At 36.6% G+C, this 72,089-nt stretch overlaps 1 long non-coding RNA gene across 2 annotated transcripts; it reads left to right on the forward strand.

Annotated features, from left to right (window-relative positions):
• Positions 1-9,986: 9,986 nt before the first annotated feature.
• LOC116663642 lies at positions 9,987-34,549 on the forward strand. Of its 2 annotated transcripts, none has more exons than XR_004319895.1 (3): positions 9,987-10,184; positions 13,681-13,743; positions 33,647-34,020. It is a non-coding gene; the product is annotated as an uncharacterized LOC116663642 (long non-coding RNA). The 2 variants fall into 2 exon arrangements; XR_004319894.1 differs by lacking the exon at positions 9,987-10,184 and adding an exon at positions 34,418-34,549 and having other exon boundaries at positions 13,497-13,743; positions 33,647-33,789.
• Positions 34,550-72,089: the final 37,540 nt, after the last annotated feature.

Raw genomic sequence — 72,089 nt, forward strand, 5'->3', positions numbered from 1 at the left:
GTACTCTGGTATCAGACCTACTCTGGGCTCAAATTCTATCTCTGTCACTAACACTAGATGTGGATCCTTTCACTCTTTATTTTTCAGTTTCCAGATCTGGAAAATGGGAATAATACGATTTCTACCTCAGAGAGATGTGATAAGCAAATGAAATGATATACGGAAAGTGCTTAGACGGTTCCTGACATACAAGGACTAATTCAATCCTAGGTACTCCTTTATCTTGATTATAAAACAATTCTTTCTTTGTAAAAACATTTTCAATGGCAACAAATTAAAGTGAAAACAATCTTTAACAAACTTGAACTATTTTGCCATTGATTCAATTTATGGATAAGCTTATTGCAAAACTTTCTTTGGATTACTTTTTATTTCAGACAGGGAGATAGTTTTATTTAACACAAAGAAGTAAAATAAGTAGCAACATTAACCTCGATTCAGAAAAACAATATACAAATGTCTTGATTTTTCATTATAGAAACAAGTACTGATAGTGAAACTCCCCAGACCTTCCCATTTTAATATCATAATCTGGAACGGATGGCATTTTCTTTATACATCACCACCAACAACAAATTTAGGATGGAAAGCCAACTTGCTTTATCAATATGAAGTTGATAGTGTCTTTGATCTTTTGATATGTCTACTATGGCTTTTTTAAAAAAGTTAGTGCAATGTATTCCCTTTTAAGAGGAAAAAAAATTTCTTCTGTTTCTTGATTGAAAAAAAAAAAAAAAAAAAAGGAAAGAAAAACCCACCACCACCAGTTTTTATGTTGTGCCCTATCCAGCTGACACTGTCCTTTTGGAAAGCCAATGACTTGTTAGTACCCCTAGCAGCAGTGTGAACAGATGCGTCCCTGACAGGCGATGGATGGTCAGGGTCCATCTGGCCAGTGCAGCTCGGACAGAAATGATGTATACAGCTTCATCAGCGAATGACTGTCATCAATCGTGGGCCATGGGTAGCGTAAATGACAGCTACGCTGCAGCTGAGACCCCAGGTGTGAGACTGAGGAGGACTGATTTAAGAATGCTGGGTAATCAGGAATGTATAGGCTCCTGGACTTTAATTTGTATCTTTAACCTCCTATAAATATCCCACTATACTGGAGCAGGTATGTGTTTTTTAGTGTCTCGTCATGAAATTAGCTGCAAGAGGATGGCTGTTCTTTGCTCCCTTTTAACTACTGATGACTTCAGGTCCCTGTCTCCATTACCAAATGCATGAGGGCTGCTGTACCGTGTGCCCCACAATTTAATTATTATCTCATTGATTTTTCATGTATTTCAATTTTCTCTTCTTTAAGTCACAGTGGCTGTCCTGTTGGGGCGATGTTTGTTTTTCTTTCCAAGATTTTCTTTTGGAATCATTTGGAGTCAAAGATGTTTTTGTTTTCCTCTTCTCCTCCCCCACCCTGTCTCCACCCTTCCCCTGGAATGTCTAACTACACCAGTCTGGAGGTGGGCCTGCACACACAGACAATCCAGAAAGGAAACTTCCTGGTTTGTACAAGATCTTAAAGAAGAAACAATATTCCACTGCTTACTCACCAACAAAACGTACCTGATTTTTAAGTGGTTTCTCTTTAGTATGCATTAAAGATCATGCATAATTTGCATCTATTAGCATTTTATTATACTAGTGGCACTGGGGAAAGGAAAATGAAAACAATTATTGTATCCTCAGAGGACATTTCTTTACTTATAACTATTTTACAGTAAATCATTCCTGTTTATCAGTTTACTGGATATGGCAAATGTAGAAACACTGGAGACTTGGAGACGGAGAGGATTCTAAAAGCCTAGGAATTTATAGAGCAGCTCCACATGTTTTCACTGAAAGCTCTTCAAATACTTCTAACTCATTAAAATGAATTATGTCAATTACCACCAGTAGATCTGGAAAACATTTGAATCTGATGGAAGAGGACTTTTTTCCCCCTCCAATACCACAGAAATTCAGCTCAGACTGAGACAAGCAAGTTAATGCAGCTTAAACAGTATCTGAATTAAAAAAAAAAAAGGAGGCCACCCTATAAAAATCCCCTTCTCAAAACAGGAATGAACTTGGCTCTCTGATATTCTGACCATGAATTAGGAAGTTGGAGGTTTAGGGGAGAACTCAAGAGACCATCTGGTCCATTTCACTGCCTTCAGGAAGCATATACTGAAGGAATCTCGGACCCAAGAAAGGTTATTTTGTTTTTAATACACTCTGAAGGAGAAGCAGCAGAAGAAATAATGACCCAAACTCTTCAGGTATCCTCCCACCCCTTGCTCCGTCACAGGTTTTTAAAAAGCGTGATGTTTCTAACATTCTCCACCGGCTTTGGCAATGTCCAAGGCCTGTATCTCAGTCTAGATAGGAAAAAAAAAGGACTCCATCCATTTTTTCTTTTATTTCTCTTAAAGATGTCTTAAGTATTATTATAGTGGCCAATGCCAAACTCACTACATCTTATTTGAAGAATTGTAAACAAAAATACATAGTTATGTAAAGTCAGAAGCAGAGAAAATGTCAGAACTAGGCTGCAATGTTTTCGAGCAAATTTTAAGAATGTAAAGTATCAGTCTGTGAATTACAAAGTAGCTTTAGAATAACAGAATCACCACATAAATTAGTAGTCATGATAGTGTGGTGAGGTGGCAGGGGTAGAGAGAGGGAGAGAGAAGGGGTTCAGAAGTCTTGCTGAGCTAAAAAAAAAAATTGCTATAGATATTTTGTTTTCAGGCCTGAGAAATATCTTGAACATAGCTTCAAGGATGGGATGGTATATCTGTCACTACTAAAGATAACATAGCGACGAATGCCTGCCGTTTGGAAATAAAGCTGAGCAAATTAACAGAAGTCTGCTTATACCACTGAACAGAAATCAGAAAATTTGTATTTCAGGGTAGCAAAAATAAACCGAAATTATTGAAGAGGTCTTTTAAATATAATTAATGTTGTCATTCTCAGCAGTGATCTGTAGTTCACAAATATTTTTATGGGTTTAGATATCTGGTAAAAGTGACTTTCTTGCAATAAATAATGATGATCTTGACCATAAAAGGTCCTGACTTCATGAATTTTCTATTTGATCTGGCTTAAGATGTTACTTATTATTTAGACAGTAATTTCAGTATGATGAATGCAGATTTTAGAGAACATCATTTAATAGGCATTTATGGACAATAAAATGCTTGTACCACTATTTGCAACCTAATGTACCCACAGTTTCTATACAATTTCTATACTAATGATTCTCAACATACATCTATTAATAAGAATTAATATTTTCATCTAAGACCCTAAAAGTTGTTCACTAGCTTTGGACCAATTTCTTCCCTCTGTCCCATCCCTGAGTTGGAGAGTGACTGTGCCTCTTTCGGATACTCTCACACCCACCGGGAAGACTAGGTAGCGTACTTAGAGATATACTTCTGCTGGGGGGATTCACTGCCCTTCCCATGTGCTGTCCTCCAAAAACCAAGTTCTGATAAGGATTAAGAACCAATAACAGAATCTTCTAGAAACACAATTTAAACATTTTGCTTTCTTAGTAAGTGTTCTATTCTGGGATATTTTCCTCTTTGAATTGTTTTTCTCTTGTGGAATTTCATGAAATTGTTACTGTATCTCAGATGCGATGTTTTTTCTCTCTTTTGAAACGGCTTTCCTAATCCACACAGACCTAGAAGGACTTAGTAGGATCAGCAAGGGTTTGGGGAAAAGGAGACTTGAAGGTCACACAAGTCTGTTTCCAGTTCAGGCAGATGGCGTCTTAGAGACACCATAGTCCACTGTAGGTAAAAAAGAATAAAGAACAATATAAAGATCTGGGGTTAAAGCATCAGCTAGAAATAATGTGTCCATTTGCCTAGTGTGTCATTTGAAAACATGAGGTAGCTAATGAAGGATTTAGAATTCTTGTCAGTACTACTGTTTAATCTCTCTATTTGAAAACAAAGGAGAAACATCAATTTTTAAGAAGCTATTTCAGGGTCAAGGAAGACACCCAGACCCTCCACCACAGTAGGATCCAAGTAGGTTCTTGGTTTGAGGCAGCCTTAGGACCACTGAGGACTTTTTCATCTGTGCTTAGTTGTAAATCTTTAGTTGTCTACTTGAAATAATTTATGAGAGTATCTTTTTGTTCTTAAGAAGGAGCTGGAAAAAGCCTATAGATCCATTCAAACGTCAAGTGCTTGAAAGAACTTAGTGGAAGTTTAAAGATAACACTAAAATATGATCTGTTTGATTACTTCCTTAAGGGAGAATTCTGGCTAGACTGTGAGGACAGACACGTTTTCATTTAGGCAGGGACGTCCGGATCGGCAGCAGACACGCCTGAGCTGATTATTGGGAGTGCAGTATGAACTGGTTTCCAGTGAAGAGAGGCACATAGATTTGAAATTCCTTTAATTCTGTGTTTATAAAAAGTCACAGAGTGAAACAGCTATATGCAGATCACATATAGATCATAGACAGGTGGTTTTTCTTTCCCCTTACCCTCAAATTCAGCATGCTTACCGCAGCACCAAGCAGTGTCGGAGACTAATCAGTATTAGTTAACTATGTGATCACGTTTGTTTTTTTTTTTAATCCAAGTTACTTACTTCATTACATTAAAAGCTATACAAGTTTTACATAATGTAGTTTTGTTTCACTCTGTAAACAGAAAAGCTAAGTCTGCTATTAAGGGCTGATTGCAGAGGGAGCTGTCTTACTCACTAGCTCAGAATAATTACCTTTGAGTCCTATTCCAAATGGTGGCCAACCTTAAGAAAAGAGCAGAGCTGGCAATTAGGTGGCACTCAGCACAATTCCCCAGAAAATGGCAGCTATAATGCAAGAAAAATGAGAAAGTGATCTCTACGTTGTTTGAGATTTAATGATTTTTAAATAACCTCAAAAATGTCTTAAGATTATCCAGTACCAGAGGAGTTGGTTTTTTTTTTTTTTTTAATGTTGGACTTGGTTTCTATCTATTGAACTATTGGATTCATGTCATCCTCCAGTTTCAGAAACTTAAGCAAATGGACCAAGAGAATTGGACACATTTAGCAGTTCTTTTTCAAGCCCAACACCCTTTAGCCAAGCACCAGTGGAGCCCAACATCATGGCACATTTCCCCACAATATACTCACACTCAACCAGCACCTAGGAGGAAAGAGTACGAGGGCTATTGAGCACCGAGAATTTTTCCAATGAATCACAATTATGTGAACACCTGTGCTAACTAAGTTTGTGCTGATCTACTGTGAAAATTTGCAAAGTGCTCAACAGCCCTGAGAAATTCTCATTTATTATCTCAGGTAGGGTGGTCTGCAACTGCACATTAGGTTGCAGTATGAAGCATGTAAGGACACGCATTCAAGACCTCATCCAGGACCTTTTCATTCTACCTGCAGGGTGCAGCTGTGCCTTTTTACAGTCCAGAGTTCTGCTTCTGAATTTCTGCCCAGAAGAGTTAAAGACAAATACAAGAACCCTTCACCAGCTAGTGAAATGACTGTAGAACACGTAATCATTTACTTACATTTCAAGATGAATTTACCGTGGTATTGATCTTGGGAAGAACCTGATGATCAATGATATTTCTATGAATCTATAAGCTCATCATTGTCTAAGCTCTAAAGAATGAGAGAGACTTTGCCCATAAAGATGAATTTTAAACTACTATTAACTTCTCTTCTTAAGAGATGAAGATACAGTGAAACTGGTCTAGATCCCAAAGAATCTATATGCTACTTTATTATGAGTCAGTGGTTGATGAGAATAGGAAAATAATTTGTGAATGAAGTCATCAAAATAGCTTGTTAAAGGCTGGAGGTAAGCTGAAATTGAAATCAGTGAACACACTGGGTGCAGGGTCATTGTCGATTCCACAGTAAAGGTTCGACATCGGCCAGGGACAGTGGCTTTCTCTGAAAGTATTCTCTGTCTCCAGAACTATAAACTACAGTGTGGTCTGTGAATGTTACTGCAACGTCAAGAATAGACTTTTCTGTGCAGCTCTGCAGACAAAGTGATATATTTACCAATGGCTCTTTAGTGAAATATTTATTTGTTACTTTGAATAATTAAGTTTAATAGGAGATGATAAATTTGAGTATGTAAATATAAAGACTAGGGACTATCCTGGCCATAGTAAGGTTCATTTTTTTAAAGTGATACACTAGACTCTGGATCCTATGGGTAGACAGCATCATATTCTTACCAACGGGATAAATACCTGCAGTATTCAGTGACCAGTGCAGTTGTCACTGAAGATGACACTGGTGTGTGAGACAAGGGAGGACATTATGGAAAGGGCATGCTGAAGCTCTGTGCAGTCCTAGGATAAGAGCGTCAGGGGGAGATGCTGGGAGAAGCACTGCTGTTGGGTACCCTGGCTTAGTACCAAAGATTTTCCTCATAAAAATTAACCTTTCTCTGCATCTGGATCCATGACACGCATTTCTAAGAGAGGAATGTGTGAGGATAGAGTAAGAAGAAGGAAGAAAAGCATCAGCGGGTGCAAACAGATACATATATTATGTGCTTTTTGCCTAGAGTTTAGATTTATTGGGTTTTATAAGCACCAGGAGTAAGCTAAGCACTTGACTCGTGCATTATCTTATTTAATCTTCACAACAGCATAAAATAGAAATGGGTTTTTATCCCGTTTTTCAAGATAAGGAAAATGAAGCTTAGTGAGCTTAACTCATCCACAGTTACTGTAGAGTCAGACTTGAACCCTTGACTCACTGATGCCAAAACTCAGGATTTTAACTACTGCGCAATACTGCCTCTCAGTGGCTGGAATTTGGTAATCATTCAAACCAAGATCAGCTGTTGAAGTGGTGCATTTTTTAGGGAAAACTGGTCTTAATGCTTCAGTTTTAGCTTAATAACACAAAGACATATAGAAAGGAGCTTCACTTAACAGAATTACTGAGATATCGACTGTCATTTTTTATATAAAAGTGGCTGGTTCATGCCAAGCTCCAAGTGTGATCGCAAGCAAACAAATAATTGAGTGCACTGTGTATGAAGCAAATACTTTCAGTTAATTCCTACTCAAATATAAAAGTGCTTGGTGTTCACCTGAAGCATAATCTATGCAAACAAAATTCCACCAAGCAAAAATATTCTGTAGTATCAGCATTTTAAACTTGTATGAATATTTCCTTCAGTTGCCACAAAGCATAAAATAAAATAAAATGTAAACTCAAGGAAGAAAAAAAATACCTATTTTTACAAGGCTATGAGCCATGTATTAGCACACAGAGTATGTCTTGGAGTGTTAAGGAATTTTTTTTTTTAGTTTTAAATTAAAGAAATAATATGGGTATAAGGAAGGGCAAGATTTACTTGTGCACAGAAAGGTTTAGCCAAGGACAAAATCCTAAAGTAGTTATTTTTCAGGTATACATCTCCAACACACACACACACACACACACACACACACACACACACACACATATATTTGTTCTTCAGTGCCCCCTCCCCTTTTTTCCACTTTTCTCAACTCTTATCCACTCTCCTCAACCTCCAAAACATTCACTATTTGGTGCTTCCTCTGGTTCCCTATTCTTTACTTCAAAATCCCACCAGACAGTTTCTTGCAATATAGACTTTTCTTCTCTTTACTCATAATAACATGGCAGTGAAATATTCCATTTTCCCCCCAAGATATTGTTAGGTTACTGGTTAACAACTCATATGAACATATCACTACTCAGGTCTTAATGAATGATGAAAGCTTAATGTTATTTTACTTTAATCATATTTATCTCATATTATGAATTTTTCTAGATAAACTGCCTCAAGTCAAAGGAATTAATTCCAAATGATGGGAATTTTAGATCCTGTGGCAGGTTAGTGGTAAAGAAATTTCTGCAAGGCTGTCTTTGCCCCATGTTCCTTGAAATATGCTCCAAAGTTGGACGTTTACTTTACCTGTGTACAGGGCTGACCATAGTCAACAGGTGTACTGAAAGATTATCATCTCTGAGAAGAGAGGGTACTGATAATAGCATTAATGCTGCCGGTTCTTACTTGCCTATTAAATGATGCTTCAATATGCAACATGCCACACTTGATGTCTGGTAAATGGATATTAGTGACCTTGAGTCAACAATCTTTGCCTTTTTTAGACATCTGATAGCCTTGTAACATTTTAAATTTATAATTGTGTTTACTTTTAAAATGGAATTTAAAAGTCTTTAAACTGGACAGAGAGATTGAAATGAAGACACAACAGAGCCTGTAAATGCTTAGACTGACACCACATATCACACCAGTTACAATATAACACAGCAGTTAATGCACTGAGATGGCAGAACCATTAGGATGTATCACATTAATGCATCATCTGGGGTCGTTAAGTATCTGTGACTCATTGACACGATACATTGCCATGTCCTTTACCATCTCCATGTCAATGCATTGTCTTTATAATATTAATTGAGTCAGGACTATAAGCTTTAAAAGCTTCTGGACTAGCTTCTTCATTTATTATGAAGAAGGACATATTTCCTGATAGCGCTAGCCTGTACTTTGTGGGATATGACAGAAGTTCCCTTCCTTTACCCCAAACTTCTCTTCCCAACCCCAACTGTGGCCAGCACCATCGTGGTCTCTCCACATTCACACTTACCAAGACTGCTAGAGGACGGATTCTTCCGTGGGGGTGTGAATTGCTACTAAGGCTTATGTTTTCACTGTCTACTTTATAACATTTTGAAATGTGTTTTTAAGAGACACACGTGAACTTATTTACAAAACAGAAACAGACTCACAGACATAGACATAGAAAACAAATTTACGGTTACCAGGGGAGAAAGCAGGTGGGAAGGGACAAATTGGGAGTTTGAGATTTGCAGATAAAACTACTATATATAAAATAAGTAGCAACAAGTTTCTACTGTATAACACAAGGAATTATATTCAGTATCTTGTAGTAACCTATAATGAAAAAGAATATGAAAAGAAATATATATATATATATGTATATGTATGAGTGAATCACTATGCTGTACACCAGAAATTGATGCAATATTGTAAATTGACTCTACTTCAATTTAAAAAAAGATTAAAAAATGTGTTTTTAAATGACAATAAAACTTTTTAGTATCAAAATTAAAATATCACAAACCAGATAGCAAAGAACTCTTTTCCTTTATCCACTAAATTATACTTTGTCAGTGGCCTTGTTCTCTGTTGGACAATGCATCTGTGAACTGTGTTATATTCATATTCATAGTGGAAGCCTATACAGCAGTTAAAAGAAATGAACCAATTCTACATACATCAACATGGACAAATCTTGCAAACATATTGAGGATTGGAAAAGCAAGTAGCAGAGTAAAATTTACATTTATGTGCATTTAAAACCATAGAAAAATGTATTATCTATGAATACACACATATATAGTAAACATGTAAAAGCATGGAAGTGAAAGTTACAAACAATTTTAAGATAGTGGCCTTTTTACCATTGGGAAGGGAGGGAAAATGCTAGTGAAAGGGCTTGGTGACATTAGAGGGTACATATGGAGTTTTTTAATTCTCTCTGTAACATTATGAAAAAAATTTGAAGCAAATAAACTTTTTATAATGCATTAACATTTGTTAAGTCTTAATGAATATGTGTGTTTATTATTCTTTATGCTTTTTGTGTTTGAAATATTTAATAATAATAATGAAAACGAGCGAGTAAATTTCCAGGTTAAAGTGGGAACTGGCTAGTAATTCTCAATACTGTCTGTTCCAACTTTTCACTAAATTTTCCAAGAAAGAAGAGAAAAGGTGAAAAGCCACAATTCAAACTAGGACAAACCAATACACTAACTCTAGAATCTGGGAGGATTTGTAGTAATTATCTAGTGGGGTTGGCCGAAGAAAAATTTGTCTGGTTTTTCAGTAAGTACCTGTTTACTTCGCTTCCTGAAGGAAAGAGTTGTGTATTTATAGTAGAAGGGCATGTGGGCGGAGGTCCTCAGAGCAAAACTTTTTAAAAATAAAATGAAGCATGCTGATTGAAATATTTTGGAAAATATAGAAAAAGAGAAAGTAGAAAAGAGAAAGTTATAATTCTACTGTGTAACACCAGACAGTCCTGTTTTCAGCCTCAGAGCTACTGTGGCTTCCGACAGGGGAGAAGGAAAGAAGATACTCAATGTCACTGCTTTAATTGATTGTACAATGGGGAGGTAAGTTATATGTGTGTGTGTGTGTGTGTATATATATATATATATTTATATATATATATTTGAGAGAGGACATTTTCTTTTCCACATGAAATATTTTTTCTGAATATCTTTATTGCCTATTCCTTTCTTAACTTTAGTTCTCTATAGAAACATTCAGTGTCTGGAGAATAAAAAGGAGAGAAAAAAAAAAGAATCTTTTTTAAAATTAAACAAAAAAACCCCTGAAAAACTAAAGCATGCTACAGCATTGTTGGAAAGAACTAAAATTACATTCTGGTTCTCTCATTTTAAACCAAGTGACTTTATTTGCATAAATAAGCATGTGTGAGATAAATAAACTACAAAGTTGAATTTCTAGATTTAGAACATCTTCCCCTACTTTTATATCGAGGATTTTTTTTTTTTTTATGATCAGATCATATATTCCTCAAAAAAAAAAAAAAAAGGTTTTAAAGGAAACTCTGGTCTACCTTTATCTCTAATGGCCCGGTTGGGAGTTGCTATAATAATCCTTTTGCTTTTATGTGGCCATCTGGAGGCCTATTAAAAGGAGTATCTAAAACAGACTCCCCAAGTGTGCTGAGTTTGTACGTTTTCACCAAGTCACCAAAACAGGAGCGTTTTTCCTACTGCAGTAAGAAGTGACCCTTTACAGAGAGGGGTGGGGTTGGGGGGTGGGCATGTAGAGAGAGAGAAGAGACACAGAACCAGCAAGAGGCACAACTTGACCTTTCACCCTTGCCATTGTGCAAAAGTAGTAAGAATCGTGGTGGAATCTGTTGCATGCGTTTTAAGGGTACAAAGATCTATAGTGAGGTTTCTTTACACCTCTGGGGCGCTGTGATGAGATGGAAGAGGTTAGGGAACGTGGGAACGGGAAACATTGAGAATTTAATGAAGCATCATGTTTCAACCTGATAATATTCCGTTTTGATTTGTGTGGAAAGCAAATATGAAATATTGAAATAATATTGCAAGTCCCCAGTTTTGTGGCTCAAATCGATATACAGAATAGTCTTGCCTTTCTGAAAACTACACCTTTCATCAAAAGTGTAATCCAACAGAGTTTAGGACATAAGGGTAGGTTGTGAAATGGAATTAGATAAAAGTTGGCATTTGTCTTCAGTAGATTATTAAAATCGCCACAGTAAGAAATTTGCTCATAAAGACAGAACAAGTTAGCAGGGGCTGGATATCATTTGTCCAAAATAGAGTCTTTTCTCTACATTCATTAACCATCTCTCCCGGTAATGTGGTTGTATCCTATTAAACCTGATACATCAAAAATTAAAAAAAAAATTTAGTTGCTGTCTCAAACTGCAGTACAACTCAGATCTAGGACCAAATAAGATGCATTAATTGCTTTACTGCTTCAGCGCAAAGCCACTCTTAAAACATAATTCCTTAATGAAGTCCGTTAATTTGTTCATGGCAGTACACAAGCTGTTCAAAATGACACAGAATTGCACTCTGTTTTCTAACCCCTGCAGTTTCTTCTGTTAGTCACTCTGTCTTGTGTTGTTATCCCATGGATAGTAATTATTTTATAGTGGCTGTAATTAGGAGAGAATTAGGCTTGGTAAACAAAACCTGCCTTCTCCTGTTAATAGCTAAGGATAATAAATTTGGCTCTGACATTCACTATATTTGGACAAGGCTTGGCCTACTTCCAGTTTTCCCAATAAGAACTTTATTATATAATTATGCCTTGGAGGGGCTCATATTACAAGGTAATTTTTTTTTGTAAAGACACATATTGCATGGCTTCCAGCCAGTAAATGATATACTGTAATATATGCCTCCAATAAATGTTTTAAACAAAATCTCTCTAAGCAATATCCTGCTAGAGCTACACACTGCTCTTCAGCATATATTATTTACAGGATTTGTTTGTCGAGTTTTTCAGAATGTAAATTATTTCCTTTTGCTCACGTTATCCAATATTATGACAAGTTGTGGGGGGGAAAAGCCTAAATTATTTCTATCAGCAAGTGACATATTTGGATCTCTGACTTCCTATATCCTAGTTCCGGAGGGTGGTGTCCGCTAGAGGGTACAAAAAAGAGGCTGCTTAAGCAATGTTCTGTTCTTTTGTGAAGCTGTTATGTTATCTTTGCTTGGAACGATTGATTTTCTTTTCCATTTTTAACATAAGTGAAATAAAATTATTGTGTCCCACTGCAAGGCAGAGCTCTGATGATTCATTTGCCTTTAGTTGAACCCTTACTGAGAGGGTCACTCAAACTTGTATAGATCAACAGTAATACATGACATCACAAAATGCTGAAATGAAGAGAACAACATTGAAAACAAGTTCAAAAACAAAATCATAAAAATAAAACATCTACTTAGAAAAATCACGAGATTCATTTCAGAGCAAGAAGAAAAGAATTAGGGTTTAAGTAAATGTTAAAAAAAATGTAAGATACTGTTTTCTTGGAAGTTAAATTCAAAATTAGAGCAATTCTTAGTTTTTTAATGTTAGGCACAAAGAGGTTACCAAGAAAGACAATAATATTTTAAAAGGTACTTTGAATTGTTCCCCCAGATACTCAGGTTATATTTTTAAAAAACCAACATAAAACAACCCACACATGTAAAAGCCATTCCCCTCCCCAAATATATCTCAATGATTTGCTGAAGGCAAGAATTTTTCACTGGGATTAGATGCATATTTCTAATTCACCTGGCATGTGTATCAAGGCTTACAAGTCACTCTTAAGGAAGGAGCCAACTGGTTTCTGAGATGCTTATTAACCTTGATTAGGGACCTCCAGTTTAGTTAGTTAGATTTTCAAAGGGCCTTGCTGTGGAAGTTCATTTGAATTACCCACATGCAAAAAGTTTTCCTTCAACTGACATTTGATTCCCATTCTGACCCTCTCTGTTCCTATTTCTTGTGAAGACTGTACGTGGCTGCATTTATTCTTCTGCTGAAGTGTAACCCTCTCTTTCATATAAGGTGTGATTTCACCTGAATCACATCACATACCTTCTGGAATCAGAAGTTCCATTGCCCTCCATTTGCCCCTCTCTGCTCTTTCCCTGTCCAACCGTGGAGCCCAGAGCTCTAAGTAATTGTTCTCTACTCATTTTCACAAGGCCTTTAGCCTAAAAAAAAAACAAAAAAAAAACAAAAAAAGAATGAGTGTTTATTACATTTTTGTTTGCTAAATAGCACAGGATTTTGGCATTCAAATGTAATGCTTATTTTAGGAAAAATAATCATAATTATTGTTCTGTTCCAGGAATACCATTCTGTGTCAGTAAGGTTAAATTATCAAAAAAGTGTATTCTAAACTGATATGATTGCTGGGGAAATTATTGGTAATTCAATTTAATTTAGCATTTATTGAGTGTCTACTATATCCATGGAAATATCATGAAAACCAGGAAAATTTTAAGGCAGGGAAGTTTATTATTATTATTATTATTATTATTATTATTATTATTATTATTATTATTATTATTATTATTATTATTAATTTTGTTTCAGTAGCTCAAAGCACTTAATGAAAAGATCTTGTTTATCCTGAGGAAATCCCAGAGGGAGGCAGAGGTAAGTCCTATCTCCCTGATGGCAGTGGCTGTTACTGCTGCTGCTGCTGCTTTTCTTCTTTGTTCACCAGAAGAAACAAAGGCACAGTGAGATTAAGTTGCATGCTTAAAACAATGCAGTAAATCAATGTGAAAGACTGTCCAAGACCAGTGATTCAGAAGCCAATCCTCTACGTGTAGCTCCCGTCCTGTTCTGCACTTTCCCTGCTGGAATTATACTGATATAGGTTTAATTAGAAAAAAATATCAATTTTACTACTGCTAATCAGTAGGTAGTAAATCTTTGTTCCTTACAATACAATAATCACAAAAATAGGGCAAGAGAATGGGGAAGTATTGCAGGTTTGCATGTGCTGGGATACTGCTTCCAGTGATAAAATAACCTGCGTGGAACTAACATCATTAAATGACAGGTGTCACATTTTAGCAAGAAAAGAAGTTATGCGTCAGGTTTTGGTCCCTTTAAATAATGGGAACTGCTTTATTAAGATGCAGAAATTACCATTACCATACTTCCTAAGTGGCTGAAATAATCATTTTGATGAGTCTGTCAGAGAGGGATGCTTTGGATTTTGAAGGCACATGTTGGCAATAAAATTAAAGACCTTTTGTTTCCATAATGAATTTGAAAAAAACAAAAACAATTAACTCAAAGAAAAGATGGAATCATAGACGCTAGTGTTGAGAAAGACCTATTAAGACATCTAATTTAGCCCTCCTCACAAGGTTCTCTAGACGACATTTGTCCACTGAAATTTAACATCATTCTAGAATTGTATCTTTCACTTCTGAGGAGACACTGTACCACTCTGAAGAGAGCAAGCTTAAATCTTGACTTGCTAACCTGCCTTGGTCTTAGCCCTATACACACCATACCAGCCAAAGGAAGATCTTTTCTTTTCTCCCTTCCATAACCTATTATGTCCTTGAAATTTTCTGCTTAAAAAAGTCCCTTCTAACTTCAAAGTGTATGACAGTCCTATGGAGTTGGGTCATGATTTGGCCACTCTATTAAGTTGTTTCAATCCATTCTCATAAATCAGTCCCTTTAGCTCCTTCATCATGGTGGTGGCTGTTTTGTGACATCCTCCCATTCTTTGGCGTGACTCTCATACTGGAATCTCTCAGCCCCAAGCAGAATTCTAGGTGAGGACTGTGTCTTGGCCAGCACCAAGTAATCATAATGTCCCATAATTCTGCAGGTATTACTACATCAAGGAGTAGAGGGCAAAAGCTCCTGAACCAAACGAAGTAAAGAAAACCTCATCTGTAGTATTCTGTTGATCCTTTATTCCATACGGTGCATTCACTACAGAAAGCATCCCCATCCTACACTATCTACAATAATACATGGGCTGGCTGGAAAAGACAAAAAAAATGAAGTCAGTTTGTATCAGAGCAGTTAACTTGGCTTCCACAATTCCTCCCCTGCTGCTCTCCTAGTCCCACTTCAGCTGTATTTCACTCCATTAACTACAGCAATGGGTATTTGCTCTCAATAAATGTGTGTGGGTGTGCATGTGTATTTGTATTTGAAAAGAGTTTATCCAGACAACTCCAAATAGCTCCAAAAGTGATTGCACAATTAAAGAAACTATTTCCCTGCTGTTGATGATTATTTCTTCAAACATCATCTGTCAGCCTAGGCTACTGAGATTGATGTTCTGAATATATTTTTCTTTTTAAACCCTAAGGAAATATCTTCTTCATGTCTCTGCTCTAACTTCATCACTCTTTATCTTCGATCTTTCTTGTAGTCTGATTGTGAGATTAATTTCCAGAGGGTAGCAACATCCACTGTGGATGTTAAAGAAATGGGTTCAAGTTCAGGGCTTGTAAGGTTCCGAACTCTCTACAGAATCTTCCAAGCACTTTGAACTGAAGTTTTGAATTTTTCTATTAGCTAGTGGAAATGGTAAAAATAAGCTCAAACACAGTGACTTACAACCGCAGGGAGTTTGGCACAAATGTGACCTACTTAGATGGGGCAAAGGACAATTTGGGGTTTACCTGGGAAGGTTACTGTAGTCACAGCATGTTTCAGTTTTTACTGGGAAAAAATCATATTTTGGACACAGTCTTAATGTTAATAAACTGACTTGTATGTTGAGTTGAGTCTCTTTTATATTGGCAGATAGGTGCTGTATGATGGAGGTTTGAAAATTTGCTTGAGAATATCCATGCTCATTACTCAGTAGCTTATTAAATAGAGAAAGATCAATTATCTCTGTTAGGTGAAATTCCAGGTAAATATGAGAAAGCCAGCATAATTTCTTAAGCTAGCGCTCATATAGAAGGCCAGACATAGGTTTTATAAAATGTCTCTGAAAAAAGTATCCTAAAGTGCTCAGTAGGAAAGGTTGAGCTGTGTATTGATGTCCAAGCTTGAGAATTTGGGGATTCATCCCTTTGACTAGCAAATGCCTCTCCTCTTTTCAGTAGGGTGTCTTTTATCAGGAATAGGGCCTTGCGTACATAACTTAAAATAAGGTCTATACTACGGATCTATCCAGCAACATTTTAGTTACACTAAGCTCTAACTGGCTCAGCATTGATAATGTACAGTTTTAATGAGGAAGTGTAAAGACCCGTAAGAGGTGTGATTAAGGTAGAAAGGAGAGACCTGACATTCTAAGAACATAGGACATTTTTCTTAATTGCAACTTCTTCAGATCAAGAATTAGGTAACATTGGGCAAAAAAAAAAAAACAAAAAAAAAAAAACAAAAAAAAACCCACTTCCATTCCTTGAACCTCAGTTTCTTTATCTGTAAAATGTGAGATTAGAAATGATCTGTGCAGGACCCTTTTATGTTATTTTATTATTTTATTTTTTTAACTTTTTTTTATTGATTTATAATCATTTTACAATGTTGTGTCAAATGCCAGTGTAGAGCACAATTTTTCAGTTATACATGAACATATATATATTCATTGTCACATTTTTTTCTCTGTGAGCTACCATAAGATCCTGTGCATACCTCCCTGTGCTATACAGCATAATCTTGTTTATCTATTCTACAATTTTGAAATCCCAATCTATCCCTTCCCACCCTCCACCCTCTTGGCAACCACAAGTTTGTATTGTATGTCTATGAGTCTATTTCTGTTTTGTATTTATGCTTTGTTTGTTTGTTTTTTTAGATTCCACATATGAGTGATCTCATATGGTATTTTTCTTTCTCTTTCTGGCTTACTTCACTTAGAATGACATTCTCCAGGAGCATCCATGTTGCTGCAAATGGCGTTATGTTGTCGGTTTTTATGGCTGAGTAGTATTCCATTGTATAAATATACCACATCTTCTTTATCCAGTTATCTGTTGATGGACATTTAGGCTGTTTCCATGTCTTGGCTATTGTAAATGTGCTGCTATGAACATTGTGGTGCAGGTGTCATTTTGAATTAGGGTTCCTTCTGGATATATGCCCAGGAACAGGGTTCCTGGGACCCTTTTATTTTTTTTTCGTCAATATGAAAATTACACCTCCTTCATCAGGTAGCTGCCCCTGCACCTTGGGATTACAGGATGAGAATCTAACCTTGACGGCCCAATCTGAGTCTCTTTCTGGAGAAGCTCAATTTAAACAGAAACAAACAGAAGTAGGGGAGAATCAGCTGAGTCACCAGAAGGGGGCACCCAGAGAGAAGGTGCAGGTCCACAGCTGAGGTCTTCACCCCGTTTCTGTCTTCCTAGAACTTTGTGTCCCAACAACTCATTCAATGTTGTGAGCTGTCTCAGTAGAGTTCCAGTAACCTCCCTTCCTCTTTTTTTAACTGAAACTTGAGAGTCCATTTCTGATGCGTCCAACCAAAGAACAGTAATTGATGGAATCATCTTGCTGAAAAGTATCTTATCATTGTCTGATGCAATGAGAGTGACCTTTCCCCCATCCCAGTGGTTCTTTACTTTGGCAGCATCAGAGACTTACATGGGGAAAGAGGCAGCAGAAGTAAACAATATTGGGTTCAAATCCCAGCTACAAGCCTCAGGTAAGTAATTTTTTCTCTCTGAACTTGAGTTTTTCCTTCTGTTAAATAGGGACTCTAATATGCACCTTGAAATGTCAACGGGATTGTTCATTGAGGACAGCAACTCTGTATTTGGCACCTTTGTTGTTCACCTTCTAACTCAGAGCCAGACTCACAGTAGGCTAGTCCCAAAGAATGGAGTTGGTGAAGAGTCAGACCGAAGTTTCAATTGCAGGTCTACTTTTTCTCTGTGACCCTTAGCAAGTTTTTAAAAAACTCCCCAATCTGCAATTTCTACATCTTTTAAAGTGGTGATAACAGCCACTCCATTTTAGTGTTGCTGTGGGTATTAAACCATACGTAAACATGTCGAAAGTGATATTCCTACTATTAATACTTAGCAATGTTTGCTGAAACAGTTGAAAACTGGACTTCAAAAGTCTATCCCAGCAAATATTGATGAAGTAGTTTAATGTGTCAGAACTGTTCTAAACAATTTATTTCCACTTCATTGGAAAGATTGTCTCCACTGATATCCCTCTGTCCTGCATAGAGGAAGTATTAATTATAAACTTCAAAAAAGCATATGAACACTCCGTATATATCCCTAAATACCTGCCATTCTGGTTTTCTGTCCCTTAAGCAACTTAAATTCAGTCCCGCCACTGGGCCTCAGTGCTTGCTGATCCTTTTGTCATAAGGTCTTCCTCTAGCTTGTCAGATAACCCGCTTCTTTTCCTTATTCAGATTCAGCTTAAATGGCATCTTCTGGATGATCAGTCTTTCCCTGCCTGTCACACTCAATAACTATTTCTTCCCCTGCACTTATCCCTATATGAAATCATCTTTGATTATAGGTCTATCCATAAATACATATATGAATATAAAAAATATATATATATGGGAAGAGACTGCCTCTGCCCCTCCACCAAATTATAATTTCCATAAAGACAAGGATTATATTTTCTTTGCCTTAAACAGATCCCATCCATATAATAGTTGCTCAATAAAATTTTTAATGATAAATTAGGACTGATGAATGTATTTTTGGAGAATGCTTAGCTAGTAGTTGGCAACTTAACAAGAGCCTGGGGCTCTGAAATACAGGTATTTAAATCTCGTCTTTAAATTTCTCTCGGAGAAGAAACAGCATAGATGACTTTCCTTATTTGATAGTATTTGAGCCAAACCCAGCAAAAGACACAGGGAACAGACCGACCCTTGAAGAAAACAAACATAAAGAGTGTGCTAATTAGTTACATCTGCCCTGGCTGGGGCAGGCACAGCAGCAGAAGGTGAGTCTGCTGATGGTTTGAAGAGAAAATGTGGGGACTCTGGCTTGATACAAAGCAATCCTAGTCCTCTCTACAATACCCGTGGGGTTCACTCACTTGGAAGAGTGACATCAGTGCATTCAGTTGAAACTACCAGAGTCAGTGGAACGAGCACTCGACACAAGTGGCAACCACATGTTTCTCCTTAGTGATGGTCCTGGCTGGTGACCAATTCCAGAAAAGTATTGTGCAGGCTGGGAATTTGAAAGGCCAGAGGAGCAGCTATCTTTTTTTTTTTTTTTAATGTTTTTTCATAACAAATAATAGAACAGTGTGAAGAAGCACAAGGGAGAAGGATGCCAAGCAGGGCTGCTGCAAATAAAACCAAGAATTCCTGAAGATACTGAGGTTAACAAAGGAAAAATGCAGCCATTGTGAATGCGGTTTGTGTCCAAACCCTCCACCCGGTACCTAAGGGGATGCCTTCACTTAGCTATTGCTGTCCCTGAGCAGAGGTGAGAGGGATGCTGGTAATAACAAAGACGGTCCCCAATGATGGCAAGTCTAATTACAGGAGGAAAAAAAAGTGCAGGGAAAGAAAGAGTTTGGTTTTCCCAAGATGTCACTTTATTACCAGCCTGACACGGCAACTTTAAGGGTCATTTCTTTACGGTCACTAAAATACCAAAACAGTCGGAAAAACAGCACAGAGGCCACAGTCAAAGCCCCTGATGCTTCATTTCTGAAAACATTTTCCCACAATGGCAGCTTTTAAAAATTGTTTTTCCCCTTTTAATTAAAGAACCAATTTTGTTCTTCTGGATGTCTGTAAATAGTCAACAGGATAAAAAGGAGAGGTGGGCCGGGAGGAGAGAGGTGAAGAAATGAACACACACACAGACACACACAGAAAGAGAGAGTGAGAGAGAGAATGAGAATGAATAATCAGAGGTTTAAGGCATTAAGAAAATAGAAGTATAATACCATTCTGTGGAGAAATTTCCTGGAAATAAGCAAACTATCTTACCATCTACATTAAATTAGATTTTTCTTGAATGAGTAATAATCTTTTAAAATGTCTATCCTTAGTCATTTATATGCTACAAAGGGAAAGATAATGAATGTTCTAAATCTAGAGAAAGTTCTTTTGAAATGTTACTATTTTTCCCACAGCAGATTCTAGTAAAGAATTGTGATTATAGCTAACCAGTTATAAATAAACACAATGTCATTTTTCTCAATATGACTTGTAATCATAACTTTTTATTAATTCAGATAGGACTAAACTTCAAGTAGTCTGAACTTACAAGGATTTACTGTGTATGTAGTGAAATGTTTAGAAAGAAGAGGGAAACTATAGGTTAAGCACGTATATCTGGAACTACATATATCCTCCGAGAGTAAGTGCCCACTACAGGGTTGCTTGTAAAGCAAATTTCTGCATATGAAATCCTGCAACTCCATTCCTTCCTTCATAAAATCTGACATGCTTCTACTGAGAAAACTCGGAATCACAGAGCTTCAAAATCACATTTAATGGTACTGCAAACCTTTACTAGTTGCACAAAGTATAGCAACGTGATATTTTCCTCATATAATAATTATATGCACTAAATCACAGAATACAATATATATTTTAAGTGTAAATTCCTGAACCCCGTGGTTTTTGTTTGTTTTTGTGTTTCCCCTATGCCTAAATGGTACAAGAAAATGCGGGCGCAAAACTGAAAATCTCTATGCCCCCTCTGCTGTAACAGGCATACCACTTCACTGCCTCAGGCAGCTGTGGAGAACGGAGCCACTATCGGGAAATTTTTCTTTCTCCAAGTATCTCAATGAAGTAAGTTCTTAGATTTGCTGTCCTCTCTCTGATGCTGATATTTCATTTTACTTCTATAAAATTAGACAATTCATTCTGCTCTCAAAGTCTTGTATGTGAAGAGCATCTATTTCAGTTTGCAGATCTTTAGAATGTTTTTATATGGTAAAGCTGATTCCTAACTGATCTCCCTACTTTCATTCTTTCCTCCTCCTTTTTCCATTATTCTGTGCAGTGAAGCTAGAATAATTCTCAAAAAAGGAAATAAGATCACATTACTAGGACATTTAAAAAAATCTTCCCGTGAGTTCCCATCGTACCCAGAGTAAAATCCCAGTTTACTGCCATGGCCAACAAGACCGGACTGCTCTGCCACCTCATCCTGCCCCAGCCTCTATCCCACCGCTCACCATTTCTCTCACTGAGCGTCCATTGAGTTCCCGCCTCCTCCAGGCTGGAGCTCTTACTTCTGCCTGGAATGACTTTTGACCTCTTTTTCCTTTGAGTCTCACTTCACATGTCACCTCCTCAGAGAGACTTTCCCTGGTTATACTTCTAAAGTGCTTTCTCCAGTTACTGTGTCTCCTCTAGTTATTTCCTCCAACTGCTCTTCACAGTCAGTACTTTTTCTTGGTTAGTAATGTTTTTGCATTTTATTTTCTGCCTCCCCCAGCCCACCATTAGAATAAAGCTCCAGGAGAGGAAAACTCTTGTTCTGTTGACTTCTGTGTCTTCAGAACCTAGTATAGTGCTTAATATACATACAGTAGGTGCTCAACTAGTACATGAATGAATTCATTGATGATGAGAGCTCTGTTGTGTCTTTATGAAATCACTGAGCTTCCAAAGGGGTAGACTGGTACAAGGTAAGACTTTCTGAATCCTGATCAGATGCTATAGACAGAGAATTTTTGTTTTTACTAAATTTTTTGTTTTTACTAAAATGATTTAACTTAAATTCTTTTTGAAGGAGAATTTTTTGCTTTTACTAAAATTATTTAACCTAAACTCTTTGCCTTAATTATGGAAGCTCTTTGCTGTGCTTGGATTCTTTTGTAACAGAGCTATGTGTATCTGTGGTTTTTTAGATGGCCGTATTCTTGATTCCAAAAGCTCAAGGGACTCAGAGAGCTGGTGACAGAGCTAATTTTATACCTGTTACTAATCATTAATGGTACTGCGCCACTGATGATACAACTTACCAGATTTGGAACCCAACCCTTGGCAGAGAGTATCACCATGATGTTAATACATTAAAATTCCAATTTATCCAGGTATTTCTGGCACCAGCTTTTTGCTGAGTGAGAATTTAGGGATAAAAGGAACAGAACCAATAATGAATAAGTTGAAATTTTAAAAAATAATAAATGTTTTCATTGGATCTCTTAAGGTTTTGATGAATTTATTTGCACCTCATGGGAATGTGTGAGTGGTGGGAGTACATGTTGTGCTGATGAGATGATGCATGCATGGTGAGCCCCCAGATAACTTCATCAAGGGGACTGGTTACCAGGAAGACTTCACAACCTTGTTGTCGACGTGACTCTTCTTTTGGCTTGTCCTGCAGATCTGTATCCTCTATAATAACACTATAATCTTAACTGTAGCACTGTCTTGAATTCTGTGAGCTGTTCTAATAATTTATTAAACCTTAGGGGGTTGCTGAAAACACCAGTTTTTTAAGCTAGTCAGTCAGAAATGCAGATGGCCTATGTTGTCTGGGGCCCCCGAAAGTGAAGCCGATGTCTGAGGTTGGGGCAGTCCTGTGGAGAACTGAACCTTAACTTGTGAAGTCTGATGCTAAGGCCAGGTGGTTAGTGTCAGAACTGTACTGCAGTACATCCAGTTGAGGGTGAACAGAAGAGTTAATGATTTCTTTAATATGCTAAAATGAATTTAAATTTCCCAGTCTCTTCATTTTTTATGACTGCAAGTTCAGTGCCCTCTCCAGTATCTCTGGAGAGGAGAGGTACTATGGTTGCTTGACTTTTATCAATTTGGACTCATGTTCCTTGACCAATTTTTATTCCTTTGACACTCAACAAACTCAACTGAGGACTTAGTAAGGACTAGGCACTGTGTTGGATCCTGGGTTTTAGGATGTATCAGCGCATAGGACAGAAATGGCCCCTGTTTTAATGGAGCTCACAGCTCACTGGCATAGAGCAAGTTACACCACTGAACAGACAAACGTGTGAGTGATTGTAAGTTGTGTCCCTTTACCCTTCCCTGTGCCTTCCCTCTTTCCTCAACAGTTCACTCCAAACATAGTTACACCTCTTTCTCCTTTATTTTCCAAGTTGCCACTCACAGAGTGCATCCATGTCTTACAGATATTTTCTATTGGTTTGGGGATAATGCGGGGAAAATACTGCACAGAGTTAGAAACAATGTAATCTAACTATCAGACATTATTTTTCTAAAATTCCTAATCCATCATTGCTACAAGAAGTCCTCTTGGGGCTGTCTTCCTCAAGTCCTTACCAGAGCACCACGTTGCTAGGCCTGCTTTCTCCTTTCAGGGAGCCCCTCTTCTCTCTCGTCCTCATTTAACTTAAAAATCTCTGCCAGTTTGTTTGGAAGAGCTCCCTGATGGCTCTGTCGCTTTCTTTCAGACAGTGTCCAAAGAATGTGGCTACCTGCACATGACCAAATTGGCTCCTTAAAGTATGTCCTGACATAAAACAGTTTTCTTTTAATTACATCCCAGCCCACCATCACAAATGCAGAGGTGTCTTCAGGATAAAAAATAACTTCATAGTACCAGAAATGTAGTATAAATATTAATACTAAAGGCTTTCTTTTTCTTTTTTTTAAATTTCTTTTTCTTAAACACTTCCTTTTCTATTACATTATTCTTTTACCTTTTGTCGAGTTTGAGTACCTAAGATTGCTTAGAATATGTTTAATGTTTGGTTTACATATTTATTACTAGACATGTAATTAATCATGTGGGCAAAGATTACAGATTTTATTTATCCTGTTTTCCCCTTTATTAATGTAGATTATTTAAATAATCATATCTATTTACACTTCTATCTCTATTTTTATGTTGGGAGAATATGTATGCCTGTGTTTGTGTATGTGCATATGTATATATACATATACATAGTTATATATAATTATATCATGCTATGAAATCTTGATATTGGAAAAGTGAAATTATGCTATAGAAAGATTGCTATTGGAAAAGCAAAGAGTAGGTCTTTAAGTGTAGCTTCATTTCATTTTTTTTCTGTTAGAAATTGGTTATTTCTGTATGCAAAATCACTTAAACCATTTTTTTCTTAAAATGACCAAATAAATAATTTGAAAATTTATTTGCAGAAATAAACTGTTACTTCCCTTACTTGACTAATTAATTTTGTGTAATGTAGAGATAGGTATTGCCTTACTATTCCTTCTACCAAGTACACTTCCTATTGAGATGACGTCAAAGGACTTTGCAGTGTGGACAGACCCATAAATCTACCTAGTTTCATACTGAGATGAAGATCTCTAAACTCAAATTCGGTATAGGTCATAAGCAGTGCAATGAATCACATTCTCCAAAGGCATTTGACCTGACTGCAAATTATTTCCATGTTTTGTAGATGCAACAGACTGTATAAGGAAACTCTGTCCCTTTTGCCTATAGTCCCTGGGAAATGCTGTAGGGGCATTCTGAGCTCCTGTATGGAATACTGGATCCTAACTTGGGTATCATCTCCTGGACTATGCTTATCTTTCAAGAAGCATTTTTTAAATTGCCTACTATATGCCCAGCACTTTAATAGGAGAGCTGAGAGGAGAAAATGTTACTGGTTCTTTGGCAGCCAGTTGGAAACAGCAACAAAACAGAGACAGAAACTCACATTTGGAAATTCTCTTCACTTTTGTTGGAAATGGCTCATTGCAGTTCCTCCTCAGTGTAATATTCTAACACAGTTGGTTGCCAGACACTGCTTAGCTATTATCATACAAAGCAAATAATTTTTAGAGCAATCAGTTTCCTGTTTTTAAAGAAAACACAGAGCATAAAGGAGGAGAGGAACAGATTTGGCATTAGTTAAGGCTTTAATGCCAAAAAATGAAATACTAAAGTAGACCAAAATAAACCACTATAAAATCTGCCTGTCAAAATAGGAGTTATGTCTGTGCTCTGTAGACACAGAATTAGCCTTTGAATGTTTTCTGCTGCATAGACCCCAAAAGCTGCTAACAGCTGTGGAGACAGGACAGAATGAATTTGATGTTGGAGTCAGACCATCAAATCTTTCCAAAAGAGTTTTGATTTATTAAGGTTAAATTACAAGTATATCTGATTTTCTTGTTAATGTACAAATGGGGACAAGATGTCATTTTCCTACCACTCTCTTTCCATTTTTGTACATTAAATGCACTTTAAGGCAGAGAATCTCTGAGAGAGCAAGCTCTACTGACTTTGGTATGTAATTGTTTACAGTCAGTTAAAAGAAAGTACAAAATGGAAGGTGAAAACAATTAGTCCACTATTCCATTTCTGTAAAGTCAATTCTTATTTATTTCCAAATAAACCAATTAATGGGAGATAGGAGATCTAGAAAAAGAAATAGTTGTTTTGGGCAGCTTTTCTGAAGGCATCCAAAGATGAAGGAGAAATCCCACCCATGTTGGTTCCGTACTCTGAGGTGAATGCCCCCAACATGTTTGCAACTTAAAAACAATGTGTAAAAAGTAAGTATAATTGGGTTCTGATTGTGTTTGAGCCATAAGCTGGCTGGGTCACCCTCAGTAAATTCTTTTTTCCACTGTTCTCATTTTAACTATTTTTTTAACTGAAATATAATTGACATACAATGTTATATTAGTTTCAGGTTATAACACAGTGGTTCAACATTTATATATATTACAAGGTGATCACCACGGTAAGTCTACCAGACACCATTTAAAGTTATTACAATATTATTGATTACATTCCCTATTTTGTATTTCCTAATGACTTATTTATTGTATAACTAGAAGTTTGTGCCCATTAATTCCCTTCGCCTATTTTATCCACCACCTTTAGCCCTCTCCTCTCTGGCAACCACCTATTTGTTTTCTGTATCTATGAGTGTTTCTGTTTTGTTTTACTTATTCATTTGTTTTTTTTTTTTAGATTCCACATATAAATGAAATCATACAGCATTTGTCTTTCTCTGTCTTATTTCACTCAGTGAAATACTTTCTAGGCCCATCCACGCTGACACAAAGGCAAGATTTTGTTCTTTTTAATGGCTGAGTAATATTCCATTATGTGTGTGCGTGTATACATATATATATATGTATATGTGTACACACACACTATACACACATACACACCACATCTTCTTTATTCATTCATCTTTCATTTACTGAGGGACACTTAGGTTGCTTCCATGTCTTGGCTATTGTAAATAATGCAAGAAACAGAATGGTGCATGTATCTTTTCAAATTAGTGTTTTTGTTTTCTTTGTGTAAATACTCAGAAGTGGAATTGTTGTATCATACGTAGTTCTATTTTTTAATTTTTTGAGAAGCCTCCATACTGTTTTCCATAATGGCTGCAGCAATTTACATTCTCACCAACAGTGAACGCAGGTTGCTTTTTTGCCACATCCTTGCCAACACTTGTTATTTTTTGTATTTTGATAATAGCCATTCTGACAGGTGTGAGGTGATATCTCATTGTGGTTTTGATGTGCATTTCCCTGATGATTAGTGATTTTGAGCACACTTTTTCATGTGCCTATTGGTCACCTGTGTTCTTTAGAAAAATGTCTATTAATTTTTTTAATCAGATTGTTTATTTTTTGAGTAAGTTCTTACATGTGTCTGGGCCTCTGATTTTATTTGGAAATAAAGGGGTTCAGTACATTGTTTTCAGATGTGATCCAGGAGTCCAAAGAACATTTTCATGAAGATTAGAGAACATGGACTAGCCAGCAGGCTTCTCCCAATCCTCCCTCAGTCAAAGCAGCCCTGCTTCTCTCAGAATCATTTATCTCGCCTTCCAAATAAGATTTTGTTTGGCAAGAACTTTGACACTAAAATCAATTAGAGTATCTTTCTCCTCTTAAAGTTTATGGCCCTTTCTTTATGGTCTCTAACTCCTTTTCCCACTTTGAGCTACTGGTTCCCAAGCAATTCATCTTCCTCTTTTCTGGTAAAGGACTAGAGCACGTTAAAATTAAACTGAGTAGGTGGGTTTCCCTTAAGAAGTGATCCAGATTTCACTTGTGCAGGAAATCATGAAAGCCGTCCAATTCTTGGAAAAGAATTGTTAAATGCAATAAGATAGCTTTAGAGATTTTATGGTGGCTTATTTTAGTCTACATTAGTAATTCATTTTTGGCATATCAGCTCCCACTAATGTCAAGTTGTGCTCTGGGACTTTTGCAAAATAGATCACACTTACGCATATTTTCCAGCTCTCATAGTGATACAGAACATTTGTGCAGGCTTTTGTCCAGTTCTATACACGGTTGAAAAGATATTTTTTGCTGCCTTAAGTACTATTAACTATCTCTCCATTGCCAAATCTAGGGTCTATTTTCAGCTCCATTTTCTTCCAGTTTTCTAAGACATATGTCAATGGTGGCTCTCGTTCATTGGTATAACGCATCTGCGCCACTGTTGGTTCCTGATCTTCTTTATGTCTCATGACTGCTTATTTTGCTTTCAGTATAAATATTAATTGATGCTTTGAATTATTTCCTCTTGCTATGCTTTGATCGCAGGTCTATGGTTAATCTGTGTTCCCTAGTTGCTTTATTAATTCCTTGCAGGACCTCATGTCCATGTAGGTGATGCCCACATCTACACCCCAGCCCTGTCCTCTCACCTAGGCTCTAAATGCCTAGTTCTTTTTGGCTCTATGATATCTTCAACAGACGTTACACCAACACCTCAAATTCATCTGATCAGGTAAATTCAACTTTCCCTACTCCCTAGCCCCATACTGGTTCTTTCTCTTTCATCTAGTGTATTAAAATCTATCAGTGACACCACAGGTTTTCTATATCCTTTATCCCTAGAAAAGCAGTTTTTAGATGTTTCTCCCCCAAAGCTATTCCATGTCTTTTTCAAATCTGCTAGAATAAACTAATAAAGATGCTAGAGCAATAGTTCCAACTGAAGCAATGGTTGGAGGCTCCTTACCTGCTAACATTTTCCCTCCCTTACTTTCCTCCACATCCTTGCTATTGGAGGAAGGTGTGGAACCTACTGCCTTAAAATTCATAGTTGACTATTGTTTTCCTTTACTTTCTTTTTCTACTTTGTCACAAAGCTTCATTTTTTCCCATTATAACCTCTGGAGTTTCTCTTCTTAAATCACATTCTCCATCCTTAACCTGTGAGCCTCACTGGTAACTCTATTCTCCAGATTCCTATTGCACTTCATTTATGCTACAGGGCTTATGACCTACTTGTTTTCAAATTAGTTTCCAAATAAATTAGTTTTGTATTCAAGGCCGTATTTAAAGGGATTATCTTTCCATGCATTCATCTTCCGTCCATCCATCCATCCATCCATCCATCCCTTTATCTAGAGTATTTACTGAGTCTAACATATGCCAGGCACTGTGTTAATAAGCACTACACAGAACTACACAGAACTACAGTTGACCCTTGACCATTGCAGGGCATTAGAAGCACTGGCTCTCTGTGTAGTTGAAAATGTGCATATAATTTATAGTCTGCCCTCTGTTTCTATGGTTCCTCCATATCTCGGGTTCAGCAACCATAGATTCAACCAGCCTTCAGCCAACTTCAGATGGTGTAGTACTGTAATATTAACTACAGAAAAAATCTACCTTTGAGTGGACCTGTGCAGTTTAAACCCCTGTTGGTCAATGTTCAACTGTATAGCTGTAGTTAAGGCAAATAAGGTTTTTGCTTCCATGATATTTTGGGTTCCCCAACTGTAACAGACCTTGTATTTGGACATAGAAAATGTGCATTTAACACTAGCTAGTGAATTGAATAAAAACTGATTAAATATCTGACTTTTGATTTGTGGAAGAAGTGGGACTGTTTTCTCCTCTGCATATCTAGTTAAGAGCAAAAAACAAGAAAAAAACTTTCCCAAAGGATCTCCTCTCTTGTCACATTGTGTAGAAATGAGTCACTTACCCATTTCTAACTAACCTTAGACAAAGGGAATGAAAAACCTGATTGGCTCAGACTAATCAGAATTATCCATGAGTCACATGGGAGGCAGGTGGACATGAACAAAGTTGGGACTCCGTCAGCAAAGAAGAGGGGACAAGGCTGTTGGGAAGGAAGTTGCAGATGGGCACCCATTTTAACTGTGCGATGTCAGTTGAGGCTCTGACGATACACTGCCATTATAAGTCCCACTGTAATTTTCAGAAGAACAAAGATATTAACCTTGGAGGTTTGACTCCATTCTGAACTGGATAACTGCCTTCTGTTTGTAAAGTTTAAAGTAGAGAAACTACTTCTTTTTCCTTTTTAAAATATGTGGGAACACATTTCTACTTTAGAAGTGCTATCAGAACCCAGACAAAGGGTGAGGTGAATGAACCACCCAGGGTGCAAGATTTAAGGAGGTACTCACTTCTATTTTAGGAGTGCCCCTTTAAATTTTGTGTGCTAGATACCTCACTTGCCACATCCTACTATAGCCCTAGTAATATATTATAATCTGGGCCTTGAAATGCAAGAGATGGAGGTTTTAAATATTTGAGAGAAGACTCGACACAACTGTCATTCATCCTGCAATACAACAATTTTTTTCTTGTTGCTGTTAGACATCTTGAAAATAATTCTCTGCTCGTGGAAAGACAATCCTGGCCATTGGGTATATAGCAAAATGTGGCCATAGTTTTTTTGAGCCAGGAAAACTTGGTTATAAAATGATTTTAAAAATACTTTTCTCTTGAAGTCTTGACATGATCAGCACTGGGCGTGACCCAAAGATGGAATGAAGAACATGAACAGATGACTGTTTCCTTAGCAACGAGAACCATGTTTCCTTTGAAACAAGAAACTAAAAGAAACTGTTCCCCTGTATTTTTCTTTCCTCCAGTTGAGTGGTTTAAACAGCAGTGGCATAAAATTTTAACATTTATTCAACCAGTATCTATTGAAGATCTACCATGTGCAAAGCAATACTTACATTGAAAAAATTTAAATAGGGGTCCTTTTACCTACTGTCCATTCAGCTACATTATCAAATATATAGGCAACTCTGTAATCCAAGTAATTACTAAAATCTCAGCTCTGGCTGCACATATGAATCGCCTAAGCAGCTTTTAAAACACAAAGATGCTTGGGCTCCAGTAGTACGTGATTCAGGTGTGTTCATCCAGCATCAGCACTTTCTGAGAGAGTGTCCTCCAGGTGATTCTAAAATGTGCGGCTAGGATTGGGAACCAGAGCCCTGAGAAAATTTATGACATTGATAAATCAGCTAAACAATTTGAATTACATCTTTGAAGATCAGAGTTTATAGAAAATTTCAGAAGGTATAGTTCAAATTCTTTCCTGGTTTACTGTGTTTCAGGACAAGATTTCTACAAACTAATAAATCAGAGTTTCCCAATTAGTCAATCTCTAAGTCTACCTTAGGTTTTTGGGAAAGAGCTGATGGGAAGACTGTAGCTGCCACCAAATCCACCCAAAATCTGTTTCCCCACAGCCTCTAAGAACTATGTCTAGGAGAATAACCAAGAAGTTTCTGCCTTAGCTCTGTCTCTACTGGACATGCAGCCCCAGAGGCTCTGAGAAGAGTTGTCCTTTATGGCCTGTCTAGAGACTTCCTGCCAAGGCTGAGGCTCATGGAGAACTGGGACTTGCCCACGGTCACCTTCCAGGAAATTTGGAAAAGACTTGGTTTTCTAGTTCTAATCCAGATTTTGGGCCACATCTTGGATGGAAATGGACAAGACTCTCATTCTCAACCCCGTTTATTTAAAAAAAAAATACTTTTCAGGTAATAAAAGACAAAAAACCCACTATCTCTTCAGTTCAGATTCCCAAATATTAGCAAGCTACTCTTTTTTAATGACCTCTTCACAATTATTAATTCCTCTGTTGCTCTATTCCACAGAATTTCATAGAGTGCCTACCAAGTGCCAGGGCTGTGTTAAGTGATGAGGTTGGAAATATGAATAGTGCATATTTTAACTTGTAAGCACCAGAAAATCTAGATAGGGATGTAGACAGGTGCATAGTTTGATACGTGTGTGGCAGAGGTCAGTCTATGGGGCTATGAGAATTCTGAGAAATAACATATCAACTGAAATTGGAGGATGGAGTTGGAAAATAACTCAGCTAAAGCTAAAGAAAAGGTAGGGGAGATAACATACTAATTTAACCTATTATTAGTAGGTAAGCTACTAAAAAACGGGTAAGTGAAAAAAATGAGTGTTACAAGCCAAAGGAGAGGACTTTGCATTTAATTAGTTCAGCAAATATTTATCAGCATACAGCACGGAGAACAGTGTGGGTAAGGGGATAAAACAGCTGGCATGGGGGCCTAGTCCCTGTTTTTTAACTTGTGATTGCATTTATTAGGAAAGGCAGAAATTAATAACATGATACTAAAATAATATTGATAAAAATAACTTTTAGATTCTCTAGAAACTGCATACCAAATTGTGGTTCATGGAATAGCAATATTGGCCTCACCAGGGAACTTGTTAGAAATACAAGTCCCATCTCAGACCAACTAAATCAGACTCTTCATTTTAACAGGATCCCCAGGAGAAGTGTGTACACACTCAGGTTTGAGAGGCAGTGATCTATAACATGCTAAATGCTTTCATGGAAAATCTCCTTAAAATTGCACAACCTTATGAAGGAGGTAGCAATTTGCACCTCCCTCTGATATCTGAAAAACTTGAAGCTTAGGTAAATAAATTGTCCACAGCAATACAGGTAGTAAAATGGCTGAGCTATTTGAATCACAGTAGGTTGACTTTCAATCCCATGCTCTGTGTATCTACAAATAAAATAATACTTAAAAAAGTAACAAGAGCAAACCTAACAGGTAGCTCAACATCTTGGAAGCTGGTTTGGAATCAATGGGAAACTATCAAAAATCAGAAGCCAATCACCTTTTTATTCAACAACCCTAACAATTTATCCACACGCTCTCACTAGGAGCTGCACTGACATAAAGGGCTGTAGAGACATGAAAGTCACCACGAGCCTTGTGAGAGTCAACGGGTCCAGCTTCACCAGGGGTTTTGAGAAGCTGAGACTCTGCTAAATTATCCCCAGTGGTCTAAACCCCATACTGAATTTCATGGACCACAGGAGTCCTTGGGCACTGGCCAGCCTGCAGGTATCAAATTAATACCTGAAATGCAGTTTATTTTCTTTCCACAATTTGTTGAGTTAGTCCCAGAAAGCAACATCTGAAACAACCATTCAAAATTCTATCATCTGCCAGGATGGAGGTGGAGAAAGGAAGAAACAATCATGTGGCAAAGGAAAAACATTCCCCATGATTCCTCTAGTTTTAATCAACTAAGGAATAAATTCTCCAAGCTAGAAGGCAAAACAAAATAGTTTTCAAAAATGTCTTTGTAATTAATGCTACAACCTTAAAATTTAGGTTTCCTATGGTCTTTTCAAATTCAAGAGGTGACATGCAGGAAAAGGATGTCAAATTCACTTGTTTGCTTTTAAAAAGACAAGGTGGTCCTCACGTAGGGCTTGAAATGTTTTCATTTCTAAAAACAACTTAAAAGAAAGATGACTGTAATCAAGGAAGAAATATGGCAAAATTCCATAATGAAGGAACATTGTTTATGTGTCTCAGACTTTGAGGAAGAGAGGCTGGCTAATTCAAACAACTGCTTTTGAGGCTGCACTGTCCACTTCTACACATGAAATGTATAGAGGGGCTTTTCCATAATAATCACAATCCCCTATTAACGTCTTTCTTTTCCATCTGGGTTTGCTGGTAACATTGATAAGGTTGATAAGGTTGAAGCTGAGTATTTCTTTTCACAGAGATTCAAAAAGTTCTGATTTACAAGGGTATTTCAGTGGTTCCTGATCGCATTGAATTGATTTACTTTTTCAAGGGTGAAGAAGGGACCACTTCCATTTTTTAATATGGCTGCAGTGGGCAGTCTTGTAGATGGCTGATGATACAATTACATGAAACTTTTCTGTGTTTTAAAGATACAACTAACATAAGAATAATAATGGGGAGACATCAAGTTTTCAGAAAGAGGTCTGCTAGGAAAATTATGAAAAAGTGCAGAGCTGTAGAATTTGTATGTCTCTTTTGTGAAGTTAGAATAGAATATGGCAGCCTTCAAAAAGGATATACTGATGGTATATAGCAAGTTCGGCAAATTTGTACCGACTTAAGTAAATTGAAGTGGGTGTGGTGTGTTGATGATTTCAAGCTATTTCAGTACCATGAGGATAGAAAGTATGAGAGCTCAGGGATCATTTAGTGATCTCTGCTATAGGCAATTGTGATTGGGGGCTATCTACCCACAGCCAGATTATTTGTCGTATCTGGCTTAATAACTTCTCATAGCACCACTGAGCACTCTCTATACTTTCCCCTCTCCAAAAAGCTTTTGTGCTATTATCTGTATTGTGCTCTTCTCACTCCCTAAATAAATAAATCAGGAAGCCATCAGTGGCTTAGCAAGAAACAAGTTGATGCAATCTGAGTAGTGAATGATGACTTAATTCCCTTACTGGGCTTATGCCTAGGAAAGTTTGAAAAGACTTTTATGTACCTATCATTGTACATAAACCCTAAATCTCTATCATTTTTCATGGGAAGAAATCGAAATAAGTCATTTGGATGATATGATTGAAATGAAAAACATCACCCTCACCCCTTGTATCCATCCTAGCCAACTGCAGTAGACACTGATTGACCAGGGGAAAGAGTCCTCAACTGATGTGGGACAGGCACCTAGATGGCAATGGAAAGAGATTTTAGCTGCTGCATCTGAAGAGTCAAGTCCATATAAAGGACCTGAAGGGAAGAATCAAGGTAAGAGTGCTGGAGGACTGACACAGCGGTAGGGTGGGCTGGGGTGCTGAGGGTGTTGGTTATGGATGTAACAAAATAACTGATGTAACAAGTAAACCACAAAACCTCTGTGAATTAATTCAAGATTCTTTTTTTCTCATTCACATAAAGTTCAATTGGCAATAGAGAGATGTTACTAATCTCTCTGTCCTCCATCCATTGTCCTGAATTCAGACACATGGCCACCTCTTGTCACCAGGGAGGCTGGAAAACAGTCGAGCTGTGCATTTAGAAGGAAAGGGAATAGGTCTGTGCCCCAAAGGTATAGATAGTTCCTTTACCGGCTGACCAAATGCGTTAATCCTCGTATGTGTATTGTATAAATATATTGTGTCTTGTCCAAGTAGTTTTATTAATTTAGTTTGTCTGTTTGGTCAGTTTCTTGCTTTGTGGTGCACCTTCAGGTCTTTGACTTATGAAAAACATAACTATTATTTTGTAGTTTGTTATATAAAGCACCCAGCATGGCTTCATGACAAAAGAGATGATAAATAATGTATCTTTCATGATGTTGAAAATAAGATATATTCAATGAGTAGCAACTATCCAATTCTGCAAATCTTTCACAGATCTTATTTTGTATTTGCAGCACCTGCAAAATCGAAGACTCTTATTTTTATTATCTCAGTATCATGCCGAAAAAAATTTACAGATGATACCTGAGTATCCAAAATCAGCCTTAACAACAGGATGCCTCAGGGATGTCAGATCTAGTCAGGAGCAAAAAGGTAGATTCAAATTGAAATCCATTTTGACCTAATTCTCCTTTTTCCTCCCATTTATTCCTTTTTGGCCTTCTGTGTCTTCTCCTCCTATGCCTCCTCCTTCTCCATCATTATATACCAGAAACGGATGCTTGTGGAAAGCCCAGCCTTTTGCCAGGTAGCATAACTTTGGAATATCCTCAGAATGAAACTCAGAAAACCTATACTGTGACCAAGATAATTCTTATTTTGATTGAGCCACATACATGATGCAACCTGGAATGGTTTGACACATACCAGGCCAAATAGTTTCATAATTATCCATTTGAATCAGCTCTATTCCTTCATCCATTCCTTCCTCCTATCACGTATGTGCCATGTCCTGATGGAAGCAAATGGATGGTTTGGGACATCCGAGGACCAGATTCGTCATGTTCCACAGAACTTGGAAGGCTAAGACATGCTTACATGATGTAGTAAGTAAAGAACTAGTTAATTACCCTTCGGACTCTTCATCAGTTACAGGACAAATCTGCTTGACTTGGTACTACATGGTCAATAGAAATGAGTTCATAAAAATACGTAAATATAGCATTTAATTTTTTTGTGAACATAGCATTATTTTAGAACATTCATAACATTTTCTACCAATTGATTTTTGTCATTCCCTGGAATATTTATTCATTGAATGATAAAAAGCAAATTCTTTTTCAGTTGATGTCTGGCCTATATTCAGCCCCTAGTGTTACTCTAAAAATGACTCTGAACTTTCCAATCCCTGACCAAAATCTCAATGAATGTACCATAGAGATTCACAAGATATACTCAGAGGATTGCTTTTTTTTATAAAAGTCATTTTTAATGGTTTGATTCTGGAAAGTAAAACTTAAAAAACATCTTGTCAAGTACTTCTATGATGGTTATTAAAAATACATTTGTATTTCAAGGTATATTTAAACCATATGTTCTTATTTGTCCCCATTTAGACCATTAAACTACTATTTTGCAAGAGACAATCAAAATCTAAAAAGCCACAGGAGCACTTTCTTAAAAATACTTTCATATGTTTCTTCTTTTAGCATGGTGACACATTCTTCCTCACCTGCCAGTGCTAAGCACACCTGGAAGGGTGTATATTTAGCCAAAACTCATAAAACCAGAATCATATCAAGACTTGCTTGGCAAGTTTTTATTTGTTTGAACAAGAACTGAGAAGTTAGAATGCTGCCTTAAATTTCTTTGGCCGTTTTTCTTTTTTTCTTTTTTTTTTTTTTTTTCCAGCTATTTAGACAATCAGAAGATTGGATATCAAAGCTGCATTTATCTAAGTATTTTAAAACTGTGCCAAAATAAAAGCTAATCATTTGGTAATCATTTTGTAATCAGTATGCATAGAAGAGAAATAGCAGCAGTAAAGCAGTTGCTGCATGTTTGCTGACAAAATATTTAATCCAAACATTTAATATCAATCTGCCACTGTTCTCAGTCAGTATAATTACTTTAAGCAAATACCACGTTGGAAAAAATGGCCCAAGCCACTGAAATGTAAATAATACAATATAATCATCACTACACTTAAATTCATATACTATAATTTATTTGGATCAATTTCATAAACATGGGTGTAATACGTGTTTAAATTATTATAAACGTGGATCTAGGCTACACTTATAGGAGCTGATTTACTCTTTCTTATTGGCTACCTAGACTTAAAGTAAAGAGTTTCTAAATGAGACAAATCACATGGACCTTCTTATAATATTAATAGGAATGAGCAAAATTACTTTTATACCTGTTTGTCACTATGTCAAGGTTAGGACAAACTATGTAATTTACAAGAATTGGCAGAATCATTGATCCAATATCTATTTGTAGAATATGTTAAGTATGATATGCTAAATATAACAAATACATTTAAAATAGAAGTTTTTAGAAATATATATGTATATATGATACATGTTTTAAATTAAAGTTCATAGAAATATTATAGAACCAATGGATACAGTCTCTACTTTAAATGGGGTTACCAGCAAGAACAGTGTTAATTTTTAAAAACAAAGATCAATAAAATGTGAAAATACAAAAATAATAAATTATCCTAGACCAGGGCCTTTATCTTATTTATCTTTGTATCCTCGGCATCTACAAAATGCTCAACATGTAGAAAGTAAAGTTCCAAGATGTGCCCATTATGGAGCCCCGTGTGCTCTTAGCTTTTCCTGCTGAATCTGCCCTACCCACTGTCCCCTTGCAGGCTAGCAGTATTTGAAGATACTTTATGAAGGAGAGGTCAATTACTGAACTAGAGTGCCACCTGATTCAGGCTAGTCAGGAACCCATAAGATGGTCTGATAAACAGGGCCTTTTGCATAGAGTTCTGAACAAATCCGATGAGGTCCCTTTAACCTTAATTAAAAGAATGATCGATAAATAGTTGTCTTTCTAATTAAAATAGTATATTTTTAAAGTCTATTTAATAGCTAAAAATGTTAAAATCTTATTTTGATATCTGAGATTTATTTCCAAATAATATGAGAGCAGAGAAATTAGTAGACATCCCAGATGAAACAAAGTTTGTCCTTTGCTGATAATTCTTAAAGCTGATGATGGGCTTATCAGAGTTCATTATACTATTCCCTCTACTTTGTACATTTTTAGTAATTTTCCATATTAGAAAAATTTTGAACTCAATTCTTATACCTGGAGTCAGCCTCAGCCCCCTGCAGTGTGGGGACCCTTCTTCTCCATCATCTATTGAATATCTGTTTATATGGCATTCTGATATCTCCTAAAGATACCTCTGCTTTTGTATTTCCCTGTATCAGATAGTAAAGAGAACTGTATTAGTGCTTTCAGTTGCCGGTAACAAAACACTTAACTAAATGTGTTAAATACAATAAGGACCTTTATTTCTTTCTAAAGATGTCTGGAGATAGATATTTCTAGCGCCAATCAAAAATATTGTGAAAGTCATCTTATTATCTTTGCACTTTGTCATCCTCAGTGATATTCAGTCAAAATTTAAGCTTCATAAATTTGGATTGCTGTATCAGTGTCTCAAGAAAGAGGCTGAAATTCCTGCCATTATAGTAGACGATGCCAGACTAAAGAAGAGAGCATTTTTCCCCAGGTTTCTCTTTTTGCTAAATTCTTTTATGTAAGACCATAGCGAAAGTTCCTTAATGTCTCATTACCCACTGACTAGACATAGGGGAGATGGAAAATTAGTATTTGAGATCTTCAGCTTCTAAAATTCAGAGAGGGATTCTGAAGCAGATAACATGCAAAGAGCTCTTGTAGACAACTGACGATGATTCCCTGTGGGTCTCAGTAAGTGGCACTAACATGGCATCTGTATCTGTTACAGTTGCTACAATAATGCCAGGTAACAAAGAGCCACACAACCTCAGTGTGTAAAATATACCTTTTGCTTAGCACAGTTCAGTAAGGTTCAGTTGATCAGAACTGGGTTTGACTGGTGTCATCTAGCCTCATTCCTGAATCTATGGATAGAGGCAGGTTGCCAGTTGTCTTGGCAGATCTTAGCTGATGTTGGCTGGACTGCTTACATGGCTTCTTAGTTGTCTGATGGATAAACTAGGATGATCTTGGTTGGAATGACTAGGGAGATGTACTCTGTTATGTCTCCTACTCCAGCAGGTTAAAATAGGCATATTCTGAGGGCCATTGCAGAGAGACAAAAGCAGAAGCAGAATCATACAAGAATGTTTTTCAAGTTTATGTATGCATCATATCTGTTAACTTCTCAGTGGTCAAAGCATTACCAAAGTATCAAGATGTCAAGAAACAGACTCTGTTTCCTAAGAGGAAATACAAAGAAACATGGCAAAGGTTTCATACAGGTCAGAGCAAAGAACTGGGGCTATTAATGCAACTAATCTAACCAAACCAAGCCTTAGAAAAGCTAGATATTAATGGCCAATCTTGGCACTTCTTTCATCCTTAACTCCCATTTCCAAAACAATCAAGACCTATCAATGTTTCTTTCCAAATGTCTGTCAAATCTTTCCTCTACTCTCCATTTTATCACCAGTAATCTAGTGCAAACTCTTAATAAGGATTCCGTAATAGCATCTTAATTGGCACCCCTATGCAGTGCCCCATAACAGCTAGAATGATCCTTAAGAAATGTGTGTCTGAATGTGTGACACAAACATTTTGATGACTCAACATTGCTTTTCAAATAAAAATAGAACTCCATAATATGGTCTACAAATTCCTGAAGATTTTGGACCCTACTTAGCTCTTCCATTTTATCTTAGACTACACTCCCCATCTTTTAATTCCAGGGTCTTTACAGTCCCTGGAACAGTCCTTGGTCCCAGGGTACAGTCCCTGGTTCTCTTCTTTTCTGTCACAGTTTCTTCACACATGTTATTTCTTCTTCCAGGAATATTCTTCCATCTGCTCTCTGCCTAAATAACTTTGACTCATTCCTCAGATCTCCGCTTAAGTGTCACTTTTCAACTGAGTCTTTGTTAGAACCAATCACACAGATGTAGATTCTCATCATACTATATAAACAGTTCCTTTGTTGAATTGTCCTAGTTAAAATTTTGTATTAGTTTCTGTGACTTTTTACATGAACTTTATATTTTGAAATAATTTTAGAGATACAGAGGAGTTGCAAAGACAGCACAGGGAATTCCCATATACCCCTTATTAGGTTCCTCTAATATTAGCGCCTTAAATAACCACTAATGAAAACTAAGAAATTAATATTAGTATAATACTGCTAACTAAAATACTGACTTTATTTAGATTTCATCAATTTTTCAATTTATTTATTTATTCATCTTTTAGGGCAGGATGCCATGCTGTATTTAATTGTTGTATCTCTTTAGTCACTTCTAATTTGTGGCATTTTCTCATTCTTTCCTTGTTTTTCATGACCTTGTCAATTTTCAAGATTTCTGATCAGGAATATTTTAGAATGTTCCTCAATTTCAATTTCCCTGACGTTTTCTCACTATCAAACGTGATTATGGATTTTGGGGAAGGACATCAGAGAGATGAGGTACAGATTTCACTGCAGGATGTCAGAGGGTGCATGCTATCAACATGACTTAACCATTAAGTCCAGCCACACTCAAGTGGAAGGGAGTTCAGATTCACCCCTTGGAGAGAGGAGTGTCCATAAATTTATAAATATATGTTAAAACCACCACAGTAATTAGGAAATGTTTGGGAGATGTGCTTTGTAGTTATATAAAGATTCTCCCTAAAGTTTTGCCTACCGACCTCTTATACTTTTAATTCCATCTTGGTATCTGTTTCTTTGAGGACTTCAGCTGGTAATAAGTTTCTTTTCACATTTATCAATATGGCAGATATTTTGTTCTGTTCTGATATCTTGCTCTTAATTCTCTCAGATATTTCTAGGATTCTGCCGGTTTATGTTTTATCTCTTCCTGTTGTCTTAACATCACTTCCTTGAATTCTTATATTTCTATTTTATGGTCTTCATAAATTCATTCATTTTAAATAAATAACAGAATTTTGGGTCACAAATTTCAACTGCTCCATCCATTCTTCTGGTGAATGTTCTTTATCTCTGCTATGTTTTGTTCTTCTTTTATGCTTTTTTTTTCTTATGATATCATCCCATTGCTGCTCTGCCACTTCATCTTTCTTTATTCATTAGCAAATGAGTTTTGTTTTTTTCCAGGATCAGCTCTAGGCAGAAATTGTTTGCGCGTGTGTGTGTGTGTCTCTAAGTGTGATTCTTTTTTGAAGCCCTATTAATACTCATTTTTAAACTGGGTCTAGGATGGCTTCTTCTGCTAACTCTGCTCTCTCAAAAATGTTACAACCAAAGTACTTCAGAGTACACCCTTCCCCATGAGAAAGCATGATTTTATGATTCTGCTTCCTAATATTAACTGCCACTATACTTTCTGAATTTCTTTTCCCCTCTCCTTGCGTCCCTTCTGCCTAATCTCAGCTGCCTTTAAAAGCCTTATACATGCTTTGAATCTGCAGATAGCTGTCTTATTATTACTTTGAAGCTGGAGTTTGTAAGTCATTTTGTATTCTCCCTGTTTCTTTTTGTATGTTTTCTAGAAGAATTTGAAAGATGCTGACATAGACAGCGATGTTCACACCGGGAGCCTTTACAGGCACGTCAGTCTCTTCCACTAGCAGGGATTCTCAACCGTGGCAGTGTTGACAGTTTGGATCAGATGCTTCTTTGTTGTGCGAGCTCTGCTGTGCATTGTAGGATGTTTAGCAGCACTTCTGGCCTCTACCCACTAGATGCAAGTTGTTATAATCAAAATTATTTCTATATATTGCCAAATATCCCCTCAGAGGCAAAGTTGCTCCCGGTAGAGAACCACTCCACTAGACCAAAAACCCAGTGAGAATTGGGGTGTCTTCTTTGTTAAACTTTCTATTCCCATTACTTAGCATAGCTTAAGCCATAGTAACAATTCAATAGCAATATTTAGATAGCATGAATGACTAAATGGAGAGAGAATCATTGAGTTTAATTGCTCTTCTCGGGATCCTCATATATTAAGAAACAATACTTTATAATGAGGTCATACTTGACCAAATGTATGCCTTTCCCTAGTGAAATATACATAGACTCTAACTATAAAAGGATCTTTGAGAGATCCAGTACAAAGCTTTTATTTAAAGGGAAGAAAATGATAGAGAGTTTATGATTTATTCCTTATTTCACAGAGATTTAGTGGTAGAGCTGGGATTAACTCTTCACACATTAGGACTTTCTCAAAAAAGCTGATGAATTATTTAAGTAAACATTGCATATATTTAGTAAATATGCATGCCATAGACTGAAACCTCTGAAAAACAAAACAAAAATGAAATAAACTAGTATCTGGATTTACAATTAGAAGAATGTGAAATAATACCACAGAAAAATGTCTTGATTCAGTTTTTTTAGAAAATGCAAAGAAACTGATTCTCTAAACATGCAAAATTATAAAAGAGATATATGCTTCAATAGCAAAACACAGTAAAAAGTCTGTAATCTTTTCTAGGATCTTGATTATTTTGATAAAGCCTAAGTTCTCTTTTTGTAAAGCACCTAAATTTGGTGTCACTAAGAGAAATAAAAAAGTTGCCTGGGAAGAACGTATATAAGTAGTACATTTTGAATGATAATGAATTATATCATTGGAAAATGCATTAAATTAAGAAATACTTTTAAAACATCAACACAGAAACAGTGTATGGCACTTTCAAAAGTGTTGCTCTCTTTTACTGATGTGGAATGGGACGAGGTTATGCCCAGTTAGGCAGGCTGACTGGTATAGGTATGACCAAGTTAACATGTAAATACTCTAACATAGTTTATATAACATCAATCATTCACATTTTCCTACATTGAATAGTTGGAGGGATGAGGAAAAGATACAATCTTCTTAACAAATATTGACTTCTTTTTCAATTATTGATTCATAAAGAATCCTTTTATGACAACATCTTCTGTGGGAACCACTATTTAAACTTAAACCACTGAGTTTATTTAACTGCTTTATTTAACTACTTATTTCCCATTGACTCACTTGGTTAAAGTCTGTAGTTTGAGAAACTCACAAAATCAGTCTTTTACTTAAAGCACTATATAAATGGACATGGAACAATTAATTCCTAACTGACAAAATTAAAAACTTGCTTATAAATGATGTCATGCTTAAGAAGCTGAAATATTTTGTTGAGTTTTAATTATGACAAAACCCTTTACTGAAGGGTTCATAGGAAGATGAAAACTCCCAGTGTCTTATCAAGAGATAGCTGTTTCTAGGTTGAAGGGAAATATTAATTGTATTAATGATGAAACGAGTAGAAATGGTGTGTACTGTAAAATATAGAAACAAAACTATGAAATATATAAGATGAAAATTATGGTTAATATAAAGACAACTATTGCAAAAGTAATGCTAATGTTTTGAGTTCTGTGAAGGGAGGAACTGTGTTTAGGGTGTCTTTGTGTCTTTGATGACGAGTAGATAAGCTGGCATTTAACAGGTATTGAATAAATGTTAGTAGAAAGAATTAAAGAATATGCAATTAGGTGGTTATAGATTTCCAGTACCACATTTTTGGAGAGAAATTACATTCTAAAAGCAACTTCATTTTGAAGTCCTTTGACACAAAAATCTACTTTCAGTATAGAAAAACCAGAGATTGCAAAAATGAAATAAAAATTACCCATATCTTATCATCTAAATAAGTGGTTACACTATTAACATTGAGAAGTATACATTGCTAGACATTTTTCTTGCTTTAGCAAGCTCTGTAACTGTTTCAAAAGAGATAGAAGAGTTAGAGGAGAAATAGGTTGTCTTGAATACCTACTATTCATTCTCTTGGGGAAGGCTGTTAGTTGGAGCTACTGGTGATCATTTACTTTGAAGAGAATACAGAAGTTAAAAGAGAAACCATGTACTTTTCCCCTTCCTTGGTAGACTTCCTCAGTGCCCACCATCATGATGATTTTCTCTTTTAGGGGAGGATTTAGCCTTATCTGCAACCCATACAAGAAAAGACAGACAGAGACAGCGATAGAGGACACAGCTTTTCTAAAATAATAAAGACTACTTGAATTTAAATTTCTGGTTAGACATAGAAAACCAACTGATGGTTACCAGGGGGTGGGGAAGGAGGGTGTGGAGGGATAAATTGGGAGTTTGGGATTTGCGGATACTAACTACTATGTACAAAATTGATAAACAACAAGGTTCTACTGTATAGCACATGGAACTATATTCAATACCTTGTAATGGCCTATAAAGAAAAAGAATATGAAAAGGAATATATGTATATATGTATGACTGAATTACTATGCTGTATACCAGAAATTAACACAACATTGTAAATGGAGTACACTTTAATAAAAATAAATTTTTGGCTAAACATAACAATATTTTGCAGAGAAATAAAATAGTATTCACGTGCTGTAAGTAAATCAAATGGAAAAAACATCTGTTAAAACTTATTGACCTCATTAGCAATTTAAATTAAACAGATTTTACCCAATTTCTTTGTTTTCTTCTTTCAGCAAAACTGTATATGAAAGCCTGGGATTCACATCTCACAGTGCCAGATATTGTAGAGTGAAAAATATGCGAATAAGCACAACTAGAAAATATCAGGCATATGGCATGAAACACATTTCCATTCATTTTCCAAAGGGGGGAAAATACATTTCAACAGAATGTAAAATATTGTGCTCTGATTTACTTGCCAAATACAGCAAAGTATGAAGCAAGGAAATCAATGGCTAGTTTAAATTGGGAGAGTTTAGCGTAATTGCTCTATAAGCAAATAATTTGGACAAGTTAGGTGTTTGGGCGTGGGAATTTAAGAGCGTCTTACAGCCTGTCTGATTTTCCTTTTTCCTTTCTGACGGAAAGCTTTTGTCCTGATGAATTTCACTTCTGTCACAATCCTAGTTTCCACAGGCCAGAGAGCAAGGGAGCCAGTGCTCCATTCAGTGTACCCTAATACTCCTAGATTTCTGGACTCTCGTGTGTTCATTGTTTTATAAATCACCATAGATAAAAGAGCTACCCATCTCTTTGATCATTAGCATCTGTTTCCATCTAAACAGAATTGTGAGCGCCCCCAATGTAACTGGACAAGACTGGCAGACATGAAGTATTAAACAACTCAGCCTGTGCAAATCCTCAGGAATAACCAGTTTTAATTAGCTAACTGGAAACCCATCATCCAATGGTAAACAGATCAACTGAATCAAACCTATTTCAAAAGGCTGCCTTGAAGTGATGTTACTTCCAGAATAATTACAACCATAATTCTCAGAAGTGAAGGGTACCCTTTTGTTTACTTTTTAACCAGACTTGCCTATATTATAGGTCAAGCACGTGTGTCAAAAATGACTGCACAGCAATGACTTCTCTTACTTATCAGATTTGTTTACATGGGTAAACAAAGCTCATCTCTCCTGAAATCCAGCACAGAAGAAAAGACTGTGACTCCAGTAGTGAGCAGGAGAGGAACAAAACCGACCAGAGCAGGCACAGTTCTTTATTTATTGCTCCCAGCAGGTATCAGATGCCATAGTTTCTTCACAACCATCAACACCCCAGGGCTTTTTAGTTCCATATCCAAGACAAGGAAGACAGAGGCTGGTGACTAACCCCAAGGGATTAGGTACCTGAATTCTATCCCAACTACTAGCAGACTCCAGCTGCGTTTAAATGTTTTTTTTGAAGAATTTCTGATGCTCAGTGGTTGCTGATTACTTCCAGATTTTAGTTCTACCCCAGTGGAGATTTGCTACAAAGAGTTTATCTGTTGTTAAAATTGCAATTGCTGTAAGAAATGTCTTCTCTTAAGCCAGTTCCCAAAACACAAACTGTTACAACAGTTAAACAAACAAACAAAACAAAACCTGGCTACTATTTAAACATGCATTCATCGCGCTGATCGGAGAGTTAGTGAGAATGTGTAGGTAAGACTGGTGGCATTGGTTTGCAATTCTCATTACTCTCAGAACCGAGATGTGATGGCTGAAGTTACTGTTTTTAGCACTTGTAAAGGACTCAAGTATGTGTTCTTTATTCAGTTATATCTCAACTGACAGAGAAGATTAATTTTTGAAATCAGAATAATAGCCCAACTATTAAAGGGCATAACTATTCAGATTTTCCCCCCAAGATTATTTCGTATTTTCCCTCAATAGCAAAAAAACACTCACTCAGTCCATAATATTTCATTAAAAATTGAATCATTTAAGGACCGAAACCATTTTCTAAGACGGTGTGTGTGTATATGTGTGTGTTTGTGATACTTAGTGTGCATGTTTACATCTTAGGTACTTAACTGACATCTTTAGATGGGCATGAGATTTTAAAACACCCAAATGCACTAAATACACACTTCCATGCTTCAAACTGGTTCTAAACATCTCTTAATTTACAAATGCTGCTTCTGTAGCTGCTGCTGCTGCTATTTTTAGACTCCTAGGTTGCTAAAGATACTGCTTCTTGGAGGCCTGTTCTGCCTAACGGTTTTCCTCTTGAAACATCTCCCTATCCTGAATGTCGACCAGGCCTATCAACTGCCCTTCTGCTGCTGTCCATTCTCCTCCTGTGGTAGGGAAAAACAAATCTGACTCCATGATAGATCTGCCCCTTTGGCTCTAACCCTGTGCTCTGTTTCCTGTGCTTAGTCATGCTGGTTCTGCATCTTTGTAAAAGAATGTTTCCTATAGCCTGAAATAGACAGAATAGTCCATACTCAAGACTCTGACCTTTAAGGGCATAACACTTTTCCATTCATTTAAAGATAAAAAGTTGCAGAACAGAGAATAACATTTGTCTTGTTGGAAGTTTACAGGTTTATGTGGACAGTTTTGCAAGAACAAAGGATTCCAACACCAAGACATTTGCAACAAACAACCACACCTCCTCCCCTCTTTAGTATAAAAGGAGCCTGAATTCTGACTTGGTTAAGATGGTTCTGTTGGACATTAGTCCCCTATCTTTTTGGTCTGCTGGCTTTCCTAATAAAGTCATTAATCCTGGCCCAACACTTCATCTCCCGTTGATTTTCCTGTTGTGTGGCGAGTTTGAACTTGGTAACAAAATCACTTTTTGTTGGCCATGAAAGGCCATTTGATTTGCTCTTATTCATCAAGTTTGCAACATAACTATACAGTCTAAATTACAAAAGTAAATGGAAATCATGTCCACCCATACAATCTGAAGATGAAAATTGAGGTAATTAAGCTAATGATGTTCATTCTTGCTTCCACCATTTATCTGTGAGACAATCCAGATAACAGGGAAGAGTATGGTTTCCTTTTCTAGATTATTGCTTCAGTTAATGCTTCATTGTTCACAGGTAGATAAGAATGGAGTCAGCTAACAATGTGTCTTTTCACGTCCTCATCCTTTCTTTCTATACCCTTCTGGCATATCACAATGTCCACTTCTAGATGGGTGTGATAGATGGTGCCTGCCCTCGTGTATCTTCAGAGCAAGCATGTGACAATCATAGAACCTAGAAGGGACAATGTCCCAGGAGAGCCCACTGCCACTGTGTAAAAAATTCTTATTAAGTGCAGCTTATGGTTTTCAGTGTTATAAGGCTTGAATTGTCCAGAAAAGGATTGTATTTCACAAAATCTTATCCAAAGTTTCTATACCAGGAAGCACAAATACAGTCCCTCCACTGCGATTTGTCACTCTTCTCTGTAGTTTATAGCTCACTGAAGTCAATTCTTCTCAGAACATGAGACTTGTACTAGAGAAAAGACAACTCGCTTTAAAACAAATCAAGAGCAGAAGTGAGGATGCAATACCCATCATTTGTGTAGGATAATCATGACATTAATACTGGAATAATTATGTTCATTACTCTATTATGTCTGCAGCTCAGAATACATTATATATTGTCTCTAACTTTAAAAGGCAAGGGAATTGATGAAAACTTAAGTACACAAACATTCATTTAATGCTAACTATGCTCAAATATAGCATTAATGATTAGGACATGGGTCTTGATTTATAGGGCTCACAGATTGGTGAAGAAGGCAGATACAGATGCCATCAAGGATCATATAAGCAAATTGTAAGGATTGCCAGGCTTGAACTAGCACCAGACTGCTATGGGACATAGATAAAGGGTCAGTCATACAAACAGGAAATAATGGCTGGAAGCACAGAAGAAGAGAGGTTGAAATTGGCTTGCACAGTATGAACATGAAACTGGTAATTGTATGAGTCACCATCTTTGTTAGCTAGTGACATAAATCAAAATCAAACTGACTTTGGGAAGAAAATACAAATTTGTCACTTCCCAAATTGAGAACTTTGAGGGTGACTCTGGAGATTATGTTAAAACAGGAACTTAAAGCCATGGTGGCTCTCCCTCCACATCTCATTTTGCTTTTCATTGTATATCAGTTTCATTCCACCAAAACAGCTTCTCTTGGGTTGCAAGCATGGCTAAGGACAGCTTGAGCTCACAGTTAGCACTTTATGACCGGAGAAGAAAGTGGCTTCTCTGTCCCTATTCCATTTTGAAAAATCCAAGTTAAATCTCTTACTAGCTCAGCTGGCATCACAGACCTAAATTTTAGACCAATTCCCAAGGCAGGATAGGAAGGGTTTTTAGGAAAGACAAAGATAATAGTTTTCTACCGCAAAAGATTTGAAGAAAATGGAAACTAGATGAGTTAAAAATGTGGTATAAGACTGTAGATGAAAAGGAAGAAAAACTGAAGGAAGTAGTACAAAAAACACAGCAAAGGTATTTGAGGGGCAGATTATGTGGTGTATTGAGTATGAGTTATAGTGCTTAGATATTTTCCTATAGAGCATACGGAAACGTAAAATGTTTGAGGATACGATTAGCTCTGTCATAGACTGTAGATTGTGTGTGTGTGTGGTGGGGGGGGGTGGTCACATGGAGAGGCGAGGAGAGTAAAGAGAGGGAAGTCAGGGAGAATATCAGACCAGGGTCAAGAAAAATAGCTTCTAGTCCCGATCTACCATTATTTAGCTAACAAACTTTGGGCAAATTACCTCTCTTGGCATCAGACACCACATTTAAAGAGTGGAAATCAGGGTATCTCTTCTATCTAGCACATAATGTTACTAAGAAAGAATGAGCATGCTTGCTCTTAATAAATCAGACATACTAAATAAACGCAGGGCGTTGTAAGTTGTAATGTCAATGCCACTCAAAATTTCATTTCATTAAGGAATGCAAAACCTGGTTTAAAATTTGCTACCATGGATTGTGTCTAAATTGCAAACTTATCCAGACAGTACATAAAGTGAAGGGAAAAAATACAAAGTTTCACTGCAAATTAATAAAAACAATGTCAGCTATCAATGTTTCATTCTAATTGCTCAAGAAAACAAGCTATGAGAAAGAAAACAAAAGTCATTATGATGTAATGGAAAGATTTTGGGCTTTGGCAATAGACTTGTCAGGCATTTAGTACCTACTCTACATAACACTTGTGATTTCTTGGGAAATAACCTCTCTGAGCCATAAACAAATGGGCAATAAATTTATTTCCATGGGGTAATATATTAAGTTCTCTAAGTTTCATCAGCAAAATAGCAATAATCTTTCAAGGGTTAAAAATAACAAAGACAGAAATTATCTGTCATTCAGTAAACATCAGTCCCTCATACCCTTAGTTCATCACATTGACCTAAGCTTTCTTGTTCTAGACCGTCAACACAAATACTAAACAAATATGTTAAAGCAAAATTGTACATAAATGAAATCTACTGAATTGAGAACTCTTCAAAGATCTCTGCACACCATTTCAAGCAAGTATTACACATATGAAGAGCACTTCGATCTGGAGATGCTTATTAATAGAAAGTAAGCAAAGAATTAATAGTCATTGCAGGGAATAAGATAAATAAATATAACAAACCAAAGGGAAAAAACTAGGGAGACATCATCTTTTCTTGCGTCCCTTTGTAAATGAAGAAAAACCAAAGCAATGATCTATTTGAGGAAATTGTATTAATTTTGAGATTATAAGCAATATAAGGTTGGGGTTTGACTTAAGCATGTATTTTTCTTTCCAAAGGAAAATTGCTTTTGCAAGTCATTAAAGTATGATCATTTTGTTTCTAGGCATACAAGAAGTCTAAGGCATACAATTTATTAGATGGTTTTAGACTGCAATGATAGAAAAACTAAGAGCTGAGTAAAAAAGTTTGACCTTTTCCTTCCTATCTTTTAACTTTTTGATTCTGGTTTAAGATTACATAGAAAACGATTGTAAAATATAATATTTTCCATTATGTAGGGCACACTTAAATGCTTGTATAGATAGTGCTTATTGCAAACTCTACTGAGCTTTTGAACTATTTTTGTTGTCTGATCAAACTTTGGCGATATTATAGTTTCCAACTTTTGAAAATACTTTTATAGTCTTAATTGTAACTTGACAGTTTGATGATGCTGAACTCTGGATGATTAATGATATTTGAAGTCTCATCATTTTTTACCAAGTAGATGAGGGTAGTTTTTTTTTTTTTTAATAAACCCCTAATATTGAGCTGTCCATCTTCAAAATATAATGCCCTGGAATAGCTATATTGCCTTCTTTTATGGTACACCACAGCATATCCATATTTAATCCTATGATGCAGCTATTTCTATTGGGTATGCAATATGATAAGAAAGAGGAAGGAAAATAAAGAATAATTACTCCAGATTAACTTTCAATGTACTTACCATTGATAATGTCTTTTAATCATTCCATCTGATATACTAAGATGGTACTATGGGCAAGGAAAAGAAAGTAAAGAAAAAAGAAAAGAGGAAAAGAAAGAGAAAGAATAGAAACTCGTAGACTCCCAGGACCATGTCATCCGACCTTTAGTAATTCAGTTGAAACTACTGAAAAAGAAGACTTGACTCTCTTTCTCTCTAACCTCCTAGTCTTAAATTTTGGTCACCCTTTAAGTAATAAAGTCTTAGAAAAGGTTAATTTGGAGAAAGGGCAGACGAGAGACTCTAATACCTGCTCTTCATCATAGAATCAATAAAAAACAAAGAAAAGTAACCTCACTTGATTCTCAGTATGCCAGAATACCACGAAGCTCTTTGAATTCGTTACCATGTAAAGTGGGGCTCAAGAGGAGTATGAACTAATGTAGTGTCCAGGTGAGCTATAAGGCCGTTGTGATGAGATGGCCCATGAGTACATGCTGTTCTACTAGGTCTAAGATTTGAATAGTTTCCCCTGGAACACCTCTCTGAGGCTCGTCAAATAGTAGCATAGTCCTATAATGGGAAAGGGAAACTCTGGGGAGACGACAGGTAGACATGAACTTCAATCTGTCACCACCAATTATCGCTCTTTCCACAAGTTATTAAAGTTATCTGGACCTGTTTCTTTATTTGCTAAATTAGAGTGAAAAACTATTTAACACACAGTACCTTTGTGAGTATTAAGTCAGATAATGTGTATAAAGTCAAGTCATGCAATGGGTTTTCAAAAATTGTTCATTTGTTCATGCCATTATTCTGCCTAGACGCACTCTGCTGCGCTGTATTCAAGTGCACCTACCCAGAGCCAGCAGCACGCAGGTAGTTAAGAGCAAGCTCTACAGACAGTTCATCTGTGTTCAAATCCTGATTTTGCTTAGTGTTCTAATCTTTAAAATGAGGACAATGAGTGTTATCTTCTCCACAGGGACATCGTGAGGAGTAAGTGAGCCAAGATATATATGCAATCTCTTTAAGGAATTAGCCCATATAATTGTGGGGGCTGTCAAGTTCAAAGGCTGCAGGTTGGAAACTTGGGCAGAGGTTAATGTTGCAGTCTTGAGGCAGAATTTCTTCTTCAGGAAATCTCAGTATTTGCTCTTAAGACCTTCAACTGAATGGAGGAGGCCACCCACATTATCAAGGGTAATCTTTATTTAAAGTCAACTGATTGTAAATATGAACCACATCTACAAATTATCTTCACAGCAATACCTACATTAGTGTTTGATTATATAATTGGGTACTCTAGCCCAGCCAGGGGATAGATAAAACTAATCATCACATTACTCTTAATGGAATCTTTTGCTAGAAGAATCTAATTTTTCCATGAGGACCACGATTCATTTGTTCAGTTGATGTTCACTGTTATCTGTGAGAGCCATCATTATGTAGTGGTTAAGGCACAGGCGCTGGGGCTGCACCGACTGCATCCGAGTCCTCGCCTTACCACTCACTGTGGTGTGACCCTGGATGGTTACTTAAATTTCCTGTGTCTCAGTTTCCCTATCAGTAAAATTGGGGTACTAATAGTATCTATCTCATGATGTTGTGAATGTCAGATCATCTGATACTTGAAAAGTGCTTTTATAAGTACCTGCCACATAAAAGATTCTCCTATAAATAGCGCTGCCTAGACTTTGAGGGCTCAAGGCCTAGGAGCAAAACGAAGTAAAAATGACCAATTGTGATACACATGCTAGAATGTAGGTATCAGTTTTATGGGATTAGAGGGAAAAACCATTAATCTTGCCTGGGTGCTAGTGATGGGGATGGTTTCCACAAGAGACTAAGTATGTATACAAAGGGAAAGAAGTATAAATATAGCAACTGTATGGGTGAAACTTGTATTTTGAGACTCTTATGGAATTTCTAAAACAGTAAGCTTTCAAAAATTTTGAAAGATAGATATATAGACATAGTTAAAATTTTCAACCTATTAGAGCACATTAAAAGCAAAACCTGAATTACTACTCAGATCATGTATTGATTCAAAATAATGATGCTCAACTCTATTTACATAAAATAGAACTGTATTCATTTTATACCAGAAAACAAACAACACAGCAGTTCTGCTACCAATCATGAGGTAAAATATTACTGGCGACATATGCATCCAAGCCTGAGTACTCGAATTCCTAGACGGTCCAAGTTATTTAACCAGAGATTCAATTCATGCTAAGCAAATACCTGCTCTCAGGCACACAATCCATCCACCCAATAAACTCACCCAAGTGGTCCCAGGATTGGTCTTAAAACCACTTGTCACTTTGTCTATATAGTTCAAAGGACCTATCTATTTATTGGTTTATTTGTTTATTGTCAGTTTTGCCTATGCTATCGAAAGCTGCATGATAACAGCATCAATCAGAGTGCCAGGCCTATAACAGATAATGAATTCTCATTTAATTGAAAAAGTAAGTTGTTTTGTTTTTTGATGGAGTCATTTTACTAAAGTTTATCCATTTAGGCAATAAACTAGTGTTTCTCAAATTTGAGGAATAAACGAACCACTTCTAACGGGACAAAGAACTGTGAACTTGTGAGACAAGCTCTGTTAGACCCAAGAGGTCCAGAAATACCAGTTTAAATCCAAAGTCTTATTCTAAGCAACTGTTTTTTGTTTTATTAATTATTTGGGCAAAATAGATGTCTTCTGTTTAAAACTAGTTAAAAGTGTGTGTTTGTGTTTAAATTACCACATGAATGAAAATACACTTAGAAAGTTTCATGGGCTGCTGAAGAATATGTCCTCAAGACTTCTGATGGGTCATAACATCAGTCTGGGAACCAGTGGTGCAGACATTTCTAAGTTCATGCTGGTGATGGTGTAAAGGGAGAAATGTTTTATTCATATTCTGAAGCAGCAATGATAGGGACCAATTGATCTAGCTCTAATATTTTCGCTAGTGACTGAGAAAATGGAGTAAAGTGAGCCTAGTTTACCTAAGGTTAAGTGGATTATATGAGTCAAATAACTTGAGAAAAATGTCTTCAGTGAACAAGCAGTCATTCTCCCTACTTTATTATTATTTCATAAACATTATAGGAAAGAACACTGGATCAAATCATTGCTTTTCAAAAATTTTTCTCATTTCACTGATATGAAAGTTAACTTGATATTTGCAATTTTTTGTAGCAGAGAAATAACAAAAATTAGCCAATGCAGCACAGCGATACAGAGCAGAGAAAGATCTCAGATAAAATTAAAACATAATTTTAGTCACTTCTGAAAGACCTAAGGAAGGCACTTTGATAATGATGACAAAATGTTTACTGAATTAAAATTATATACCTTAATTAAAAAAAATTTAACTGAAGTTGCCTAATACATTTTTCTATATTTGTAGATGTATAAATGACCTTGAAGTAAATTTATATCTATATAAATCCAAAAACTTAGTTCTGTAGACCAGAAACACAACTTATGAATGAAGAGGCAGAGGGGAAAAAAAGCTGGAAACTTACAAAAATAGTGTCTAATAGAATTAATCCATATTGAAAAGATAATTTTCCTTTAAAAAATTTAACAAACCAAATAATCTTCATGTTGTTTTTACTGCTACTGTGTATTCAAAAAAGCTTAAAATACTCTGCTTTACAGAATATAAAAATTTTATAGGAAGAGGAAATGCACAGAAATAAAGCAAAATATAATAGCAGTGATAAGAGAATTCAACCTTTATATTTATTCAAATGCTCTGTGAACAGCCTAACTACTACCTATGATAAAACTAAGAATACAGAGAGGGAGGCTGGGATCCAGAGTGGTTTCTTAGCCTGTCATCATGTTTATTTGTTCAAACATTTGTTGACTGTTTACTTCTGTCAAGGTACTACAAGGTGATTTGAGGGTAATAAGGATGGATAAAACATCATCTTTGCCTCTTGAAAAGGTGGAAAAATTACTCATATTAAAAACAAATACAAGGGGAAAGGGATACGTAAAATTACACAGATAAAACTAAAATTCTAAGAAGTTCTGAGGAATAGGCTGAGGAAATCAGAGAAGGCTTCATGGAGGAAGAGTACACACCCTAGGCTTTGAAGGATGAGTCCAATTTGGACCTTTGGGAAGGGCATTTCAGGAACAAAGCTAAGGAAACAAGGACAATATATGAAGATTCTAGAATTTAGCATGGCTAGAATATTGGCTTTACATTAGAAGCTGAAGGCGAGTAAAGCTAAAACTTTAGCCTTTTGCTTTTTAATCTATTACTTCTTTAATCTAATACGGTACTGAAATAGTTATCTAATGCTGCATAAAAAATGCTCCCCAAAACATCATGGCCTATAATAATAACCATTTCTTTAGGTCGCTGTTCTGGAATTTGGCAGTTTAGGTTTGGCTCAAGGGAGTGGTTCTTTTGGTTTAAGTTAAGCACCAGTGATTTTTGTCAGAGCTCACTCAGGAATTTACAGCTAGTCAACTAAAGGCTGACTCTTCTGGGAAGACCCCAGCTGGGATATTTCATCTCTGCTCCATGTGACTCTCAGCCTCCAGGGGGCTAATCCAGGCTGTTCACATGGTAGCCAGGTGGGTTTCAACAGAGCTGGTAGAAGCCTAGGTGCCAAACTGGCAGACTATCACTTCCATCACAGTCTACTGGCCAAAGTGCATCCCAAGGCGAGCCCAGATGCAAGAGATGAGAAAACAGAATTAAGCATTTGATGGGGAGGAGCGGCAAAGTCACATCACAAGGGTTGTAGATAAGAGGAAGGACGAAGAACTGGGTCTATTTTGTAATCAATGTACCACATATGCAGTAAAAAAGAAAAGTTATTCTAAAACATTTAAAAACTGTCCATTTTTCTAAGCTAGATACTAGAGTTTAATCTCGATGCACTCATGAACAGATAAACATAAGTCACCCACATTCTTATTCTTAGAAAATTGGGCACTGTTTCTGTCTGCTTTATTTTATAGCTAATTTTTTTTTCCCAGTCACTGGCAGAAGCTGTAAAGGACTGGTCAAAGCATTTTATTTTCCTTCTTCAATTCAGTGTCTTTTAACTTATCAACTGCCATTACAATGAAGGAACATCAATTAATGCTAAATTACAAAGGGATTCTTGTGGGATTGCCTATTACAGCTGCCCTGATGCCAAAACCATTCAAAGTGATAAATGTTTTACACTGAATACCAAATACGCTCATAATTATTTTGCCATTTACTGAAAGTGTTGCCAATCTACCTTTGATTCTAAAGAAACTGCACATCTTTATCCATTCAAAAATAAAATCTTGTGCTCATGAGATCTACACAAAGGCCCTTTTATGTGGGTCAAAAGGATGCTTCCCCCATGCCCATTTAATATGTTTCCTCTGAAGTCCTCTGTGCCGCCCTTAGGGCTGTCCACATCCTGGTGATAAGCATGTAACTTGCATAGCAAACTCCCTCCCTCCCAAACTCACATCACAATATCCAGAGTTCAGTATGTCCCATAATAAAATGATATATTTTTGTATGCTCTACACATACTGCTAAGGTATTGCTTTGTGAACAGAGCCCTACAATATAGATACAGTTTACCAGGAACTTAGCATTTAAACGACTTTCATCTTGACAATGACTGACATGTCTCGCTGAGAATATTATATATTTAGAAGAGATTTTTTTGAAGTCTCCATATTTAAGAATCATGTCTCATCATATTCAGTGAACTTGTGAACTAAGCCTTAAATGTTTAAAGAAGGGTCACAAAGCCACTCTGCTACAAAAGTCTGCAACTTGCGGCCAACTCGTATCACAGAAGAAATTCATGCAGAGAATAATTTTTCCTAAGTTTTCTTTCCATTTAAAGAGAAAAAGAAAAGCTCTTCTACTTTTAGCTTTGAATATTTATCACTGAGATGAGAACTTGTGCGGGAGTCCAACAAAGTAAAAGACAAACTCTAGGGGATGAAAGTACATCACATTCTTCATAAACTTCATAGGAATTTCTTCAACACATGCTTCTCCATTTATACAACAGATCAAGGAAGGCTAGAATCCAATTTCAAATCAAATAACCCCCATATCGATGTGCAGAATAGTTGACAGTGCACTCTCATCAACTCTGTGCTTTCTGGTGGGTAATGTGCACAGTGTAACCTAGAGTAGCCATTTGGCAGAAAACCGCTGTAGTCAAATTGAAATAGCCTTTAGAGCCTTGGTTAGAATGGAAACCATAATGTATGCTTGTCATTTGATGAAAAATAGTGCGTTTAAATTAAGGGAAAAAAATCCCGTCATCCAGATCCGAGCCTGCACAATGACACAAGTGTCAAGATCTTATTTAAAAGTGTTAAGGTACAGTACTGTTCGGCAGCACAATTTGTAAGGAAACACGGGATCATGTGCTGGGGACTGAAGATTTGCTGCCTGATACCAGCCATAGGGAGTGATAAAATATGTTTCTTCCAGATAATTACTTGCTGCTCAAGGAAAGTGGCATTTCTCAATTGATATTTCAATGTAGCATAAACAGATCACGCTGCACAGGTAGACACAGGCTAGTTTTTGTCAAGTGATTGGACTTGGAATCACTTAATGCCACATAAGACTGATTTTGTTTTATGCTTACAAAGCAATACAACTTCTACAGAGTTAAGAAGATGTCCACTTAGGTGGATATAATGAAAGATTTAAACCTCAGACGGTAAAAGAAAAAACATTTTAAAAAAATTTTTGACTGTTTAAAAAGATTCTAAAATATGCGTGCTAGAAAAAGCTCTATGAACATCTAGGAGTAAAGCAACTCCATGGTGTTTAGAATGTCTCAGTCTGATGAAGGAATAATTTACCTTCAAAAGGTACCATGCTAAGGAATTTATATGCATTTTATTTCATTCTGAAAGCAACACTGTGAATTAGGTGGTATTATTCTCACTTTATAAGCAATGCAACTAAGGCGAAAGAGTTTAGTGACTTGCCGAAGGTCTTACAGTTGTGAGGCCAGACACCAAACTCAGATGCCTGACTTGAAAACCAGTATTATCTAATACTATACAATCAAACGTCCACAATTAGAATTATTAAGAAACATATTGTATATAAGCAAACATGCTATGAGCAAAGGATACTGGAAAAGATAATGGTTTTCCCACTCTCATCCTAATAAGTTTTTAAAGTAAAAACTCACTATGGAACTGTGCTGAGTACTGTAAAATCCCAGTTTAAAAGACAGCCCTGGTCTTCAGATTCATGGACAGCTGCCCTATTTTTTTTTTTTTAATAAATCAGTAAAAATTTGAAAGGTGGAGTAAAAGATGAAAGTTCAGCTTTACCAACATGGAGTACAATATATGACATTATCTCATTCGGTATTCAAAGGCATACAATTTTGAGCCCTCCACCATTCCTTTCTCAGCAAGAGAATCCATTCTGAAATTTCCATTAATGTAAGCTCCTCAGGGTGCCACTCGCGGAGGTTGGAGCAGCCACTGTAGATGGGCCCCGGAGACAGCTCCACTCTTCAGTCCACTCCAAGCCCTCACGTCCCCCCAAAACATGGGTAAGAGCAGGATCCAAGACCCAGGCAACACCACCGGAGGAGTCCATAGCCCTTAATAAAGCAGGGCAATCTGTCCTCCATCCTAAGAGCTTCCTCTTGAAGTCTGCATTGGTCAGCTCAGGCTGCCGTAACAAAATACCAGAAACTAGGCGGCTTAAACAACAGAGATGTATTTTGTCACAGTTCTAGAGGCTAGAAGCCTAAGACCAAGGTCTAGGTTTTTTTTTTTTTTTTTTTTTTTTTTTTGAGGCCTCTCTCTTTGGCTTGGTGGTAGATGGCCACCTTCTTGCTGTGTCCCCACATCATCTTTCATCTGTGTGTCCAAATTTCCTCTTCTCCTAAGGACATCAGTCAGCGTGGATTAGGGCCCACTCTAAGGGACTTATATTAACATAACTATCTCTTTAAAGGCTTCATCTCCAAATACAACCACAATTCTGAATTACTGAGGGCTTCAACATATAAATTTTGTAGGGGGAAACAATTCAGCTCATAACAAAAGCCATTGCAACCTTCTTTCAAGAGCACAGCATGACTAAAAATAAACCCATTTTAATTACCACACTTATCTGGAACATCTACAAGAGGGTCTAAAGTGATCTTTAAATGAGCATTTGACTTATATGTGTGTAAATAAACTATCTTGATGTGTTTCCTGAAACAAAAAGTATGTCCAAATATAAAGATTTATTATCTTTAGGTGGCTTCTGCCACCAGCAAATTTACGATTGTCATTCTTTTGGGGGAAAATAAGGTCCATTTTCATATCTTCATATCCAATAAAGGAACAAAATTTAGTCATGTGATTTGCCAGCTGCTGAGTTGTTTTTATGCAATTTTATGCTGACATAATTATATGACACGTTACTTTATGACTCGAAGTCTTAATTTCCTCATCAACAACCTGAAAGTTTTGTATGATGATAACTTCCAAGACAGTTTCTAACTATAGCATTCTGTGATTTTTGACACAGGGCAAATGATTTTTATCTCACTCTATGTATTTTCTAGGGTCAAGTCCAGTTAGCCACCTGAACTGCTACTCTTAACTATAATCCAGAAAAATAAGCTTAAACATGAAACTAATGACCCAGGAAGATTTAGAATTCCCCCCAAGTTTAATAGTGACCATTATTTTGACTAATTGTTAAATTATTCTGTTGGATAAAACTAGGTTTCTCTCTAAAAAAACCAAGTAATTATTCTTATATCAGTTAATTTGTTCTAAAAAATCCCTAAGTACTTGTTTTCAATTATGTAGACAGATCTTAGTGGAATACATGTTTTTTCCTTACAAGAATCAAAACATAATGATGAGCACTCACAGGAAGGACCCTAATGCCCTACCCTACATTTTCTTACCAGTCATTCCTGCTTTCCAGAGGCAAATGTCTTTAGCAATCGCTGCTGTTTCTTCTGGTAGTTACCTCGATAATTTATTTAGGAATGTTTAATACTCCTATTAATTTTAGTTTTTATTAGATAAAAATAAATGAAATGAAAAAGTAGAGAGAAGAGTATAATGAAGGTAGCTACGTATTTAACTGTTGTAACCTTTTCTAGTTATGCTTCACTTTTTGCTGAAGTTTTTAAAACATTATTTTGTCTTTTTTGATTTTTAAATAGTTACAGATTTTCTGCTGTAGAAGATTTTAGCTCAGGTGTAGTCTCCATTGCACCTTCAGTTAATTGCCTTGTTTTTCCCTTTGTCTAGTTCTGTACATCCCAATCACTCTTTCATCCCTACATTCTCTAACAGAAATCTAAATATCTGTATATTCCATATATTCAAGCATACCAGAGAGCAAATTGGTTTAATTATGGTCTGGCTTAATCTGGTCTGGTACTCTAGAACTCTAATGTGGCTGTGGACCTAGAACCTCCCAGTATTGTTATTCTAGGAGTACTTCTCATCTCATCTCATTTCTGATGTTTAATTCACATCTTTCTGTTTCTTTTTTTCCTTTTCATTTGATGGAGGATGCAACGTAGAAACTTTCTAGAAAAACAGTACATAGGAGGTTAGTATTTTGAAAACTTGCATGACTAGTAATAATAAAATGACTTAGATTTGACTGATAATTTGAGTAGGTGTAGAATCCTGAGATGGACATAATATTCCTTCAGAATTTTAAAGGATTTGGTTTTAGCTTCTGGCAAGGCTGTTGAGAATTTTGGTGCTATTCTGATTTCTCGTCACTTGCATAGGTCTTTTTTTGCATTCTGTTAGCTTTTAGGATCTTCTTTTAATTGTCAGAATAGTGAAATATCACAGCAGTGTGCTCTGGTGTGGTTCTTTAATCATTCATTGTACTGGGTTTGTTGAAACTGTCCACTTTTGTGCTTCTAGCCTGGAAATGTGTCTCTAACTTCTTTATTGATGCTTTCTTCCCTGCTGTTTCCTTTGTTCTCTCCTTTAGAAGTTTCCATTATTCGTATGTTAGATTCTATGGTATGTTCCTCTCTTTTTGTTTCTCTCTGACTTTTCCTTGACATCACTTACCAAACCTACATAGAAATACCTGCTAACACCTTTTGAGTTCCCAGGTACGCATTTTGTTGGAGCCTTCCTGTTCATTAGTATCTGCAGATATTTTATTCAAGGTTGCAAAATTTTCAATCTCTAGCCTTGGGTGAAGCAGGAGGACGATTGGAGTATGCTCAAAATTGCCAGTGTTCTCAGAGCCAGGTAGAGTAAGGAGTTTGTGGTCCCCAACAGTCAATATGCAAACTGTCAATTCTCCTTTTTTGTTAAGTCTTCTTGGTTTCACTTGTCCTTAGTCTTGAAAACCCAATTTTAGGATGACCTGGGAAGAGTGCTTACTTGGCTGAATGGGTAGAAGAGACTTGAGAGCTTAAATATTTCTTACAGACATCACAAAATCCTTTTTTTCTTTAATTGCTATCTTCTGAGGTCCCTAGTAACTTTAATTTCTAATCATATTCAGGATTCTGCTTTGCAAAGTTGTCTGCTTTTTACTTTCTTGCTCTGCAGTAGTTAATTTTTAGTTTTTCCAAATTGCCAAATCAATTATGATTCATTCACCACCATTCTATTTTCCAAAGTTGTATTGATGTCCATTACAGACAGCAGAATATTCTGCTGTCTTATTTACCATTTCTTTATCCTCATAGACTTTGCCTTAAAAATTTTTTTTAAATTGAAAAATTAAACGTTACTGGCACTGTAGCAAGGTTTTGGAGGGAACAGAGATAAACATTTATTCAATATGTGATTCTTAATATTAAGTATACATTTTTTCTAAGGAGTTTTGGAAATGATTTCAGAGATAACCCATCATAGGCAAACATATAAAAATCAGAAAGAAATTATGTCTTTAACTTGAATCCATCCCTTTGGCTTTTATAGTCCCATTTAATTTATGATACATCAAATTGTTAATATAACAGATTTTTTATTGACCTTTTCTAAATATTCAAAAGCATCTCTTCTACCTCTTATCTTACTTTCATCTCATTTCTTCAAAAGGTAGCTGACACTCAGTGTCTAACTCCTTCTTTCAGCTGTTAAAACCAGAACTCAATTTCGTATCATTTTCTAGCACCCACCAATTTAAACTGCTCAAACCACAGGCCGATTTGAGCCATTATTTTATGCCTCCTTTGGATATTTGATACCTTTCTGCTATGACTCTTTTTTTTTTTTTTTTTGACTCTTTAAAAGTCTCTTCTTTTTTGTTTTCTCTGACATTCTGATCCTAGTTATCCTGAATGATTTTCCATTCCTCAGGGCTTTGCTATTTGCTGTTTACTTTTCCCCTGAGAAAACCCAATGAATGTCTTTTTTAAGGTTCTGCTCAAGGTCCTCTAGTATCAATTTTATATAGTCTAAATTATAATCTCTGAGTAAGTAACTTTCAAACCCTTTTCCTCAGCCTTTGCTAACCATTTACCTATGCTCTAGACTATCTTATCTGCAATGGAGTTCCTCATGAATGTTTCACCAGAAGCTCAAATTCAACACATCTAGAGCTGAATCCCACTATGAAAATTTAGCCTGTGTCATTATCTTATAAGCTGGTTATATAAAGATGGTCTCAGTATCCTGTCTGGTCCTGGGTACCAGCTTTCAGGTGAGCACACTGAGGTGATGGGCCATGTGCCACCAGCAGTGTTGCCTGGGCTTGTTTACAAAGTGATGGTCACAGGATTCCCAAGAGCTGTAAGACCAGTGATGGTCACAGGATTCCCAGAACAAAAACACTTCTTAGTTGTCTGCTTGTGTCACATTTGCTATTTTCCAACAATCCAAAGCAAGTCATATGACCAAACTTGGAGCTGATGTCAGAGGAGACTATTCAAGGGCATGGATACAGGAAGTCATAAGCAAATTGGGGACTGTTAATGCCAGTAGTCTGCACCACTCCACAGTGTTTCTCCTTATGCTTAATATTCTTACCATCCTCCTAACCATCCAAATGTGAAACTTTCATATTTCACAATCGCTCATCACACCGTGAACTTTCCTTCCCCTAGTCTGCATTCATGACATCGGACCCACAGTGATTCTCTTTAAAAATATGGCTTCATGAGCCTCACTCAGATCTTTCAATTCATAATCTCCATGGGTTGATCTCAGAATAGCCAATTTTGACCAGGTACATAGAATATTTTTATGCACAATGAAGTTTAAGTATCACTGTTCAGTCTATTCAGAAACACTTTTAAAATATAACCCAAGTGTGGGAATTTTAACTAACTTGAGATTCATAGCCTTTTAGGAGGTCTGTTGCTGGTCATCAGGAAATATGTCTATTTCCTAAGACTGTCAGCAAAAGAAATGTGGGTTCATGTGAATTTTTCAGTGTCCATAATTTGCATTTGTCCTAGCCTGTTTCATCTGTGCTCTCATTCCTTGATTGGCTTCTCATGCTTAAGCATCCACCAAATCTGATCTTTGTACAACTTTAGAACAATGCTATGGAGAGCCAACAGTTTCCTTTCACTTAAATTCCCTTCCACTGCCCTTCCCTTCTGGTTCTTAATAACAAAACTGTCTTACATCCATAAAGAAATTGAAGTTGCAAAATGCTTTCACGTATATTAACTCATCTGATCCTCACAAATGTCCCTGTAATGAATTAAAGCATTTCAGAGAGTCAGAAACTGGATTCATCAAGCTATTGTTATTAATTGGCAGTAGATTGAGAGAACACAGGTTTTCTGACTCTGTTAACACTTGACTCCTGAACCATAGGGTTTCACTTGAGTCTCCACAAATTTGGACTTATATAAAGTTTTTTTCAAATATGGGGGAATACTGGGGGGAAGCTAGAATTATAACACTAACACTTAGTTCTTTGCCCTAAATTTGAAACAGTCCACCTTGAGGAACATACACTGTAATTTATCTCTTACTATGACGGATAGTTGATAACAGAGGTTTCAATGTGAAACAATTACCACACAGGAAAAATGCATTAAAAATTTTGGCGTTAGTCCAAAAGTATAGAAAGGGCTGGATGTTTCTGAGGTTCAGAAGTGTCTCTCTCCTTACACTACTAGCGTTCTGTTCATAAAAGGAAGAAAAAAATATTTTCCTACAGGTAGAACTTGTTACACTTGCTACACTTAGTATTGAAGTGTGTATGAAACATGCTATGAATTTAAATCAACTATGCAAACAATTCCAAAGGATGGTGTTATACCCAAAGGGCTGTATGCTGGGTCACAAGTAAAGCCTGTAGCAGCAAGTGGGCTCACCGGTCCCCTCTTAAGCAGGAGAATACTCATTTTCCTGTCTGGCGGAACCTAGATAGAAAATACCACTGGAAACTATATTTCTGTAGGCCCCCCCCCCCAACTAGACAGATTGGCATTTTGAGGGCTCTTGACAGCTGGACATTCCATATTTGACAACTCAAAGACGGGCAATAAGTCGTGTAGGTGGATAGGCACCTGGTGGCTCTACTCAAACACTCTAGTATCACCTAAAAAGGAAAAAATATACATACGTGCTAGAGAACAGTTGTTTCAACACTTGCTAATTTGTCTACTACACTGAGATGTTAAAACTGTCATGCTAGTAACACCACTTTGGTCTTATCATCAACAAATATTGCATACATTTTTGAGGAATAAATACATGAGGGAGAAATAAGACCTATTTCTTAAGGGAATTTGATACAAGGAAAAGCTAATGTCTTGAACTCCACTGGGGAAGCAGGCCACTGCTAATGACTCTTGTGGGCAGAAGATCCTGGTACATAGGGCAGATCTAAGCCAAAAAGATGTTTTTACAGTGTTCAGGAGGTTTCCATTTAAAAATAGTAATGTCTGGCAACATACATTTTATATCTCATCAATGGCGGAACATGAATGCTTCAGTTTGCCGAATTCCCACCCAACCTGCCTCTCGTTTAAGTTGACCAGGCCCCTGTGGCTTATTCAAGTTTTGTTATCCCCTCCATTTAAGGTAACCAGAGACCCAAGTCCCCTAGTGATTTCTATCCCCTCACTCATCTTACCCCATTAGTAAATGATTGTGGAAGAGATTTCTTTGAGAGTAAGGATGTGTATTAATGATTGATTATATTACAAGATATTAATCCCTGTGTTGTTAATAAAAACAAAAATTAGATAAAAGCTAACAGGGGATTGGTTAAATGAATTAGGACACATCCGTAAAATGGAGTACTACCCAGCCTTCAAATGAATTTTCAGAGGAACATTTGTTGACAAGAAAAGATATTCACAAAATGCAGTTGAGTGATGGGCTACTGTATGTGGGTGGAGTTCAGGGACGGGCTAGAGTGACTCCTGCGCACACATACAAGCCCCAACTGTGCACAGCTCTTCCCATCTTCTCCTTCAGCGACTTTGCACTGGTAGCTTGATATCAGCCACGGTGAGAGTAATTTCACCATAGAAATGGGCAAATACTACAAATCAGAGCTGCATTTATTTTTCTGGAGAGTCAGGTGTTAAACATTTACCAGCACCCCACTATTATCATACGTTTTTAATACAATGTTGAGAAGATATGTATGAACACTAGAAAAGGGGGGATCCCTAAGGTATTAGCAGTGGGGTTTTCTTTTTTCTTCTGTTTGCTTGTCTTTTCTAGGTTTTCTTCATCAAATACGTCACTTTTGTCATTTCTTAAAGTAATGCAATTAGGTTTAAATTAAAAGTATTCCCCCTCTAATGAACTTGCTAAAAAGTGACTGTTCATGCAGCTGCTATTTCTACATCTGATGGAGGTCTCAACTCCCAACATCTCCCTAAGAATGCCCAGGATTTAGCTGAGAGTTAAAAATCTCAAATGAATTCACTTTTGCTCATACCTCCCTAAATTTTTCAATAAGGCTTAAAATATAATAGATCAGCTGTAAGGAGGAGAAGACAGTGGAGAATAAAGAAGAAAGTATTCATCTCTCAATAGTGCTCAGGGCTCTGGGAGAGTCTGCTTTTGAAAGAGTCCTGACCCTAATACCTAGAATAGTTCTGGATATTCTAACAGTGCTAGGATTGTCCTGGTTTAAGGGTTTGTGGAATATGGGCAGACCAGCAACGCTGGCAATACCAAGTGGGAAAAGGCAGTCAAGACAGGGCAGGCATAACCACTGAGATCATTTGTGCACTGGTTATGACCACTTTGCATCTGCTTACTCCTGACATCAGCATAGAAGTGGAGCCTAGCTTGTCCTCTGCTAGACACAGCCTCAAATAACTCAGCCTGTTAATTGTATGCCCCAGTGCCGGACCCTAAATGTTAATTTGTTAGCTTTCCTTACATAATTCCTAAATACGAATATACTGAATCAAGGAAAAGTGATCACAGATGTCCTGAGAGGCATTCAAAAATACCTTTAAAGTAATATATCCTGCAAATAATTTTCAAAAATATTGGGTACCAAATTGTGTGTGTGTGTGTGTGTGTGTGTGTGTCTAAAGCTAGAAGTAAACTGAGGCAGAGGGATATTGGTAGTATTTTAATCAAGGAGAGATATGACACTTCTTTATTTAGAATCGTAATATTTTAAGCCTTTTCCCCCTAGCTGTGTAAGAACTCTGGGTTTTTGGTTTTTTTTTTTTTGAATTTTTGCTTTCACTAATCTAAATTCAACCTTCAGAGAATTAGCCTTAAATTTGTTATCCCTGAAATGCTCTCTAGTGGCTGGCATGGGAGTTCACAGTCCTGTCCACTGGTGGTTATTAAATAACCTCAGGGAATTTTTGTTTATTTGCTTGACTCTTACCTTTTGGCTAAAATTTCTTTGGGAAACTATTTTATCTTTCTGTAGTCCCTATTCAGTTTTCATTGACTGTTGCTTTTCACCTCTTGTCATAATTATCTGTAATGTTGAGTCAATTTTGAAAGTAAGCCCAGATTTGCCCTAGAGGTGGCAGAATTTCTGTGGTGGGTAAGTGAAATGATTGCTCTATATAACTTTATAAAGTGTAAAGACCTCTGAGATGAAAGGAGCTATATAAATGTAAGGCTGTCATTTTAAATTGCCATTACCGTTTGAAATTCTCAAGAGAAGCATTACTGAAATCCGGCGTATGCACCATATTAGATTGCTTAATATCATTAAAGCATGTGCAGCAAATGAAAATACCAATTTCCTCTTATATGTAGCTCATGTTTAAGGCTGCGTATCTAAAGCTAGCATGTTTCACAGCTCATTCCGGCATATTAATCCTCACTGGAGGAAGCAGAAGCGAACATAGTACGAAGACAATGGTGTTCCTCTAGCCTGTTGATTGCTTGTTTATGTCCGTGTGCTTGTGAAGACAGAAACCGATTTGAGAAACTAAATGAAATGAGACATATACCAGAGAAGGTTTGATACGACCTGCAGAGAAGCCTGGACAGAAACATATACAGCACATCACTGTGGGATTTATGTTTAGCTTTGGCAATAAGGAAACCAAGAAAGAATATGTATTTACAACAGCAGAAAAGAATTGCAGGAACAGAACAATTATCATAACAGTGAAAATGGCCTGCCCTCCAGCGTGAGACCAGCTGTTCTCCTCACCTCCGTTTTACAAGTTTGTTTTAGGATAAGAGATTGCTCCGTATTACCGGAGCCTTGCACAACCTAGCAAGATGGAAATGCCAAGAAATAAGCAAGTGAGAGCGAGGCATCGGTGGCAAATTGGAATCTAAGGCCTTTTGTGCTTGTTAAATGGTGGAATGATTATAATTGGAAAAAGTGATGTGCATTAGTTCTGAGTGAATGTACAAGAAATGACAAGCGTGTAACTTAATGATTACTTCACAACACTCAGGACTGCCTTCTAGTCTCGCACCGAGGAGTCCAGCCCTACAGCAGAGAAAGCCACATGCTTTCCTCTCCTATTCATGAGTATTCTCCACAGGTCACATGGAAATAACCCTGAAGTGATAAGTCTTGGTTTAGGAAGTCTGCTGCTTAAGCTGGTGTAAGTCTTTGTTACAAAGAACGGTGGAATGGATCTTTTTTTCTTTTTCTGGAAAACCATCACAATTATTGGCAAGCAAATGGACAGGATCTTGTTTTAAAGGAAATAGCATATGTTTGCTCTCCTGGGGAAAGGGAGGATATGAGAAAGTTTTCTGAAAATCAAATCTAATATTCAAATAACTGAGTATGTTAACTTTCTCTTCCTCGTTAAAAAAAGATGTCTACAGAGTACGTTGATTTTGTAATAGCTTCAAAAATATGTCCTTAATTTTTCTGATTACAACAATTTACTGTAGATAATTTTACTGGATGAATTTTACTATACAAAATTTAAAATTTAAAGTGAAAGCAAAGTAATTTTGAAAATATTTTCATATTGAGCAATTTATAATAAATTAAAAATTTTTAGAATCTAAAGTATAAATAATAATAAGTATAAGATAGTCAATAAGCTAAATTATTAACTAGAGTCAATAAACACATGAAAATGTTAAGATGCAGCTTCTTGTTTTGTTTTATCTTGGAAACTGGTTCTGGAATTGCTGTGTAGCCCAAACTAAGATGCAAGTAGGCTTGTCTAGAGGACATTGTCCTAAAACCCAAGCAGAGTCATAATCAGTTTATAATTGAAAATTATAAGCACAGCTTAAAGACTGGCACTAAAGTGAGGAAAATATATTTAAGAGAGGAAAACATTATATAAGTGAGAGATGTCTAAAATTATTTCACATACTCTAATATAAAAGGTGAAGGTCAATCCAGAGATGTGTATAGAGCTTGTGTTTAGTAGTACCTCGTGAACACTTACACTGTAGTTCTGCCAGTTGTCACTAGGTGGTGTGTGTTGCAACACGGCAAAATTAGGAATGTTTTATGGAAGCCTATTTTATGATAATGCGTGGAGTCTAGTGAAGAATACTAAACAAAACCAGGAGAGCCATGGAATTGTTCTACCTTCCATAATTAAAGTTACATTTTTTTCAATCTGTATCTTCAACAACATAGGGTGCTTAAATGCTTTGCCAATATTTTGAGCAGGTGTTCCTTTCTACTTTAAAAGGCTCAATGATATTCAGTGTAGCAAAATTTTACAAGAAGGTTTTCTTGGCACAAAAGAAAGAAATCCTTTATTATCTCCTTTTTTTTTTAAAAAAAAGTAATCTTCTTTACATATATGATTTACTGTGGACGGGTTTAATAAGACAGCTTCTTTCTTTTTTAACATCTATTAGTAAGATGAAGTGAAGATAGTTACATTGGAGAATATATTATCAAGACCACCGTGCAGGTAATATCCTGCATATTGAGTCTAATCACCCATTTAAGTTAAAGTAAGAGTTGTTAAGAATATGGAGAATCGCACTCTAATGATTAGTGATGAGAATAATGAAATTAGTATTGAGAAACATATTTTTAGGCAGAATGATTATCCTGGGAGATTGATTAAAAGGATAATTGAAGAACAGTGTAACCTTTTTCATAGTTATCAAGTTGAACTTGTTTAAGGCAATTTATCATAATAGTGTAGCTATGCCAAATCATAAAAGGACTGGTCACTGCTTAAAAAGGTGTTTATTATATATTAATTCAGACATGTTGTCATACCAATGAAATATCTTCAATAAAAGTGTGGAGGATGATAAGTGTAGTGGAACAATATCTCAAGCTATCTCAATAACTCTTGAGAAGCTGCTGAAAGGGGTTTGCAATGTATAGAAAGAAGCCTGCTGAAAAGGAACCACAGTTTAATGGCGCTGTCGGTAACATCAGAAGAAAGCTACTGCTTCAACCTACTTGAAATATCAACAAGGATTGCATGATCGCAATTTTCCTCTTTGATATTAAAACAAAAATCAGTTTCTTACTTCCAATCAGTTGTGACAATAGATCTAGAGAGGAATTGGTTAACTGATTGAAAATGGAATATAAAAGTGGCAAGATGTCCATTGCAAAAGTCTGCATTTTCCTGGTGCCTCTCTCCCGGGTCTTTTAGCTACTTCCACTTTTGGATAATTGAATTGTTATCCTTTCTATGTCTCTTTTTACATTTTTCCTTTTGAAATTAATATATAGTAAAATTAATATTTTTCTTTTTATTGATAGACTTTATATTTTTAAACAGTTTTAGGTTTGTGGAAAAAATTGAACAGAAAGTATAGAGAATCCCTATATTCTCCCCCTGCTCTGTCCTCCCCACTTCCAGTTTTCTCTGTTATTCCTCTGCTAATAGCATCTGGTGCTGGTGTGGCACATTTGTTACAGCTGATGAGCTAACATACATTATTATGAACTGTTAGGGTTCATTCTCTTTGTTGTACCTTTCTCTGGGTTTTACCTAGGACATCCAGTGTGATGCTGGATTGAAGTGGTGAGAGTGGACGTCTTTGCCTTTGTTCCTAATTTTAGGGGCAAATCTTTAAGTCGCCGTTAACTATGGTGCTAGCTTCTTTTTTGTGGGGAGGGATGGAGATGCTCTCTATCCAGATGAAGAAGTTCTCTTCTGTTCCCAGTTTGCTGAGAGTTTTAATTGTGAATTGATGTTTAATTTTGTCATGTGTGTTTTCTACATCAAATGGTAAGATCAAGTAGCTTTTCTTTTTTAGATTGTTAATATTGGGTCATTGCACTGACTGATATTTGAATACTGAACTAGCTTTACAGTCCTGGGGAAAACCCCACTTAGTCATGATGTATATCATTCTTTTCATATATTTCTGGATTTTATTTGCTGGTATTTTGTTAAGGATTTTTGAATCTATGTTCTAAGTGCTGTTGATTTTATACTGTCTTTGCCTTGTGTTTTAGTATCAGGATGATGCTGGCCTAGTTGTGAAGTGTATTACCCTTTTGTAATTTTCTGGAAAAGATTATGCAGAATTAATGCTATTTAAAAAAATTTTTGACAGTGAAATCACCTGGCCATGTTGATTTCTTCTTCTCTTGAAAGTTTTAAAAATATGAATATCATTTATTTAATAGTTATAGAACTACTCAATTTATCTGTTACATCTAGAGTGAGTTTTGGTTGTTTGTGAGTTTTGAGGAATGGATCATGTCATGTATGTTGCTGAATTTGTGAAAGAAGAACCATTCATATTATTTCCTTATTATTTTAAGAGCCTGCAGGATCTGTAGTGATATCCCATCCTTTCTGATATTTATGCTGTGTTTTTTTTCTTTTTTTCTTTATTAAGCTTGCTAGAATTTTATCAATTGTAACAAGCTTTTTAAAAGGCCAGTTTTTGGTTTCATTTATTTTCCCTATTGTCCTACTGTTTTAGATTTCATTGATTTCTTTTCTTATCTTTATGCACACTTCCTTCTGCTTGCTTTGGGGTAATTTTTGCTTCTCTTTTTCTAGTTTCTTCATTGTGACTACTTGCTAGACTCCTGATACACAGATAGAGCCACTGATTCAAAGAATGCCAAAGTGGGAAAGAAACATGAAGACCAGCAGGCCTAGTATCTGTCCATGAGGAGCACACATCAGAATTCCCCATGGAACCTTTAGAAACATGCAACTGAGCTCTACTTTCTGAGACTCTGATTCAGAGAACTTAGTGCGGGGGGCGAGGGGTGTCTTGGTAGAATATCTGGCAATCTACGGTAGGGAAGCTAACAGGATATTTTGATGTGCATTCCCAACTGAGAGACTCATTTTTCAGTAACAAAGAGAACTGACCGGAGTTAGGACCAGACCCTTAACCTTCTGATTCAGAAGCTTTTGCCATTCTCCAGCCAGCTGTACACCCTATTCTTACTTAGATACCCTATGTCAAATATGTACCAAAAATGAATTTACGGTCCAAAGGCTCCTTTTTTTTTCTCTCTCTAGAATCTTTTGATCATGCACTTTTGCATTAGAAATTGTAACACCAGTTATCAGAGCAAGCAGCCAAAGAGAAGAAAAGAAGAAAGGGAACTTGAGTAGCCCAAACAGAGGCTGTAAGTTCCTGGCATTAAGCTCATGCAGGTTTTTCTTAAGTCCTCTCTGGGCTTTTGGTCACTTTAGAGACTTTTTATTTAGACCCAGTCCGGAGACAAACAAGAAATACACTTGCTGGTTGGGAACTGTCTGTGGGTTGAGGGAGTGGAGGAAAAATGGTTATGTCCCCTTTCAACAAAACCTGAGTGTAACTATCCTTACTAGTTAATGCTCACAATGCCATTCTTATTTTAACTAGGGAAGGACTAAATGTTAATTCTTCCTGAAAGGGTAATTATCACTGAGTCTGAGGATGTAAAGTGTCTTGAAATATAAAAGACTTTCCATGTAGGACCAAATTCCCTAGTCTCTTTTTGGCTTTCAGTTGGTCCTGCCTCTGAGAAGTGAGACACAAAAGCAGCTGAGAGCCGCTCAGCTCTCTGAAGCCAGAGGTAGAGGCAGTTTGGAAGACATTTTGTTTCATCTCTTTTTAAAGGTCTTTCAAAATATTTCTGGAGAGAGTAGCTAATAATAAGATAGGTAGGTGGATGGCAGGGAGTTGACTAAAATGTTAAGAATAGCTCTGAGTACAATCACATTTAAAAATAGAGAGAACGGGCCAGAAACAAAACCCCACTCACTCAGTCCGTCTAGTTCAGATGTAGCTGACGTCCGTATTTAGCGTCTTCAAGTTACTCACACTTTTCTCACCAACCTAACAATGTGCCTCTATCACCGGAGAGCCTGCCAAGTCCAAGGACAAGGGAATGTAAATTATCAAGCAAGCTGGGGATGAAAGGTGCTGAAATCATCTTTTTAGAATATTGCCAAAAAACAGCTTGAGTTTCTAGGGTGCTAATTGCTGAAATATGTTTTAGCTTCCGAATTCATTCTGAGCTCATGACCCACTAACCAAAAGGTAAGAGGGATGTTGTAAAAGGGAGAGAAGAATGGCAGGAAGAGGGTAAGGAAGTATTTAGTCCACGGCCTCCTGGATAACCACATTATATTAAAGAAAGTGTATTTTATATGTGCCATACAGTGATACAATTAGATTTGACCACCAAAGTAATTCAGTCCTTTGCTGTCTTTTCTGAACAGAAGCAGGTTAGCCACGCTCCTCAGAGTAAGGCCATATAGAGGCTAAGTTGAATTCTTTTTCCTTCTTACTGTATCTCTTATTTAACTTTTCTAAAATGTTATTTATGCCTGTTACTTCATTTTAGTCTCACAATGACTTGTCAGAGCAAGTCAGAGTCTCTGTGTTTTTCTATATGTGAAACTGAAGCTCAAAGAGCCAGAGTAAGTTGCCTTAATATCTGATCCTTTATTAGGGGCAGAATTAAGGCTGAACTGGGATCTCTTGCCCCCGCTGTGAAAATATTCCGCTCTGCTCCGCTGCCACTAGGCATGATAGTCCCCAGAATATGTTACAAAAGTCACTTGCAGAAG

This window comes from Camelus ferus, chromosome 5 (assembly GCF_009834535.1).
Source record: "Camelus ferus isolate YT-003-E chromosome 5, BCGSAC_Cfer_1.0, whole genome shotgun sequence".
Taxonomy (NCBI): domain Eukaryota; kingdom Metazoa; phylum Chordata; class Mammalia; order Artiodactyla; family Camelidae; genus Camelus; species Camelus ferus.